The 57,406-nt window shown below is 32.9% G+C and overlaps 5 protein-coding genes across 5 annotated transcripts; 2 read left to right on the forward strand and 3 right to left on the reverse strand.

The window, feature by feature from the left end:
• Nucleotides 1-3,983: 3,983 nt before the first annotated feature.
• Nucleotides 3,984-20,821, forward strand: LOC139775912 (sodium- and chloride-dependent transporter XTRP3). Its single transcript, XM_071712288.1, has 12 exons — nucleotides 3,984-6,184; nucleotides 10,118-10,350; nucleotides 10,811-10,831; nucleotides 11,062-11,286; nucleotides 11,408-11,518; nucleotides 11,619-11,860; nucleotides 12,766-12,910; nucleotides 12,987-13,188; nucleotides 13,277-13,436; nucleotides 13,509-13,671; nucleotides 13,761-13,961; nucleotides 15,937-20,821. The coding sequence occupies exons 1-12, from the start codon at nucleotides 5,947-5,949 to the stop codon at nucleotides 16,090-16,092; spliced, it is 2,097 nt and encodes a 698-aa protein (XP_071568389.1). The 5' UTR covers nucleotides 3,984-5,946; the 3' UTR covers nucleotides 16,093-20,821.
• A 94-nt stretch (nucleotides 20,822-20,915) lies between these two features.
• Nucleotides 20,916-24,521, forward strand: Fa2h (Fatty acid 2-hydroxylase). Its single transcript, XM_071712298.1, has 6 exons — nucleotides 20,916-21,807; nucleotides 22,653-22,878; nucleotides 22,989-23,149; nucleotides 23,590-23,722; nucleotides 23,837-23,956; nucleotides 24,013-24,521. The coding sequence occupies exons 1-6, from the start codon at nucleotides 21,460-21,462 to the stop codon at nucleotides 24,096-24,098; spliced, it is 1,074 nt and encodes a 357-aa protein (XP_071568399.1). The 5' UTR covers nucleotides 20,916-21,459; the 3' UTR covers nucleotides 24,099-24,521.
• Kappab-ras (NFKB inhibitor interacting Ras like 1) lies at nucleotides 22,936-25,680 on the reverse strand. The gene is made up of 2 exons (XM_071712308.1): nucleotides 25,382-25,680; nucleotides 22,936-25,289 (listed from the first exon to the last, which is right to left on the reverse strand). Exons 1-2 carry the CDS (start codon nucleotides 25,478-25,480, stop codon nucleotides 24,780-24,782), a joined length of 609 nt encoding a protein of 202 aa, XP_071568409.1. The 5' UTR covers nucleotides 25,481-25,680; the 3' UTR covers nucleotides 22,936-24,779.
• Nucleotides 25,681-26,161: 481 nt separating this feature from the next.
• Nucleotides 26,162-49,117, reverse strand: LOC139776866 (putative aminopeptidase-2). Its single transcript, XM_071713864.1, has 35 exons — nucleotides 48,857-49,117; nucleotides 47,191-47,762; nucleotides 46,425-46,865; nucleotides 45,904-46,087; nucleotides 45,372-45,522; nucleotides 44,999-45,080; nucleotides 44,432-44,808; nucleotides 44,051-44,325; nucleotides 43,150-43,328; nucleotides 42,746-43,036; nucleotides 42,559-42,649; nucleotides 41,829-41,954; nucleotides 39,370-39,941; nucleotides 38,586-39,026; nucleotides 38,092-38,275; nucleotides 37,534-37,684; nucleotides 37,178-37,259; nucleotides 36,641-37,005; nucleotides 36,247-36,521; nucleotides 35,351-35,535; nucleotides 34,929-35,219; nucleotides 34,767-34,836; nucleotides 34,288-34,412; nucleotides 33,544-33,547; nucleotides 31,561-32,135; nucleotides 30,718-31,164; nucleotides 30,240-30,423; nucleotides 29,681-29,837; nucleotides 29,323-29,404; nucleotides 28,802-29,148; nucleotides 28,407-28,684; nucleotides 27,489-27,679; nucleotides 27,120-27,410; nucleotides 26,951-27,023; nucleotides 26,162-26,487 (listed from the first exon to the last, which is right to left on the reverse strand). Exons 2-35 carry the CDS (start codon nucleotides 47,739-47,741, stop codon nucleotides 26,353-26,355), a joined length of 8,253 nt encoding a protein of 2,750 aa, XP_071569965.1. The 5' UTR covers nucleotides 47,742-47,762; nucleotides 48,857-49,117; the 3' UTR covers nucleotides 26,162-26,352.
• A 118-nt stretch (nucleotides 49,118-49,235) lies between these two features.
• LOC139775940 (glutamyl aminopeptidase-like) lies at nucleotides 49,236-56,402 on the reverse strand. The gene is made up of 12 exons (XM_071712317.1): nucleotides 56,328-56,402; nucleotides 54,660-55,231; nucleotides 53,877-54,317; nucleotides 53,371-53,554; nucleotides 52,837-52,987; nucleotides 52,464-52,545; nucleotides 51,930-52,273; nucleotides 51,545-51,819; nucleotides 50,645-50,823; nucleotides 50,241-50,531; nucleotides 50,068-50,149; nucleotides 49,236-49,452 (listed from the first exon to the last, which is right to left on the reverse strand). Exons 2-12 carry the CDS (start codon nucleotides 55,208-55,210, stop codon nucleotides 49,312-49,314), a joined length of 2,721 nt encoding a protein of 906 aa, XP_071568418.1. The 5' UTR covers nucleotides 55,211-55,231; nucleotides 56,328-56,402; the 3' UTR covers nucleotides 49,236-49,311.
• Between the last annotated feature and the right edge of the window lie 1,004 nt (nucleotides 56,403-57,406).

Below are 57,406 nucleotides of genomic sequence, written 5' to 3' on the forward strand. Positions count from 1 at the left end.
GGATTTGCTTAGTCATTGGGAAGAATTACGGAACGTAAATTGCGTACGACAGTTCAAATACATCATTATTTCGCCCGAGATACTTGTGCACGCTTACGAGAACTTTGATTGTCCTTAATAGGGATTTCCATGGTGTAGAAGGATCAACATTGACGACTCGTAAACAATGTCTCATTATTAATAAATTCCTGAATGAGGATGTGACGTGAAACCGTCTATGGGAGGGAATGGTCTATGGTAAGCGTCCACTTACACCGACCAATGTAGTATCACATTAGCTTACTTGCCATAGCGCAGTATGTACCGAAGATTTATATCATGCTCTTACTGCGAGAGGTAAAATATACGGAAATAAAATGCACAATATGATTAAAAAATACAATAGTCTGATAAAAGTATAGACTGCAAGAAACGATCGACTGACGAAGAATTTCAAGAATTTTTTGCTATAGAAATTGATTCGTATAAATTGCTATGTTGTTTTATTTTACTTACGTATATGTCAAAATGCAAACATTTATATTTTTCTAATATTCAAAAATATTATCGTATCAAGTGTTCTCGCGGAGCAAATCGTTTATTGATAATACGCGTATTGATAATAATAGTTTCGTGATCGTGGCATTTATTAAACAAATTGATTTCTTCGATATGTAATATCACGGTGATGTATCCTTGACATAGTTGTTGACCCAATGATAGTATGCGCAAATAGATATATTCTTCTCATTGTGACAGAACTCTAATGCGAAAAACTGTTCGCGAGCATAATGTTTTTTCTAGAGAAGGATAAAGTATTATATATATTTAAATCCTTCTCTAGAAAAAACATTATGCTCGCGAACCAAAGAAATTATGGACAAAATTAATTTTATTTTAGAAAAAACTAGATAGTCTAGTTGATCCTGTTTCGTGTATCCTTGCAAATTCGACAAATTGAAAATGTTTTCAATTAATAATATTCTCTCTTTTTCTCTTTTATTCTTTCTTTTGTAAAAATATTTAAAACGCAATAACATACTGTTCAATCTCAAGTATCGAATATTTCGTCGTGAGAACTTGGCGAAATAGGTCCGCTACCGGTTTAGGGTCCGCATAATCCGCATTTATTCCCAAGCGACACGGTACTATTCAGAATAATAGTACAAAAATACTTTGGACCGAGGCGCAGAAAGAAGTTGAATGACCATTGTGAGGATGGGCTTGTATAACCACTTAAATATACGATGCTAGATGGACGGCAAAGGTACGAGCCTGGCTACCTATGTTCTTATTTTGCGCGCGAAGGACACGCCCGGCAAAAGACGAGAGATCGACGATTTATTTCACCGTGAATTTTTCACTTCTGACGCAAGTTTCAGTTCCTGTAGTGGTGGAAAAATAAAGCTGGTTTCTTTTGTAAACAGGAAGAAATATCATACGTATCCTGTGCGTCATTCGGTGCGACCACCAGCGTTCGGTTATCCACCGCATTTAGCACGGTGCATTGAACAGCAAGGACATATATTATTCATTACGTGCACGCGTCGTTACGTATTGTATAACACTATTCCAAACAGTCTTTATTTCAACGTTTGAATTATTTGCAGTAGCGAACGTTGTTGGAATCCATATATAACACATTTCTTAACATTACATAAAAGTACAAAATGTTATTAGAAGGAATATAATATGTGCTGTGTGCGTCATATGTAAATACGCAGCGTCATGAATTTTATAAATATAAACTTGCAAATAGAAATTGAAAATAAATAATCGCATGTATAATACGGATTGTATCTCATTATTTTATTTATCTTAGGAATTGAATATTGTATTTAATATTATTATATATATATTATATATCTTCTCTAATTTTATTAAGATATATATTTTTTTTTCAAAATATATTTTCTTTATGTATATATAATGTATATAATATATTACTATGTATATAATATAGTAATCTGACGAGAGACTCGCATTTTTCAATATTTCTTCGTTAATACTTTAGCCGTCCAAACTGATTTGTAGGTGGAAAATTGCCGTCAAGGTTTGCGCGATATTATGCAACCACTGCTCGCGACATTGGTGCGCCGTAATCAGCGCAGGTGTATCGGCGAAGAGAAAGATAGGCGGAATATCGGATTTCTAGCCAGCTCAATGTTCGACGCTCGAAGAAGCACAACCAAGCAGATTTTCTCGAATACTTTCTGAATTACTTCTTCGAACATTTTGCGTTTTTACTAAAAGTTTCAATAATATATACGTCCTACGTGAAGATCGAAGTTTACTTGGCGCGGGTCACCGAAAGCGGAACGTTGCGACGGTCATTTACTGTCGTGCAACTGACACGGGTACGAGTATATATCCATTAATGTTTACTCGATGCAAATCAGGTAAACGGTGATACACGGAGCGGCGGATAGTGAAGAACTCGAGAACAAGGTCAAAAGGTTACGCGACCGCTTACGTAACTCGACGAAGCTACTGACTGTCCCGCCTCTATGTACCTATGCTTATAGCAAGCTCGGGGCAGATCCCGTGAAACGTTTTGTCTCCTAGAGATAGTACAGTAGCTATAGCGCCGAATGACGTCACGGAGTGATCGCGACCGCCTTTGGTCACCGACGTCATGAGCTTGCCAAGAATCTGAAGAATCTTGCCAAGAGGAAATACAAGGCAACGTATCTTTTTAATGGTGAAATATGTAATACGTATAAAAACTATTACAATAAATCTGTACCTTAGAGATAAAGAATCGTACCTTCGGTATATAAATTTAGAGAGAAAATTGGGTTTCTTATTTCTATGAAAATTTCCAACACGATTTTTTCTAAACATTGTATCTTAGTAATAATGGACTCTTTATCATTATACAATTTAAGCTCCTAGTATATTGGAAAATCCTAGTGAATTAACTTCATTTTGACAAAAACTAGAGATGCGATTCTTTACCTCTAAGGTACAGAAATGGAAGTAGTCAAAAAGGTAAGATTTATTTTGTCCTCAATCGCCTTCGACTCATTTTCAAATATTTAGTGATACGTGAACTTCAGTTTGCCAAGAATATCTGCTAAGCAATTATCTCAGTGAAAATTGCTTTTTTTTCGTCGAGGGGAATTAAGTGGGTCGAATGAGGATTAAGATGTTCTTGGATACCCCAGGAGGCCTAGTTACGAGGATATGCTGCGGAAGCTTTTCGATCGAAGCGGTTACGATGGAAACGGTGACGCGTGGGAAGCTGCGCGGCCGCCGAATGTGTCTCTACTGCCCCTTAATGGAAACAACAATCCGATCGATGACACCGGTTCGTCAGTTTAAAACTACCCTCGCCACCCCAGAAGAGACCCGCGAAAGTTCAAACGTGCCGTGTCGAAACGTACGTCACTGAAACGTAAGCGACAAAGAATAACAATTTCATCATCTTGAAACGCTAAGAGATCAACGAGAATACGCACGGAAAACAATTAGCGAAACGTTTTGATGAAGAGTTATGACGCAGATTGGCAGTTTATCTCTAAATTTACATTGGCGCGCGCTCGTCATCCCTCGGCGGCCTTCGTTGAAAAGCCGGCGGCGATAGGATGAGATTATCGCGCAAGCTGTTGATTGATTGGTATAAAAATTTAATCGGGGTGCTTATAATAATTTTTATCAAATCGCTATTTCTTTACTAATTTCGATGCGTACTAAATTGTGATCCGGATTACATCTGTAATATTTAAAATTCGGATATTCCGTGGAAGAAAAAAATCGCGCTGCGCGACGTCTCAAATAGTTTCCACCCCATTATGCGAACCGTCACCTCTTCTGCTCTATAATATAATAAGATAACAACGCTCGCGCTACCCGGCTCTTCACCGTTTAAAAGGGGTCGGTCGGCCGGCGTATGCGCGTACGTACACAATTACCACGGCCAATCGGGGGACCGGACCACCGGTAGAGCGAACCTTCGTCGTATTGTACAGACCTACAGACGTCGATGTCGCTCCAGAGGTTCCCGTTCCGTAGGTCCGTTCCCTCGCGCACATCGCCGCGCACCAGCGTCGGCTCAGTCCGATATCGACGTTCGTGCGAGGCGCATATTCAAGCCCACACCGAGCCAGCCACGCGCGGTGCGCGAAATATATTTTACGCGGGCTTCTGCCGTTCTCGTCGTCGCTTCTCGCATTTCCTGCTGACGGAAACCACGTCGGAGCAACGAGGCACAAAAACGAGGAAACGGACACTTGGCCACGACTTGGCGGGTGAAGCGGAGGAGCGGTACACATGGGTACCAAACGCCTCGGAAGTCTCGCTCTTCAACGACACACGCGCGTCCGCGGCGACGTCAGTCCGACCCGTCCGAGGATCACCGAGTTTAAATAATAAACTAAGTAATAAACCCGATAATAGTTTTCCGAGGTCCCGTATCAAATTCTGAAACAACGACGGCGACGACGTCGAGAGGCGCAACGTCTTCCTCGGAGTCCAGCCGAGGAAGATCAACTACGATGCTGACCTCGTGACTTCCGACCACATCGATCCGCAAACGGCAGCGACTTAAAGGAATACGACTCATGAGGCAGGAAGACTACCGATTCGCCGATTTCGACTCGAAACTGAAGAGGCTTTTCGTTTAAGGGCAGCCGAGAACACCCTCTGTGAACATCGAGCTACTTGAAATCCCGAACGTCGCGTCGTGTGTCACCGCTGCTTCGAGAAGCCCAGAGAAGCCAGAAATCAGCAGAGCCTCTCGTTCCTCTTTCTTTCATCCCTTCCTCTCTCGCTCTATCTCTCTCTTTATCTCTCACTCTTTTGTCTTCTCCTCTCTAACGCTCTCCCTCATTTCGGTATCCACTTCCGCGCGGAGGATCGATATTTCGTCCCGACGGCGGCTATTAACGACACGCGTACTTTCATTCGCCCCCTCTCTCTCACTCCGTTTTTCACGCTACGATTGCTTCCAAACGTAAAACGTTAGGTGCGCCAACCCCCTTGCGACCCGTCGCTTCTTCCGTCGATGTCGGGTAGCGCGTGTTGAAACCCCGCGGCCGTGGCGGTATCCTCCGACCCGCGCTCTGGTCGTCGATATCCTTCGACGGCGAGGACTTGTGTGACACGTGACCCGCGGGGGCCACGGACTTCCCTCGTAACTCATCGTATACATCGCGTCAGCCGGCGCTCGATTTTTATCGGGTCACCTACGTGCCACCCACTCCGTTTCGCGAATAGGTCCTAGCCTATCCTATGACGTATCCTTCCTCGTACCTCGCACCTTTGCCATCCTGCCGCAGCCCACTTCTACGCGGCCGCGTATGCGTCCGCAAACAGTCAATAAGGAGTACCGTCGGGGCACGCACGTACCGGAGAGAGAGACGAACGGAACTCGGATAAAGAACCGTTCTTTTCATCGCAGAGAAGGGGTGTACGCTTAATATTAAGAAACGAATTGTTGCCGGTTACTCCTCGAGGAGGGAAGGACCGATCTCAGTATTTTTTTCGGACGCGATAGTGCGGACGCTGTTGACCTTACAAAATAAATAGTGAAGATAACTACTGTTGCCATTGTTATTGTTATTGTTGTTAATTAAACGTTATTGTTATCCCCCTCTGTTATCGCTGCACGCTCGCTGCCCATCCGCTCCCGTTGAAGTCAACGAGCAGAGCGCGGCGGTGGTAGTGATAGTAATATAACAGTGAGGGGTTTTCGCGAGGCTCTCGCGGACGCCAAGATACGCGTGTTCCTGCCAAATCGCGTCGATAATTGACAGAGCGGGAGATCGTCAATTCGTGTATACACGGGGAAAAGAGGAAATAAACGAGTGGGAAAGAAGTGGAGAAGAGAAGTGGCACGTGGGGTCGCCCAGGTGTGCCTGGGCGCGAACAAACACGAAGAGAGTGTGCTAAAGATCTCAATTAAGTCACACCACCCGCCGGGAGGAGTGATCGATTCTTTGTGTACCCATCGAGATTCACGGGAGAATGGTAGTCGAGGCCGGAAGAAATGGGCACGAGCTGGCTCCCTTGAACAACCACCGTCAACCCGGCCACAACGTGACGATCGTCGCGGCGGAAAGTCAAAATGTTGGCCAGGAGACGAAGGAGGAGAACCGGGCGGCGTGGAGCGGAAAAATGCAATTCTTTCTCAGTATTATCGGATACAGCGTTGGCCTGGGCAATATCTGGAGGTTTCCTTATCTGTGCCAACAGAACGGAGGTGGTGAGTGTCGATAGGGTCGATCGGGCTAATCGTGACGCGCGGATAAGCGCGATCGTGTAAATTACGTGTTAAATGTAGGATAAAGTTACGACTAATTGGAATTTATTCGTAAGTGTGGAGCAAATTAGATTATTATTTTAACGTACATGCCTGCGGGCTTGTGTTTATTATTGGTAAGCTGTGTGTTTTTATTTTTGCGACCTTCGTACAGCAGGCGACACCTCGGGGTGTTCTTGAACCATGTGCGTGTCAACGGATAGCTAGGTAAACTCCAGTTTCCCACGTGTATGAGCACACCTATAATGTCCATATATGTTATTGAGATATACATGTCTCTTGCAGCAACCACGTTGATGCAGCCTCGAGATAGCACGTTTTTTTTTCACACAGATGCACTATAAAATAGAGCGACAGTGTCTATACTGCTTACAAGATTGTATTTGTTCGATAGGAAAGGCTTGATAATAAATTAAATAGTATTCATGGGAAGCTATACGTAGCGTAGATTTGCACTTGATAAGGACTAAAAGCAATGATCAAAACGTTGTGGAGAGTCTATTCAATAAATGTGGCTAGTTGGGTCGAATTAAACAATTATTTTTGTTAGTTATTACTGGCAAAGCAAAAAATCATTTTCAATCTCTTCGTGGAAAGTTATTTAAAAGTTACGAATTTCTGATCTCCGAAACTTAGACTGTTGAATTTCTGTTTATATTGCACACGTTATTAAGTTGGAATTCTTGAAAGCTTTATATACCACTCGGCTAAAGAAAATATAGATTTCATTTTCTATCTCATTTGCCTTCCAAGAATTCGGCCTTCTACAGATACGCGGCAAAGATTTTGAATAAGATTTCCGAAAAGTGTAAAATTGACTTGTTCGAATTACGTATGTCGGTCTGCCCGATACGCGACAAGTGTTGACGTATGTGTCAACGTGCATACCGTAAAGTTGCATACATTGGAAATAGTTGTTGCAACTTACGGCCGTCGTCGGTCTCTACGGCGTCGGATGTAAAGCGAAAAAGAGCAAGGACAAGGCTGCTCGATATGAGGGCAGTGGAGCCGACATAAGCGCATGGCTATAGTAGTCAACGACTATTTTCAGGTATCCCACAGTTCCACGCCGGGGTTAAATATAAACTGGCTACGAAATATTTCGCGTGCTCCCATCCTTAGAGACGCATTTTCCTATCGATCAATTTCAGCGACTAATACGCTCGGCACGTATTACAAAACTTTCCTAACAAATCATATTTATTTTTGACTTATCGTCAGCTGAAGATACCATTTCTTCCCTTCACATTTCTTTAGCCAGTTTCATTTAATATAATACTATACTAATATATATATAATAAATCACTTATCTACTGGCATCGCAACGAACTGAAAAATTAATATTAGTAACTACTTAGATCGTGCTTCACGGCGTATTATAATTCATGATGAATGGTTCAGCTGCGTGCAGCTCATTCAATTTTCATTAATACTTCAGTTCCGTTTGAGTCTATTTGATCCGTTCCTATTTCTAAAACACTATATAAATGACGTTGTTCTAGTATTTTTATTTAAATTTTATAACTCTCCACCGATGATTTATTTTTTAAAACAAATATTGTAATAAGTCTTCTTCTTGTAACAAGCTTTTTTGTTTGAAACTCTTCTACAGATTTTTGTAATAAGTCGACTCTACTTTAATTAGCCGTTCCTCATTATTCTTCGTTTAATCAGAAAGCGACGGCGCATTTGCTTTACGTTGCTAGCGTATCATCTTTTTATTAAATGAATTTTTTGCGTGGAAAAATGGCGCGTGTATGTATAATGAAAGGTATACTTGCATATACTATAAGAATCTATAGACTCTCTCTCTCTCTCTTCCTCTCTCTACATAAGTGTGAAAGTTAATCAATCTCCGAGAGAAAACATAATTGTGGCATTTTTTATGGTCACATCGTTTACATATGTTGTCAAAAAATATGCTACAGAAATATTTGTAATCAACATAATTCGGATTATTAATATTACATGTATTTAACGTTAAAAATATTTTATCGCGACAGGTGAATATAGAATCAATACATAGAGAAAGGCAATATCTTATTCATCGAGATAAAGTTAGTTCAAGGTTACACCTGATTTAATTCAACATTACGTTAAAGGTCAACCAACTGCAAATACTAGACATATTACTTATTAGCAATGTGACGTTTTGTTTAGCACCGCGTATACAGCACGTAAAGTTGCAATTTGGATGAATTTTACGTGAATTTTTCAGATGGAAAATACCGCCCGTTGGCCCGTGAAATTTCACTCCTCTATCTTGAATTATTTTAAGCCCGCCGCTTTGGGAGGCGGCCCTTCTTATCAATCACGAACGGACAAACGGCTCTGTTTAACATACGTCTATTTTCGCGGAGGTAGGTCACGAGAAGTGCACGGGTGGCCCTCGCGTGATTATGACGCCGGAGTTTATACACGCCGAAATCATATCGGTTACCATATCCAGCAACTGCGCGGATCGAGTTTCCAATTACCAGATTATCGTGCCGCCCTAACGTCTATCTCATTGCCGTAGGGGTAATACCTTTGTCTGAAAGCACCAGGCACCCCACTTACGATCGAGATCCAGAGTTAAACGATGTCGTGATATCGCTGAATTCAATGTCGCGCTCCCGAGAGATCGAGGAGGCCTCCCTTCCAACCGATCGTAGACCCACTTTTTAAAAAGCGTAGATTTAAAACGAGAAAGGGAAGATTTTACTGAAAAAAGTAGAAGCTTTTATACCAATTGTTTTACTATATACAGTAGTAAACGTAACTAAAAAAGCCTGTTGAATTTTGTTGAGCCTTCGATAACAGACGCGTTAATTACCGATTGACATCAAATTTCCACACCGACTGTCACCGGCGCAAGAAATTGTGCATAACCGCACGTCATTGTCGCGGCGATTGAATTTCATGATTCTCAGTCGCACGTGGATTATACGCACACCTTTAGACTAAACGAGTCGAAAGGCTCGGCTTTCAATGGAAATTTCCTCGTTGCGCCGTATACCGCGTCCGCGTCCGCGTCCGCGTCGCCGAACGCCCATCGATCGATCCATACCACTGTGTAACAGAAAGCACGCGACGACCTAACATCTGCCGTCGTGGTTCGCGGCTCTAATGTAATAGCGGCTTTAAACACAGAGAGCTTGAATTACGCGCCATTTAGGTGTTAAACGACGCATCAATTACCGCAACATCGTGTTATCAAAGCTTGTGAGGAGCTGCGAAAACCCAATCGCGATCGAAATCGATATCCCGTATTTCTTCAGCAAATTTTCAGCCTCTATATGTCTCTATTAATATTAAATCAAATATCAACGCTAAAATTTAAAAAGCTACAGTCAGGATATAACAATAATTAATCAATCACTGGATTTAAAAATTATACTATTACCTTTCTACTGCTTTGTATGCAACTCAATTGGTTATGCGTATCTTAACGTTTTCCGATCCGCGACCTCCTCTTTTAGTTCTAGTTTGTATATGAACACCAAAAAAACCGTCGAAGTGGTGGAGTGGCTGAACGGGTTAGGACTTAGGTTACTCGATCAATACGAGGCGCTCCAGCTCTCTCTGTACGAACGCGGAACTAGACATCCTAAAGGCAAAGGGAGAGAAGACCTTGTTAGGGACCGGGGATACAAAAAAGCAGATGAGACGATGTTATAAAGTAGAAAATCTCTCACTCAAACGAAATATTGATTTAATATTGATAAACAAACTAAGAGAGCGATTAAACATTATGATTTGATAAAAAAAATTATAGGGTATATTTATATGCGATTAAATTATATTTTTTGGTTAAATAATTTCATAAGCATCTATAACGTTAGTGTTAGAAACTTGTTGAAGCGATATTTGTATGTGTGTGTGTATATGTTTTAGGTGCCTTCCTCATTCCTTTTTTCGTGATGCTCATCTTGGAGGGTGTACCCCTCTTCCTGATCGAGCTGGGTCTCGGACAACGTATACGGCAGGGTGCCCTGGGTGTTTGGAACACAATACACCCTTGGCTAGGCGGTATAGGGATCGCGTCGTGTATAGTGACGTTTTTCGTTGTGCTTTACTACAACGTAATTATTACCTGGTGCGTCTTCTACCTCTTCAACTCGCTCGAGGTAAGCAGATCGATAAGGTTCGTAGCACCGATTGACGCCACGGTAATCTGCGTCGAGACGTCCTAAGTGACTCTCCCACTCCGCTGTTTCACAGTTTAGACTTAAATAGGTAATGAAAGACGTCGCTTACGGTGATACGAAGTGTTTAAAGTCTGCTAGTACATCATGATAAAAATCATGTTCTAGTAAATATGTTTATAGAAATTCAGTTATAAGAAAAATTAAAAAAAAAATTAAGAAATTTTTCAGTTGTAAGCAAAAATAAAAGGATTTTAGTATTTAATAAATATTTTAATTTTTATAAATAATTTTATTTTACTAATTAAAAATGCTTAGAGTATTACGTTCAAATGTAATTATTAATGGCGTCTTCGTATAAAAAAGAATATATATACTATCAATATTTTCCATAAATTTACAAACTATTAATGACATTTATCTTTTTTCATGTTTCAATTAGGCTGTCACGATCAAATTTGGTGTAAGTATCAATTTTTTATAATTAATGAGCAATACTGCATTGTATTGTTATAGTTATAAATGTTATTATATATAAATTGCATAAGGAAGCTATAAAATATGTAAATTTTGTCATAATGCTGGTCTCTCAATTCAGCGCTCAAAGTGTCGCTTTAGCTTTTACATCGTAATAACAGTATGCTTGTTAAAGCGTATATTGATGATCTATTTGCATATTTTGACGCAATTTAGGAACCACTGCCATGGGAAAATTGTCCATTGGAATCGGACGGGAAACCGGTCGAGGAATGTGTCAAGAGTTCAGAGACCGCGTATTTTTGGTACAGGACTACCTTGGACGCGGCACCATCCATTGATGACGGCCAAGGTCTCAAATGGTGGATCGTACTTTGTCTCTTGTTCAGTTGGACCATTGTGTTTTTCATCGTCATGAAGGGAATACAATCGTCTGGCAAAGTAAGCTCAAGATAGATCAGAACCGATTTCCTTAATGTCGATTAATATTAATCATGCTGACGGGATTAATCTCAGCGATCATTTTTTTGTCATCGTGGTGACAAATTATCCTTTCTTCCAGGTGGTATATTTTACGTCCATGTTCCCGTATCTGGTACTGACCATCTTTTTCATCCGCGGGATAACATTGAAGGGTGCGAGCGCTGGACTGGCGCACATGTACACGCCAAAGGTAACGATCGATCCCGATCGAGGTTGACCTTAACGAGGAAAGCGTTGCGAAAAAGCGATATGTCGAGCATTAGACGTGACATTTACTTTATTCGTTCAAGGTCGAGAAATTGTTGGATCCCATGGTCTGGCTTGACGCGGCGACCCAGGTCTTTTATAGCTTCGGGCTGGCGTTCGGCTCCCTGATCGCGTTCGGCAGCTACAACACACCCAACAACAACTGCGTGAGGGACGTAATCCTGGTGAGCGTGTGCAACGCGTTTACTGCCATTTACGCGAGCGTTGTCATTTTCGCCATTTTGGGGTTCAAGGCAATGTCAAACGTGGACGAGTGCGTCGTCAGGTAATGCGACCGCAAGTGCGGCCATCGTTTCTAAATTCGCCATCGCGAAGAGGGTAGTGAGAAAAAAACGTCCACGGCTGCGGAGATGTGTCTTTAAACGACCATGATAGCTGTTGCCGCTTGTTCGAGATAGAAGATATGCGTGTCGTCGCTTTTAACAATTGTACTATTCCCAGTTAGCCAAGTTTAAATAAAGCATCTGCAACAAATTTCCTTGGTAGAAAAACGACAGATTTGATGCAAAATCCATTAATTAAATTGATCTTTACAAAATGATAGCAGAAATGTAACGTAACTTACTGCTCATTAAATGAGAGCAAATTGGCGTCAAAAACCGCGCAAGATTTGCTAGTCTAACAGCAAACAGACAGCAAAAATCGAGCAAGAATATGCACGGTGTAATACAATGACAAATTGGCAGCAAATAGCAAGCATGACTTGTCATTACGTAGCTCGATTATTCGACATGTTTTTTAAATAGTACGTTGTAGGACCGAGTTACGTAAAGTAATTACGGCAAGTTTTTGACTCGATATTTGCTGCCAATTTGTTGTTAGTTTGCAAGCGCATTGTTATCATTTTTCTTAAGCAGTTAATATATAATAACGCACGTTAGCAGAAATCTTAATTAAATTAAGATTTGTAAAAGAGTTACATTAATAATGTACAACAATTCATGTTAGTGATATTGTTGAAACTAAACTGCAAGAATCAATTACATTATTAATGTATACTTGCATGGTACATCACAATTTAATTTAATTAGATTGCAAGTGTCAGACGTGTCGATGGTTGAGCATCTAGAAACGGGAGGGATCGAGTCATAATGGGACGGGACGGGATATACTTGTCGTTGGCGAAGAACAGAGGGACACAGAAGATATGTTAAATCGCTTTTATTTTAGCGCGAGGGATACCCTGATACAAAATGGGCTGTTGGATAATTCGACCTCGTTCAACCTCGAGGACTACGAACTCTTTATGGCCTCCAACTCCTCGGCAATGAACATCACAATGAAAACATGCAGTCTCAGCAAGGAATTGGACAACGTGAGCTATAAACAATCTCGCGAATTCGTTGGTCGTATGGTCGTGAAATAATTAAATGATAATTTCTTTCACACAGGCTGCCGAGGGCACCGGACTGGCTTTTATTGTTTTTACTCAGGCGATTGTGGAACTACCGGGCGCGCCGTTTTGGTCCTGCATTTTCTTCATGATGCTTCTAGCCCTCGGCCTGGGCTCACAAATCGGACTACTCGAGGGTATGCTCTGCGTAATCTTCGACATAGATCTCTTCAAGAGAATAAAGAAGCAATACGTGACAGGTAAGCGCATTCTATTAACATTATATTATGGCCAAAGAAGCCACTGATAAAAAAATATCCATTTTAATTGCATAATTTATGACTGCAGGAGTTGTCTGTGTCACATGCTTTTTCGTGGGGCTCATCTTCTGTACCGGCGCCGGGGAGTATTGGCTGAAGATGTTTGACAGCTTTGCCGGCACCATCGGTCTCGTTATAATCGCCCTGATGGAAATGCTCTCCGTGATTTTCGTGTACGGCCACGAAAAGTAAGTTGAATATACCGCGACGGTGATCCTCTTCTCCGAATGAGATAGATTAATCGCGCGAGTGCTTTGCAGATTTACGAAGGACATCGAAGAGATGACCGGATATAAACCTGGGCCTTATTGGCAAATCACGTGGCGATTTCTCGCTCCTATAATAATGAGCTGCATCCTTCTGTTCAGTATCGGTTCCATGATCATCAAGAAACCGCAATATTCGGCGTGGAATGCGGCAACGGTAAGATTATATACTGAAATATATAATTAAAATATATAATCTTTCATATATAATTATGTCACATCGTAAAAATATTTCCGCTTTGTTAGGGTGAGGCAGTGCCCACGAGTTATCCTGGCTGGGTGCTGGGGATCGCCGTCGTCATTATTTTCGCAGGTGTCGCTCCGATTCCCATCGTTTTCCTTTTACGTCGATTCCAATTTGTAAAATTCGACGTGGATATACATCAAGGCAGTATTCGACGTATCGACACCACCGTTTCTACTAAAGAAATGATGGGCGACGTTGACGTGAGTACAGCTTTAATTGCGATCGTAGCTATATGTATAATTTATACGTAGAAACCCAATGAGTTATTTTGAAAGAAAGTTTACGCTAAGAAAAATATCGTCCGCGAAAATAGCGTTTGTGCCTTGTGATCGTTCGTGATGGAATGTGTGTAAAATCCGCGACAGAGAATCCACAGACTGGACGACTCGAAGATAAATGAACGCACGTTGCCCCCTTCCCCATTGAGCTAATTGTTTTAAACGAGAGTAGCGTTGTTCCTTCCCTTAATATAATTGTTCCGGATAAGTAGTTGTGTACCCCTCCGAGATAGCCTGTTCAAACGGGATAGCTTAATTAGCGCACTAACGAATGTCATGCCGTTCGATCAACAGTGTGGCCTTGCGCGATTAAAATGAACTCGTAAATGTTGCTTATATCGATTCCCCTCCCCCCGAGTTGTTGCGCAAGCTGTTTCTCATGATGATCCAATTAAGTGTGCGTACGTGACACTTTAGGTAACTCACAATTGAACGTACGATCTGCAGTTGTAGGTAAGCATCCATTCTGTCTGTGGTAACGTCGATTACTCGATATCCCCGTAGCTACGTTACACGTGAGTTCGCAGTATCAACTTTTGGGAATGCATCCTCTGAATGTTACTCCTAGTGCATTCATCGTCACACGCACGCGATGTCAGCGCATATCGTAAACATCGTGGCTCTAGTTTCTGTATCTTGACTGTTTTCCCTTTTTACTACGCGATAAATCGTATTTCGAGTTTAAACTTGCGATTGGTTGATTGCACGATTATTTAATGAAATACTATGCCGATACCTTTAAATAAATCTAATACGCTCTTCCAAGTATGTCATCACCATCATCATCATCATTGATAGAATGCATGATCGATTGATAGAATGCAGATCTTTCAAATCCTTGTAAAATAAGATGAACAAACATTTAAAGAAAAAGAAAGACGATAATAATTAAAAATCTTCTTTGAAATTATTTCCCACAAAAATGATTGACGCTAATATTCTAATTTAAAAATACGTCTGTCTATGTATGTCTAAATTTACGTGAACTACGAAACTACGAAATTTCCATCTCTCAAATGCTGTACGTTTAACATAGCATCACGTTATATTACCAAATCAATGAGATTTATGATCGGTGTAGATTACAAAAATTAATTCTGCAAATTGGACAGTAGTAAAATAATTGTAATATTTTTCTACCAAATTTTCTTGCCATAAGAAATTACGAAATATAAATCTACACTTCATTAATGCAATAAATCAGCATGCTTGGTAAGTATGTGTCCCGTCCCAAAGTTTGGCCTGATTAGCATGTCAAACATGATAATCCACAACTCTCATCAGGATTCACGTTATGCTTCACCAGGAATGAAGCTTCACCAGAAATGCTCAATAATTGATCGGTTGAGAATTAGAAGTGGTCTGTCAACTGTCAAATTGCCTATTCACATAGATCGTTCTAAGTCCTTGTCCAGCTAGCCTTTTCGCCATGCGGAAATGAGAAAGCAAACAGCTCAGAAGTATAGAGGCTATTTACGGCTCCTCGATCGCGAGCTAAAAATTTGCGGGAATCGGGCGCTCATAAATAGCTTGCTTCTGTTTGGAAGTATGTGCTATTTGTTTTTTCGATTCTCACGCGGTGTTGAATGCGAACGGAAGCCGAACAGAAGTTTATGCAAAACCTTGATCACTTATGATACTAAACCTTTCGATTTTTGGCGAGGGTTACACAATCTTGGCGGTTGAAAATGAAATAGCTGCTCTTCTTACATGCGGTTTTCAGAAACGGAAAGATAATTCTTACTACTAGCGAGTCTGCAAACTGCAATTAAAAAGAGTAATTATTTTGACGCTGTACTTTTATTCCAAAAGCCAAGATCGTGGCTTCTAATTATCCTAGCTGATTTATCACGCTTTAATAAATATTTTACAATGTTGTGAATTTCTTAATTTTCAGCTTGACGAGTATCACGATCGGCTCGAGGACTTCCCGGAAGAAGATGAAGATATTAATAGCGACGATGACGCGCCGAATACCGTACCGTCTATGACTAAAATGGCTAACAAAGCGATGAAGGGTAGGGCCTTCAAAATGGAAGTAATGAACTATTAAAAACGCATAATCTGCGAGACTTTTTCCGTTTGTTCATGATCTGTACGATAACAGATATCAGATTACATATATATAAAGACCCAAAACTGGTTTATTAAATTACGATCAAAATTTGTAAAATAAATTCATTCTCTCTATTATTACATAAAAAAGTATACACATAAGTAATATATTTATTTTGACTTATGGTCATTAATTTGTAAATTATTCAGAGAGGAAAGAGATCTTAACAAAGAATAATATATGTACATATATATAATTATACATATTTATGTTAGTATATATTATGTATATATATATTATTATCTTGCCGTCTCTGATTTAAAAGATTATTTGTGATTTATAGAATCTGTTCAAATTCTGAATAAGAATTAAATTGTATTTTAAATCTTTAACTTTGATGTAAAGATTTAAAAAATTCTGTCTTTATATATCTATAATTATTGATATCTCTCAGGGCGCTGTGCGTCTTTAAAATCGAATATATTGAGCAAGTGAACAACAAATGAGCAGCGAACATACGAAGTTATTTAAAACTCTTTCTAATGATCTAAGGAATCCGATGATGAAAGAGTTGTATCAAACGCAAAAACATAGAGTTCGACATAGAGTATGTCGAACTCTATGTTTTTGCGTTCGATATGATTTAAAAAGTCCGCGTTCGCTTATTGTTCATTTGTTCGAAAAGTAGAGTGCGTCGATCGTTCTTCTCGTATACATACTCGTACATCTTTGCGTTAAATGAATATAGGGTAAACCGTGAATTAGTCATAAATCGAGCTCAATCTGTCGGATCGCGGCGCCACTAAAAGCAATACGTAATTTGGAATACAATTGTTAGAGGTGTAGCGCAAGAGAACGGCCAATTGCGTCACGACGGTTCAGCGTTCAAACTCTGTCCGTCGTATATCACACTTCCAGGTAAAATCGCGAATCACCAGGTGAATTATGGTATAGGCGTATATAGCGGACAAAAATTAGCGAGGAGAATAGAATGTTCTGGCTTTTTAGTATCGCGTGATATGGAGACGATCGGACGTGGGATCCCTGATTTCGTCCGTGTCAATTCGATTTTAATTAAATGCAATTTTTTAAAATAGATCGGTAGTTGGATCTACGAAGAAGAGGGACGGTTGGAGAGACTAGACAATAAAATTCAACATAGTCGAATTGTTAGCCAAACGTAGCCGATTTGTTTAATGCTTTCTATATGGTCCCGGTGTAATGTGTATTTTTTCGATTCCTCCGAGGTTCTACCTTACGCATGTCATGACAGTCCAGAATTGATCGACCTTGCTTCCAAAAATATTCTTTAAAAAATAGGTGTCAGATATTAAACGAATTAATAATTTTTTTCATTAATTTCTGGATTTCATGTTTGCCTAATACATTTTTAAAACAGAAAATTACTTTCTACTTTTATAAAAGGAAGAAGAGATATATATTAATGTGTATTTATATTATATTACAAATATATTTATATCATAAGTATAATATGTTCTTGAGTTTGGAAAGCATACATTTTTTTTATACGTATGTACAATATAATATAAATAATGATATAAAAATGTACATATATTTTTACATATTTGATTTAAAAAAATTAATTAATTTAGTATTTCTTACATAAATGGAAAGGAAACACGGTCGATTAGATTCTGCATAATGATACGTTCGGCGTTCAGTTCGGCAAACGATTAAACTTACGTAAATTACGTTTTTAATTGATAATTAATAAGATTACGTTACGCAAAGTAATTATCCCTATTGGTTTTAAAGTCGTCATTAAAGTTATTTTTCATTTTTTATTTTTATTCAAATACGCAGTCATTATCGGTCAGCTGCGGGATATCATTAATTTAACCATTGTAGGAAATGTCAGGAGCGACGCCTTAGATTACTTTACCGCTAATTTCGCCAGGAGAAACGAGAATTTGCGCGGTGCCATTATGACATTCGATAAGATACATTACCGGTGCAGGCTATGCTGGTAGATTAAACTTGGCATCGTGTTGCATGAGATATCTCGCGCTCATTTCTGCGATTACGCGCGGGAGCCTTCCGCTATTGGCTATTGCAAGAGATTGACAGATTTTTCTTTCGGGAAGCGGCCCCTCTCGCGCGCGGGGCGCTCACAGCATCGTTTGGCTGGTCCAGCTATTTTGGGTATACGGAGATATTATATATACCGATTCCGCGCTAGGACGGATGATCAACGTGTGGTCGGTACGACGAGCCCCATCCCCTAAGTTCTCGCCTGTGAGACAATGTGATGACATATATATTGGTGTAAAAAAAAAAACGTCGGTCGAATAACCGTAATGTCAATAATAAAGAATATTAATTGCGATTCGCGTTCGCCGTGCGAATTCCTTGCGCGAGGTAGTCCTTCGTTTCGCGCAGGTGCGATCCGAGCACGGGAAAAACGCCACCATTGATCATCCCTCTGTCTTATTTATATTGTACATACTTTAAACTGCGACCGATTAATCGCACGAATCAGCGAGAACGTACGCAGCACCGGGATTAATTCGCCGACAGAAGGTCAAATTAAGTGATCGGTGCTGCGTAATCGAACGCGTCACCAGCTCGCGCTGAGATTGTAAGGGAGACGATGCGGAATGTATAATAAGAGAGCGATCGGGAGATCATTATATTAATGACATTACGAATTCGATGAAACGAATGCGTTAACGCGTGTGTGCCATTTGTAAATAGTATTAACTCGTGGCGTTACGCCACAAAAATCGCATCTAAATTGATACCTCTGGTGAGGTACCTATTTTTCGAATCGCTTAGAATAGTGACGACATACATCCGTATCTGTTTACTTTCTTCCCTATTTTTTTTATTAAAGAGCATGTTGCCCTTCTCTTCGTGTACGAGGGACGTAAACTTAGAAATTACACCAGAGCGGACACAAATAGACCGTTGCGCAAACTACAAATTTTTTTTTCTACAAATATGAGTTGTACGAGATAAGCGATAGTTATTCATCGTTCCGAAGGAATCGGCGAGATAACGTCGGCCGAATGTACAACGCAGCAAAAACCGGTTTTCCTTAAACGCCATTATTTTAAATGTGTTTAAATTTTAAGTTTAAATTTTATCATACCGTCCGAGGTCGTCCTACATCATCCCAGATGTAAAAAGATCGCATCGTTTTTGTATTATTGATTTAATTTTAAACATAGCTTTAAACAACGCGCGTGTTACATACAATAACGTATTTATTATTTTCAAAGATTGAATCGAATTTTTTTTTCTTTAATTTTTAAACTATTATTTCTTTAATTTTATTATGATTAGAGATATACCAGGTAAATGATAAGTAAAACAGCGATGATTAATTACTATTTGGATTTATCTAAACTGTAATTAATTATCGGAAATGCGATTAATTTCATCGCAAACATATTGCAAGAGAATGAGCAGATGCAGAAGAGAAGACTGTTACTTCTTATTATATAAAAGAACACATCAAATTATATCTATCTCGTTGAATCTTGATAAAAAACAAAAAGTTTTTGTTCAGAAGAGGAGATGTTATACATATATTTTTTCTACTGCTTTAAAAAGCCGAAAGAATTTTTTTTTATTTTGAGGAACTGAGAAGTATTTTTATTCAGTACCTATATTTGAATAAAAGAAATTAATGTGATGTACATTGACTATTAACAGAGAATGTAGGGTATTGCAGATCCGGTAATTTTATCTTTTAGTTTTCGTTTATACGCAAGATGAACAAATAATTAAAATTAATCTCAAAATAACTATTTCTTAGCTCTTATTTTTTTATGTTCCTAAATATCTTAGAAAATTAATAAAGGTAATTAAGTCAGACATTAGATCCAAGAGAACCAAGAAAAGATCTAACAAAGAAATCTATATGTGTGTGTATGTGTGTGAGAGAGAGAGAGAGAGAGAGAGAGAGAAAAAAAGAGAGAAAGATCCCTCATCACTAATTGTGTCAACTTCTTCCACGTCACTTGTTAAGGATTAAAGAACATCTTCAATCGTCACGCGACATTCCTTTTTCTCGAATCAAACTCTCCGCGTATATTTGTAAATCCCATAAGATCATTCTCGACGATTTAATGTTTCAAGAATTTAAATACAAGTTTTTTGGCCTATCTTCTTATCGAGTAAAAAAAATTTAAATGGCACCGTTAAATAAATGAACACAGAGAACACGCTTGTCCTCTCGTTTCCGTATACATTCGAGTTTCACTTAAACCGTTTGTGTCCGACGCGCTCGGTAATTCCTCGAAGTGATATGTACATATAGTTATAAATGACATAATTAATGTTGGATAGTTCTGTCTTAGGCTGCTGAGAAAGTTCAGTTACGTGCACTCCATGTTGGAAAAGAAAAAGAGATTCCCTCTACCTTGCGAAATTTTCTTAAGTTACACGTGTAAGTATTAAGCGAACGCGCGAGTATTATTACTTTTCGTTCGTTAGGTTTATGCAGTGCGTAAAGGTAATTATTTTAGTGCGACCTACTTTAATGGGGTAGTTTTCGATAAACAAACGAGTACTTCCGATTGTATTTAATTGCTCGACACACTAAGTACGTTTTTGATAGCGCGGATGCTCAAATTGTAATTTGTCCTCGAACTTGAGCATTGTCGCAATACTTTTAGCGACTGATACTTTAGACGTTTTACTAGGACACAGTGTACACAAGATTCAAAGCGTTTAAATAAAAGCTTATTTATTGCCGAAAGTGCGTTATCTTTTGGTATCTTTGGTGTTTCTCTAAAAATGTAGAATTGCATGCGGTAGTGTTACATAAAATTCTAATATGTGTTTCTTAAGAGACTCGGGGACACGCGATTCCACAAAGATTTTATTCGAGAAATAATTGCGAATCCGTAACAAACAAGATTTATGTTTATATTAAAAATGAGATCAAATCTTTGAATTTTAGAGGTGGGAGATTTATGACAAAATTTTTCATATAACAGAACTTAATGGTCCTTGATTTTGAAACCTCGACGCTTAATTAATTACTGCGCGCACACTCATACTTTATCGCGTATCGTTTCGGAATGAATTAGTATGGCTCCAATGTAATATATAGGTATATAGATATTTCGTATCTTTTCACATACGTGCAAATAGTAATCTTGATTATCGCTAAGATACCGCATTCGGTACGATAGTGTCGCTGTTTACGAGACATAATGCGATCATCGAGCCCTCCCACGTATAACATATACGGCAAAATCTTATCTGTTACAGCGAATTACCGAGTCACACAACGTCAGAGTTAGTAGAATGCACTGGAGTGCACGGTGCGCACGGAGTCTTACATCACGCGCGTGACTAGTTTATTTCTTCTTTTTTTTTACGCCTTTCGAAATGGCTGCTCAAGGTAAAAGCTTTGATAATACATGTCATTCCGCGAGCATAGATAGGGACGTTTTTAAAGTGATAGATTCCGATACGGTTTACGCAAACGGAACGGAAAATCATCGCGGTGACAACGCGTCGCGGAAAGAATCGACGGAGTTTCTCGTTAAATATCGCGATCGCGTTTATAATATTCATAATTTCCTGAATTATCATCCCGGCGGAAAAAACCCGCTCGCACATCTCAAGGATCAAGTGTTGGATAAGGAGTTAGCAACAAATCCTCATTCCAAGTCCGCCTACTATCTTCTCGAGGAGTTCGCTGTGCAACATCAAGAGAGATACAACGAGTGCGAAGTGAGTGATTTATAAATGAAAAGTAACAAACGACATTTATATTATTGAAAAAAAATTGTTGTTACGCGTACGTTGTATCATATATTTCCACATTTCGATGTTAAAGACCACTTCAAACAGTCAGATTAATAATAATATATAATTTGCATCAGACACGATAGACACGACTTTATAATTTTGTCGTGTGAATTTTTAAATATATATTTCGTATGTGTGTATATTCTGATTCTTTAAATATAATATTCGATTATTTCACGCATAGAAAATTATAAATAGAATTTAAACTGATAATCAGTTGTGATGAAAAATAATTATTAAATTATATATTATATAATGAAGATATTTTTGTAGTCGCTAAAAATAAAATGACATTGGCATCTAGTACACTGAGAAACCCATTTCGTTGAATCAACTAAATCCTTGTTTGGATATGGGCAAACAAATTCTTTAGTTAATATAACAAAAATTTGGTTCACATAACAAAAAATTTTTTTAACATAACAAAAATTTTCTAACATAACTAAATTTTTTGTTATGTGAACCAAATTTTTGTTATATTAACTAAAGAATTTGTTTGCCCATATCCAAACAAGGATTTAGTTGATTCAACGAAATGGGTTTCTCAGTGTAGGATTGGTTTATCTCCGAGTTTATCTCGGTTTCTACGAAATGTACATTCACGACGTACCGATAAAAAATTGTGGAGATAAGTCGATATGAAAAATCGCAGATGTCTGGTTATCGCGATATTATACAAGCCTTTACGACACTTTGAATGCTTACAAATTCTAAAAAAAAATGCTGCTTTATAAATCACCATTTACGAAAATTGTGCTTTATTTCAGAATCTGATAAACTGGAATGCGCCACTCTTATGGCAAGTGGGCTTTATGGGCGATCGATATTGGGAATGGGTAAATCTGCCAGTAAATCGGCCCATTCGATATTTCCAATCAGAAATTTTAGAGATACTATCAATTACACCATGGTACATCTTGCCGATCGTCTGGCTACCCATAATCGCGTATTTCTTTTATATGGGCTGCGTCTCGAATATTTCCACAAACATCGGTAATTCGTACAGTATTAACACTAAAAAAAAATAATAAAGTAATATCCACGAAAATCCTTCTAAATATTCTACGTATATACTCTATTGTAAAGTGCGTATTTTCTTTCAGCGATTACAGCGCAAAATATTTTACCGTCTTTCGTTCTGGGCCTATTTATCTGGACAATTTTGGAATATTTCGTTCATCGAAAAGTATTTCATTTTAAACCACCGCATAATTCAAAATTGCTGATTACTCTGCATTTCTTGTTCCATGGAAGCCATCACAAGGTAAGAGACAAGGATTCTTACTTTTAAATATCGTCTGTGAATAAATAATACCGCTTATGACATTTTTTCCAAATACACTTTCTGGTTTCAATTCCGCATCATCATTCTACAGGGTCGTAAATGATCATACATATTACTTACAGATGAGTTTCAATGTTTATTAAGGCCAGTATTCATGTCGGTTCTTATTTCAAAACCGTCTTAAGTAACGTCTTAAGATGCTCTGCGGCTCTGTGATTGGTTCATGACATCTTAAGATTATATTTAAGATGGTCTTAAAAATATAAGAACCGACTATGAATACCGGCCTGAGAATGTTCATTATAATCAGTTTTTTGTCTTTCCTAAAAACTTTGCTAATTCACGTAGGCAGAATTGTTTACTCATTGACGATACGTATTAATTTTGCCGATTATACATATATAAAAGTTACATCACAGGCACCATTGGATGAACGAAGACTGGTATTCCCACCGACATTTAGTTTAGTTGTAGCAGCAGTTGTTTGGCAAATTTATAAAGTCATATTTCCATTGGCAACAGTTCATCTTGTAGCCGCTGGTACCATAGTAGGTACGATATTTAAACATTCATAAATTTTATTACATCAAGATATATTGAAAAAAATAAATTACTTCAAACACACACACACACACACATTCGTAACTAAATGTATCTAATTTATAGGCTATTTGGGCTACGATTTAATACATTACTACTTGCACAATGGAGCACCGATAGCAGGATCATATCTATATACGATGAAAAGAAGACACAATTATCATCACTTTGTACATCATGACCAAGGTAACTGCTGCGAATATTGTATTAGTATACAGAGAAATAATCGTCATCTCTTGCAGGATTTGGAGTTACCAGCGAATTGTGGGATCGAATACTTAAAACGGATTTAATTCTGCGAAAATTAAATGAGCCTTTAAAATGGTGAAACCGGTGACTTGAAGAAAATACGTATTTACATTTGTACACTGATACATTATACATTTTACACTGATAGTATTCACTTGTTTAATATTTGTATTGTACAAATAATAATTTGCTATTAATATAATCACAACTGTAATTGTAATAAGTATAGAATATTATTTTTACAATAATATTTCGCTTCTAAACTTAACTATAGTTTCAGTACTGTCGAGCGATTTAAGTACATATAAATCCATAAAGAGATTTATTAAATTTTTATAGCATTATATAGCATTTAAATGACTAAAAATAAGTTCTTTAAGTAACAAATGTGATAACGCAGCCACAAAGTAAAATATTGACGAATTTGTATTTTAATAGCTTTGTATTTGCATTTATTCGATTAAATAAATGTTCTATTTGAACAAGGCTTTGAACCAGCAAAGTTGTTGATATTTTAAGTACATATTAAATGCATAAAATTCATGGTCTTCATGACTACAAGTTCCATTTATCCCACTTCAAGTCTAATATCACATATATCCAAAATTAACAGAAAAGTATATAAACCGTTGAGATCTCAAAACATATCTTCATTGTAGCGTTTAACTATCGTTAAATACATTATACCTGAGTACAAAATTCACAAGAGACTCATATTGCTGTTATCCGAATCAACATTAATTAAATTTCTAAGCAAGCATCACTGCGCTTCGGTCTTGACAGTCTTCCTACCCATACTTAATTGCGGAAATGTACTTTTATTAGCGGGAGGATTAAGCTTGGACGACAAATGCACGAATGCCTCAAATAGAGTAGGTCTATCCATGATATTCACCTCGTAATGCTTAACTTTCTCTCTGGTGCACCAGTTAGCCGCTTTGCTCACAGTGTTCTCCAAGTTATTCAACGCGGCATCGGTTTTCGTCGTTCGATTACCAATCACGATCACAGTTATCTCCTTCTTATCCTTATTCTTGTCGATGTCCTTCTTCAGCGGGAAGAGCACATCGAGAGATTCGGGTTTGCCAGTGTCGTACACCAGGACATAGCCGTCGGCGAAGCCGAGATAGTGTCGTGGAAGCTGCTGATTATTTACATTGATCTGTAGAGATTCCAGCCCAGCTGTGTCGTAGAACCTGACCTTCTCCTTTGTGCCCCGATCAGTCTCAATGTTGGCGACATAAATGTCCTCGATTGTGGGATGAATTTCCTACGGGGATTATGATAATTTCAGTATTACAGTCCTTAACAGTCCCACAAGCGCGGGGACTGACTTGACAGCGATATAACCTAAATGCGTACCGTTTTCGCGTCGATATTTCCATATACGAGCTGCTCCAGCAGAGCGGTCTTACCGACTCCTTTCATCCCGCAAACGACTACCCTCGTAGTCTTCCCCATACCTGAATCTTCTCGTTACGTACCGACTCTTTCACGTAGCGATGACATTAGAATCGGTTTGACACCTAAGTAGCGTTGGCTTGGCTGTCCCATGCAGTTGCATGCAGTCCCGTTGCGTCGAGCACTCGAGCCGCTCGAGCGTCGAGTGCGCGTGGGAACCATTCGCGCGTGGGAACACATGCCCGCTTTGGCCAGTGCCATGACTGCCATATGATTCCAATAAGCCAGCCAGAACGAGGATACAACTCACCGTAAAATGATTGATGCAAAACATTTATCAATCATGTCTCATATCGTGCAGCTTTTAAATTTAATTTGTCAATTCGAGCTTTACATCATAATATTTCCATTCACAGGATACGTAAAAAAAAAGAACAAGACTTTCGTCATATAATTTAAATTCAATTAGCTATTTGATTTTAAATAGCTGTTACTCAGATTGACAATCTGAGGACCTTTCAACTAAACGACTTTTTAAAAATATATGGTTTTTCATACGAGATATTTTTTTTTATTTGAGCAGTAATCGATAGATAGAGATATTTTCCGCATAGACATGACATGAATACAGCTTTATAAAGATAAATTATTATTATTATTAATAATAATTAATTATAAATAAACTTCCAAAAACCATCTACGTTCCATTTATATATATGCATGTATTCTTCGATGCAAAAACAAGAAAAAAAAATTAAACCACAATAGTTTTTATTCTCTAAAATTTCTGAACCGACACTAAAAGAAATAAATTTTATAAATAGGTAATGCAAAATTGAAAAAAGAATAGAAATGAAGCATAAAAATTTATTCATATAACAATAAAATATATGATATCATATATTGATAAATACATAATATTGTACATTGATTCACTTCGTCGTTAAAGAATTCTTGAAATATCTAGGGAGGTCACCGATTTCTAACGCTCGTATATTTGCTTTTTTGACAAAATATGAAAACATTTTATCAGTCTTAGAGATATTATTTAGTACATATTCATAAACCTAAAACAGATTTTGTCAGCATTCATTATTACTACATTATTCTTGTTGTATATGACAGACAATATTTATTGATATTCTAATATTTATTTAAAAAACAAAAAAAAAAGAAGGGAGATAAAAAAATTGTGAAAGCCGAACCAAAAAGAATTTGTCCAATACATAGAAAAAGACGAAACAAAATAGATCATCAAAGAAACGTCAAAGAAGAAAATAAAAAGAAGTATCAAGAGGTAGACGAGATATAGCAACAATACAAGAATAAAGATTGAAAAAGAATATCGTAGAAAAAGAATTAAAAGGAATTGGTCTATATTTACATGTATCAGACTTTTAATAATATCCTATTTTCAACACAATCAAGAAATGTATGCTACAAACACACACACACACACACACACACACACACACACACACACACACACACACACACACACACATATATATTTATATTCATACAATTTACCTTGCCAAATAATTGATCTACAGAATACACATGATTAACAATGTCTATTAACGCTACAAACGTGTCGATCTCTCTGTAAAAAGAAAATGCCAGAAATAACCACAATTAATATACATAACAAAATTTTATGATTTTAAGCAATGTGTGTTTATAAAAAGAATATTGTTACCTAGGTACTATATCTCGAAAATTTAGCATAATATGATCGAGCACTAAGTTATTTCTCGCATGTCGTGCAATAATAGAATGGAAAACTGTAATACGGTGTTGTGCTTCAGTAAAATGTCCCGATTTCAATAAATTGAGATAACTGACGATGATGGCATGATCTTTAGTGCACGCTAAAGATTTTAAAAGGTTATTATCTAATACTTCAGTCTTCAACATTTTGTTCCAAAAAGTATTGTCCGCTGACATCAGTCCATTACAATATTTCCATTTCCTCATTCCTGGCACAGTTCTAAAATATTTGATAAAATAGAATAAAAATTTGTTATACGAATTACGCTCCTATTGTCTTATATTTAAATATCCGTACGATCTTCCCTTATCCAATTTTAATTCACGATTGGCAACATTCTCACACTGCTCAGAATTCAGAATGCATGCCCATTTCACAACTTCTTGTCTTAAATATTTAATAAAATCATCATCCTTCGACATATCCCCACTAATGGATGCATATCCTATTTTTGCTAGAACAAGATCCAAGACTATCTGAAAGTGTTCCTAGAAATTGATAAATATCATAAATTTTACATTGACTTGCTGTTATTCTAATAAAAGATGCGAAGTGTGCACATATATACATTTAAAAAATCTTATTATAGTTCAATTCTTTATTTCTTAATTTCAATAATTTAAAGTACGTTTTTATAATTCTTTGAACTTTTTCTCATTAAAAGTCTTATATCAGTTGTCAAAGATTTCGGTCTTGTCGAAAAATTTTGTGCAATAAACATTTTTGAATTAATCATTACATATACTCTGTTGTGATAAATAAATATTTTGTATAAAATTTCGATTACTAGGAAATTTTTACGAGTTTCTAAGTATAGAGATTAATAGAGATGTAAAAGTTTACTTTCTGAATTTAAAAGTCTAGTATTTTATATACCTAGTATCAAGTTTATAAATTTTGTTACATACTAGTATATAATATTTATAATATTAATGTGGCATAAAAAAAGATAGATATGATTATAAAATAAATTTTAGCGTATTGAAGTACTAAAAATAGTTAGGACGGAAAATATGGCAATATTTTCCGTCTTGATTTTTCATATACTATATTTATTTTAAATAAAGTAACTGATATATGAAAAAACTATACTTGTTAATTACATGTCTCATTTGTGTAAAACTTCTTAGTTTTCAAATATATAAATCTGATATTTTATACGCAACGACTTCATATAATTAATATTTCTCATTGACAAGATCTATGACTATCTACCTTGATTTCCGTACTTTCTGGATATGGGAAGAAGCCTGATATCTGTTCCAAAATTTTGAACATAGGATACCAAGCTACATAATTTGTTTCACGTGATAGATAGTACGTGAGACTTTTAAAGAGACGGAAATTAAGTTGGTTCTTTAATAGAAAATAATATGCATCATCAATGATCTGAGCACGATTAAGTACATGTATATTGACATATTTCTCTGAATAATTTAGATATTCCATAAGTTTTTGCCAATTATCATTGTCGTAATTAACACGATAATATCCTGTCGTATAGACATAAAATAAGTTTTATGATTAATTATAAAGAATAATATGTAAAACTTTATTTTTATATAACAGATATAGAAGTATAATAAATTTATTAGTTTCAATATGTTTACCAATTTGTTGTACGTTGACGATAATCCACTCGTTTTTCTTAATTTCAGTTAAATGTACAATTGGCGTTTCGGGTGTCAGCCATCTTAGCTTTGTACCATTGAAAGCACTCTGTGTGATATAAGTCACAGGTATCGACAAGTTTTTCGGATGTGATCGCGTAGAACGATATTGTAGCGATGTTATTTCGAGTTTGTCTTCAGAAGAATCTCGTGTCACCTGCAGTATGGGATAGTTAATTCGCGTTGTCCATTCATTCATTATCCTTGCTAAGTCATACGATTCCATTCTTTGCAGAGGATCGAAGAATATGTTGATTGTGTTAATGGATTCGACGGATCGAAGTTGGCTAAATTTGTAAGTTTAATATTAATATTAAAGGCTATAACAGAGACATTGTAATAGAAAGTACAAAATTGTGATTAAATTTATATCTGTATAATAATCTAATGCAGCCTCCAATAATAGTAGATACTTATCATTATGTTTGCTCATCTATTCACAGCATACAATTATTACTTACTATCCGCTTAAATAACTATTAAGACCTCGGATAAATCTTTCTTCCGGAATTATTTGTAGCAATGAACGTATAAAAACGGGTGCTACAACAATTAATATTATAGAAATGTAATTAAGCAGGTTTAAAATAATTCAATTACAATTTTAATAAATTCGGAATCATAATTAATTTAAAAAAAATGAGTTTAAAATTTCAGTTAGGTATAGGTATGTATTCTTCTCTTACTAAAAAATGTGTCTTAGTAATCCTAACACATAAATAGTTTACAGACAAATTTGCAGTAAATCTTTAATATTTTTTATGATATTTACAATTAGAAATTTTTTATAGATAATAATTTTGCGATATATACTCTTACCTTTAACATAATAAGTGAAAGAGAAAAGAGAAGTTACATCAGACGGTGCAATAACAAGTTTTGGAGGTACAAGAGGCATATCGTAATGATCATTCAAACGGAGAGACTCATGTTGAAATTGTACTGCGAGTAAATCCATCAGTTGGAAATGTACAAACTAGTGGTAAAAATTTTGATTTAATCAAATAATTATTTAATGGAAATATGTAATAATATATTGTTCTCTATTAAAAAGAAAACCTTTTTTTACTATTTGTAACGATAATAGTTTAAGTATAAAATGGCATTTTTTTTTAAACGACGTATGTACTGTTAATGTACATTTAAATAAGAATTAGTCACAATTTTAATTAATTTATATTTTAATTTTAGGGTGCGCGTGATTTCAAATTCAATATTTATGTTTTTATATTTTAGATCCTACCAAGTTTTGGATAATTAATATCTAGTTAAAAAAAATAAAAATAGTTTTATAAAATTTTATGAATTCTCTATCAATATTATGAATCTATTTTTTTTTCTAATTGTGTAGTAACATAAAAAGTTGAAAAAAAACAACCTCTTTGACGATCTTCATTGATAAAAACGTAGCAATGCCTTCGTTTAACCACAGATAATTCCACCGAGTTTGGCCGATTAGATTACTAAAGTATTGATGTGCCATTTTATGCGCTACTATGCGTGCTACTTCAAATTTGGTCGCAATGGAATCTAAACTTTCATTGTAAGTAACAGTTGCCTCCCTAAGAAATAATAAAATATTTCAGTCAAAATTCTTCCTCTAAGGATCAAATGTAATCTTGGTCCGATGGAAAAATAATATCGATAAAAGTTGTAAGTGACATGCTGTAAATATGCATTATTCTGTTAATGTGTAATGTATCACACAGGCTATATTTCTGTTGTTATTTAATAAGACCAGTCTAAACATAAAACTATATGCATTCTTTTCAATTTGATATTCTAAAAAATTTACTATAAGGAAATTTTTTCTTAATAGAGATTAAAATTTCTTTTTAATTATATGTAAGCAATACCTATAAAGAACGAGACCCCAACTTTCCAGGCCTTCGTCTCGAAAACCCGGGACTACAACATGATCTACTTTCGGTGGAACATGTCCTTCGTGAAACATGTTTTTCAAATACAATTTGGCGTTTTCAGCAAGTGACTGTACGAATTTTATATGCGGTTCGACGATTTTTCTGCCCCACACATTTTTAGAAATTTTGTCGAGATTGGACAATACAACCGCTACGTGATAAGGAGATATTTTAAACGTTGTTTCGAAGTATGTCGAGACCGAGACCATATCATCTTTATTAGCCACCTTGAAGTAAACCGGCGAATTCGATATAGCTGTATAATTCTTATGATGATTCTTTATGGAAATAGTAAATGTGGTTCTGATATCCGGCTCGTCCCAGCATGGAAATATTTGTCGGGCCCCAATTCCTCGAAAATCGGCTGCTGCGATGAACCACCTGTCATGTTTTATTTCTTAGATTTTTAATAATTGTCAGCATATAAGAATAATGTAGTTTGGTTTTATTACGCTGAGTTAATATATAGGGTGTAACTAAAATAAGGGGACAAACTTCGAAGGCAAACTCCCCACACCAAAACATGTTGATGTTTGTCCGAAGTTTGTCCCCTTATTTTAGTTATACTCCGTATATTCTGCGATCTTTATTATATCACATAATGCATAGTGACACTTTTAAGTTGTGTAGTATTTATGTTACAAAATGTTTATAATATTTGGATCTTTTTCCAAATTAATTAGAATTAGAATATAAGCCAATTAAGTATAAAAAAATTATTATTTTATTATAATTTTTATCTCATAACTGTATATCTATTTGATTTTTACTACTCACGTTTTTTCTTTGTCATTTTTTAGATAGGATGTTTTGACGAAGCCTCCTGTGTCATCAGTTATACTGCCGACAAATTTCATGATTAGACGGTAAGTATGATGATGATGATCAGGCTCGAGAACGTCTTTAAAATAAAGGCCAATAGTTTGCGATTGTTCATGATATACGTGAGTCCACGGCACATAAGTCACATTACTACCATCGTCATGAAAATGAATAATTTTTGTTGCCGTTTTATCTATTTCCAGGTTTATCGCATTCAGGCATATTTTACTTGTTTGACCTGTACATTTAAAAGATATAGCAGATTCACCATAGAAGATAAAATTGCCTTTTGCTTGTTGCTCATTGATATATGATTTAAATTTTGTATAAGTATCTGTATGCTTATAGTCATCTGTGTTGATGTATGGTGTTAATTCGACATTATAACCTATTACTTCTATTGGCTGTGTATCTTTAACACAATATACTTCAGTCAGCGAACTGCCGGAAGCGCCCTTTACAGATATGAATATTAGAATAACATCTAACAATAATTTTAATAATTCCATGATGATTCTTGGTTTAAGTATCTGTAACAACGTTTTTTTGTGAGAAGAAAAAAGTACAAGCACACAAAATTCATTAAAAATATTTCGTTATTTTTACATATATACGAAAATAGTTTAAAACAATGTAAAAAATATACATATATATAATTCCAGTCACAATAATTTATTAAAAAATATGCATTCAAGTTTAAACTATAGTAATTTCTTTTATTACATATTTATATATAATGTATTAATTTTATAAATTTTGTATAAATAAATTTTATTGTGTTAGCATTCAATGTGGCTTCTTTAAAAGATTTGTATGACGCTGATGCAACTATAATTTTATAACATCTTTTATAATTATTCATATGTATGTGCGAATGTATGTGTGTTCTGCGAGCAGCGAAAGGAATTAAGTAAGACTCGAATCGCAGATACTCTATTGTGGTGATTCCGACCGACCGAAATCTATATAATACGGAATCGTACACTTTAGAATACGGACTCATTCGCTTGAGAATAAGTAATCGCACACTGCCACTGAGAAGTATTGACAATGAGATCGAGTGCCGGCTCGCGCGCGGAGATCCGGGGGGTTTATCATCGCGAATCTCGGAAGTTTCTCAAACCCCGGACACCCGGCAAAGAGCTAAAAAATTTGCCGGACCAATCGGCTACCGACAACCCGAGAAAACAGTTGATTTGACGAGTGTCAAACGGCTCACCTGATCTCGGGGTCGACAACCGATCAGCTGTTTTCGCCGAACTCTCTCGCTTTGTCCCGAGTGTTTATCTCGCGCACTGAGGCCCCGAGACAAAGGAGAGGATCGGCACGAGCAAAAACTAGGCACCGTTTTTTCTGTCTCTAGCCGTTTCCAAGAAATGTGCTATTTATTCCCGAAATAAATTTAGCATTTATATTTAGTAGAAATTAGATAGATTTTACATTGAAGGTTTAAGCAATTTCCTGGAATGATTAAGAGACAATTTATCGCGTGTGGTTTAAGGAGTTCGATTGCGAACAGTATGATATTACTTAGGCCTTTCTAATATATATACTTCCATTGCACAAATGGGTTTTAAAATTATTTTTAAACGATATAATAAATTTTTCGAATTTATGTCAATCGAGATAGATGCAAATGCATAGATGTGCGTAAAATCTAGTAAAGTATAAATAATCAATATAAATTATAAATGCAGATATTCATGTAACTATTAATGCAAATATGGAACACTTTAATTAAAATTTTTACTTTTTGTTAGTTCTATTTAGATAAACTATAAATATGCAAAAATAATGCGAGATTTTACCTATTTGTATTGACTTATTTATTCTTATTTCGAATTATACCTTTACTTATATTTTTTAGAAACACATAAACAAAATTCTATTTTATTTAATAAAAAGTGTAATTTTATTGCAAAATGCTTTAATTTTCACAGAACTACAAAATAAGAAAATATAGCACTTTATTCACATTTTTAATTAATAGACTTAAAAAGAACTACAGATGTTTCTTGTTTCTTACCTTGGAATTATATTGAAATTGTGATTAAGATATAATTTCTGGTTATATTAATTAACGGTTTATAAATTACCGCTTTTAAGAGCAGAAATATGTTCTTGCATTCTACAACTTTGCGTATCGAGAGTTCACCGAATACTAACGGCGATATAAATAACTCGTAATAAATACGTTGTGTCTTTAAACAAAACTGTAAGAGGTCGTATGTAAGCGCTATTAGAGCTTTACGTTAGAAGTTGGAAACGTTTCTTTTGGAAAGATGACAATAATAATAATGATTTCTTTAATTTGCCAATATGGGCTTCTTATATCATAATATTTCCTTTCACTGGGCAAAGAAAGAAAGTCAAACCCTTGTCTCATGTAATTTGATCTAAGCTATTGATTAAGTCTACTATGAACATAATGTGTAGAGATAAGAAAAGAAATAAAGCACTACAGTTTTTATTCTCTAAAATTCCTAAACTATTATATTAATATATCATCATGCGGTCGATAATGGGATATTATTAAAGACCGACAGCGAAAGAAAATTAATAATAGGAAATGTAAAATTAAAAATAAGAATAGAAGTAAAATGTAAAAATGTATTTATATAATAATAAAATATGTAATATTACATATAGATAAATATATAATATTGTTAAACATTGATTCACTTCGTCATTAAATAATGCTTGAAATAGTAAACATGTTCACGGATTTCAAACGATCGTTTATCTATCTTTTGCATAACGTATTCAAACATTTTTTTAGAAAGATTATTTTGTGCGCAGTCATGAAGCTGAAACAGATTATGTTGATATTTATTATTTTTATATATTATTTTTTTTTATTGCATATGAGAGACAATATTTATTAATCTAATATTTATTCAGGAGACGAAAAGAACGATCGAGGCAAGCAGATTAAAGAGGAAAAATATGGTGAGACAAACCAACAAGAAATTTGTTAAGGGATAGAGAAAAAAGAGACAAGATAATGGAGAAGAAGAATGATTATAAAGAAATACTGTGGACGAGGAATAACAAATAATTTATCTATATTAACATGTGTCTGCAATATAATAATTTTTTTTAACATAATCAGGAAATATGTACATATATGTATGCTATATATTTATGTTCATAAAATTTACCTTGCTAAGTTGATCATCAGAATACACGTGATTGATGATGTCTGTTAACGCTATAAACTTGTCGATCTCGCTATAAGAATGAAATGTCAGATATAATTGCAATTAGTACATATAACAAAGTTTTATAATTTTAAACAATGTTTATAAAAAGAATATTCTTACCGAGGTACTATGTTTGTAAAATTTTTTAATATATAATCGAGCACCAAGTCATTTTTCGCATGTCGTGTAATAATGGAATGAAAAACTGTAATACGGTGTTGAGCTTTAGTAAAATATCCCGATTTCAATCGATCGATGTAATCGATGATGATGGTATGATTTTCAGAGCACGCTAAAAATTTTAAAAGTTTATTATCCGATATTCCTGCATTCCATACATCGTTCCAAGTAGCATTATCGGCTACCATCATTCCTTTACAATAAACCCATTCCTTCCATCCCGGCAAAATTCTAAAATATTGAGTAAAATAAGAATACAATTTTGCCATGATAATAAACTCTTGTTTTATATTCCGTTAATTTTTGTTCTATAATTCTATATCGATTAGAAAAATCGTGATTACAAAAAGTATTATTCATACGGTTCGGGCTGTCTGTAAAACCACATTGAGTCAAAAACGGCTGCAGTCGTGCACTGCGAAGAATTCAGAGTGCATGCCCATTTCGCGGCTTCTTGTCTTAAACATTTAGTAAAAACGTTCTCTTTCATCCTGTCTACATATCCTATCTCACTAAGAACAGATTCCAAAATTTTCTGAAAGTGTTCCTAAAAACAAATAAATAATATAAATTTGATATTAGCTTGTTGTCATTGTAACAAGAAGCATGATGTATGAGCAGATATAAAATACGTTCTCCTAATATTTTTTTCTCATTTAAATTAAATATCGGTTTCTAAAGATGTAATTATTACATACACTCTTTGTTGTTGAGATAAACTATTTTTTTTTTGTATAAAATTGTATCTACTAATTTACTTTTACGAGCTTTGAAGTAATGATCTATATCTATTAGAGAGAAAAGTTGACATAATTGTAAAAAATTAGTTTCTAAATTAAAAATCGGATATGATGGTATGCATGTGTACGAAATCTGTCCAAAAAATTCCGAATTTTTTTAAATATTTTTTCGAGGTTTACTCACAACTTATTCAGTCTTATCTCCTTCGATATGTTTCTTCTCGGTTGACTTTTTCGAAGAAGACAAGACTGAATAAGTTAATCCCTAAAAATTATAAAGACAACATTCAGAATCTTTTTGGACTGATCTCGTATAGGCACTATCAGCTTTAAAAATGCTATAATACTGGATTAATAATTGGAATAATAATATGATATTTGTATATACATATAATAAATAACTTTTTTAATTATGTATTTTATTTGAGTAAAATTGTTAATTTTCTAATATAGATATACCTGATATATGCAACGACCATAATTAATATATCTTATTGACAAAATTTATTACTTCCTACCTTGATTTCCATACTTTGTGGAAATGGGAAAAAACTCGATACCTCTTCCATAATTTTGAACATAGGGTACCACGCTACATAATTTGTCTCACTTGATAGATAGTATGTGAGATTTTTGAAGAAACGGATGTCGAGTTTGTTATTTAATAGAAAATAATATGCGTCATCGATGATTTGAGCACGATTGAGTACATGAATATAACGATATTCCTCTGAATTTAGATATTTCATAAGTTTTTGCCAATTATTATAGTCGTAATTAACACGGTAGTATCCTGTTGTATACAAGGAATAAATATTATGTATAATTATGAAGAATGCTACGTGAAATCTTATTTATATATAACGGTATAAAAGCATAAACGGCATAATAAATTTATTAATTTATATTCACCAGTTTGTTGTACGTTGACAATAATCCAGTCACTTGTCTTAATACGTGGTAAGTACAAAATTTGCTTGTACGGATTCATCCATCTTTTCTTTGTAATATTAGGAGCGCTCTGCGTAATGTAGGTCACAGGTATTCCCAAGTTTTTCACATATGACTCATCAAAATATTCTTGCAATGTTATTTCGACGTCGTCTTTAGCAGATTTTCGCGTTATATCCAATATGGGATAGCGTCTTTGCTTAGTCCAATAAGTCAATTTTATTGTTAAGTTAATGTTTGATTCATTTGAATTTTCTAGAACTTCTTGTAGAACACCAAAGAATTTGTCGGTTGTGCTACTCGAGGCATTGATAGATTTAAGCTGGCTAAATTTGCAAAGTTTAACATTATAGGTAATAACAGATTGGCAATAACAGATTGCTATGGAAAATATAAAATCATTATACAATTTATTTGTATATTAATTTTATGCAACCTCCAACTATAATATTTATTATATGTATAATACTTAATTATTACATTACTGTTATTACTTACTACGTGTTTAAATATCTATTGAGACCAGTTTTAAATGCATCTATGGATACGATTTGTAACAACGAGCGTACAAAAATGGGTGCTATAACAATTATTATTTTAAATTTGTGATTAAGCAGGTTTAATAATTTAATTACGGTTTTTACAAATTCGAAATTATAACTGATTTTAGAGAAAAATATGAGTTTTAAGTTTCAATTACATATATGTATTGTTTTCTCACTAAAAACGTCTTAGTAAAACATTAATAGATAAATAGACAAACTTGCGATCAGTTAATATTTCATATTTTTTATGACACAAATGTTAAAAAATTTTCCATGCACAATTATATAACTACATTTATTTATTCCTACCTTTAACGTAATAAGTAAAAGAGAAAAGAGAATTTATGTCAGATGGTGTAACGACATCGGATACAAGAGGCATATCGTAATAATCATTCAAACGGAGAGACTCATGTTGAAATTGTACTGTGAGTAAATCCGTGAGGTGGGAATGTACATACTGTTGACAAGAATTTTTGATGTAATAAAACAATTATTTAGTTAATACACCACTAAATACTTTGCATTATTGATAAATACAACTTTTTACTATTTATAACTATTATAATTTAAAAATATTATTCCATTTCTTAAAACGTCACGCTATTTAGAAACTAGCCATTATTCAATTATTTAAAAAGAATTTTGAATTGTAACTAAATCTTTATATTTTTAGGTTGCGTGCATTTTCGAACTTAATATGTCTTTATATTTCAAGTCACATAAAAATGTAAAAAAATTTAACAACAATATTTAGTGTTTTTAAAAAACAAAAATAATTTATGAAAGTTAACAAATTCTTTACGTATTATCAAGCAGCTTTCTTTTTAATTGTATAGTGGCATAAAAAGTTTATAAAAAAATAACCTTGTTGACAATCTCCATTGCCAAAAACGAGGCAATACCCTCGTTTAACCATAGATAAGACCACCAAGATTCGCCGACCAAGTTGCCAAAGAATTGATGTACCATTTTACGCGTTACCGTGCGTGCTACTTCAAATTTCCACGCAATGAAATCTAATTTTTCATCGTAGATAATAGCTGTCTCTCTAAAAAATAATAAAATAAAATTATTCTTTTAACAACAAATATTGTGTTTAATCTATAATAATATAAAAATGGTAATGCTGATAATTTAGATATACGATGTAACTAATATGCTATAAATATATGTATATTAGTCTGTAAATCTTTTAATGTACCTATAGTATGTCACCACAGTTTCTTTTGTTGTTATTTAATATAATTAATCTAAATTCAAGAATATGTTTATTTCGAATTTTAAATTTTAAAAAATTTATTAAAATATTTCCTTCCAATAAAGGCTAAAATTTCTTTTTAATTATATGTAAAAAGTACCTATAAAGAATGAGCCCCCAACTTTTCAGGCCTTCGTCTCGAAAACCCGGGACTACAACATGATCTACTTTCGATGGAAACTGTCCGTCGGGAAACATGCCTTTCAAATATAATGTGGCATTTTCAGCAACTTGCTGTGCGAAATTTATCTGCTGTTTCACGTTTTGTCTGCACCACACGGTTGTGTTAGGAATGTGCTCGAGCTCGGACAGTACAACCGCTACTTGATAAGGGGATATTTTATCTGTTGTCTGAAAGCGTGTGTGAACCATACCATAGTCATCTGTAAACACTTGGTCGATCGGCGAATTCGATAAAACCGTATATTTACTGTGATGATTTATGGAAATTACAAAATTGGTTCTGACATCCGGCTCATCCCAGCATGGAAATATTTGTCGGGCACCAATTCCCTGAAAATCGGCTGCTGCGATGAACCACCTATCATATTTTAACAGTATGCCTTAAATTTCCAATCATTGCCGATGTATAATATATTGAAGTGTGGAAAACGTTTAAATGCGAGAGATATTTAAAGAATAATATTAGTACACCTTTATTACGCTGAGTTTTCATATTTTCTGCGATTATATCATATAATGAATAGCGATATTTTTACGTTATATATTTAGGTGATAAACGTTTGTAATATTTAGGTTATTATTCGAATTAATTAGAATATAAGCCAATTTATAATAAAAAAAATAATTATTATTTTATTATAATTTTTATCTAGCAAACGTGTTGAAATATGTTAAATTTATATTAGATTAATACTACTCACGTTTTTTCTCCTTCATTGTTTATATAGGATGTCTTGACGAAGCCTCCTGTGATATCAGTTATTCTACCAACAAATTTCATGGTTATGTGGTAAGTATACGAATCAGGCAGCCAAAGATCATCAAAATAAAGCCCGATAATTTGCGTTTCTTTATCATATGTGTGAATTCTCGGTATGTGAGACGTATTGTTAATACCGTCAAGAGTAAAAACAATTTTTATCGACGCACCATCTACTTCCAGGTTTAATGCATGCAGGCATATTTTATTTAGTTTATTTCTGAATCGAAAATACATAGTAGATTCACCATAGAAGACAAAATTGCCTCTCGCTCGTTGCTCGTCGATATATGATTTAAATTTTTCATAAACAGTTGTATTTTTATAGTCATCTTCATTGATATATGGCGTTAAGTCGATATCATAGCCCAATATATTTAGTGACTGCATCCCTCTACGACAATTTACTTCAGCCAATGAGACCTTGCCGGTAACAGCTTTTATAGCAATGAATATTAGATTAACACCTAACAATAATTTTAACAATTCCATAATGATTCTCGTGTCAGGTAACTGTAACAACATCTCTTTGTGAGAAGAAAGAAAAATACAAAGTGCAGTAAAGGGCTTTCACTATTGTGGCTTATATATGAAAACAATTAAAAACAATAAAAGATACGATTCTAATAATTTACTAAGAAACAATCTAGTGCGAGAAAAAAATTGATAGTTTTTTAATTACTACATGCTTTTGTAAAATGTATTAATTACAATTAATCTTATAATATTTTTTATAACTAGAAATGTGATTTTACATATGACTTTTTAATTTTTAGTTGATTTGCGTAAATAATTTTTGATATTCCTTTTAAGGATCAACGTATATTTCTTGTTTAAATAAATATTATCTTATTAGATAAATTTTACATAAATACTTTCTGTATATAATAAATATTTTATTAAATAATCAAGTATTTAGGGCACATTCTTTCAAAGTTATTAAGACATCAATAATGTTTATTTTAATAAAGATACGTATTTCCACATGCCTCACGTATTGTAACTATATCAAGAGATAAATGTAACTAAAATGCATCATAATTCATATTCAAATGAAATTTCTGATGTCTCTTTTAGACATTCTTCTCAGAATTTAAAATTAAACAAGTGCTTTTATAAAATACTGCAAAATAACATTAGTTTTTTCGAACACTCGTGATAAATAAGCATGTTTATTTTTAGCATCAAAGTCTGTTTGCTTCCTTAGGCTCTCTTAGGCTATGTACGAAATAAAGAAAAGTTACTTTTAGCAAAATTACAAATATGTGATAACGGTGCGAGCTCATGTCAACTTGTATTGGTTTTCACGTTCTTATTTCGTTTTAAACTTTTATTTATAATTTTCAGATATAAGCCCGTTTCCATTTTATTTAAAGAAAAATGTACTTTGTTGGAAAATACATTCATAAATTTATTCTTCAAGAATTACGAAATAGGAGTATAGCCCTGTATTCGCACTTTTAATTATTATAAATATATTTCATTATACATTCATCTAACGAACTACAGAACTAAAGACGTTCCTCTTCTTTTACCTTGTATATTAGAAGTGTGATTAAGATATAATTTATGGTAGCAATTAATTCACGGTTGAAAAAGTACTGCTGTTAGGAATAGAAGTAGGTTCTTGCAGTCCACAACCATACATGTCGAGAGTTCACCGAATACTGATGACAATATCAATAGCTCATAATAAATACGTGGTGTTTCGAAAGCAAACTGCAAGGTCGTATGTAACAGTACTAAATAACATAACTATAAGGCCGTAGATATCCTAATTAATATAGGTTAAATAAAATTAATAGTTTTATCTCATTTATTCGGCCTGTTTTATTTCGATAATCTAAAAATAATTAGAAAAAAAGGAATTATTTAAAATTTTATAAAAATTTATTTTTGTTATATAGTATATTGTAAAGTAAATTGTAACTATTGTAAGAAAAATGAAATATATGATAAAAATGTAAAAAAAAACGTATTGTAAATAAAAGAGGACCGCCGATCGGAATCGGCGGGGGTGGTGGAGGGCCTCTCTATTTATATCTTTCAGATACAAGCTCATTTCTGTTTTATTTAAAAAAAGATGTATTTTGAAAAATACATTTATAAATTTATTCTTCAAAAACTACTAACTAAGAAATGATGTCGTCATAAACTTTTTCTGAGACAAATGGATTTTAATAGGACTTCTAGATATATTGTCATAAGAGTGTTGGTAAGATATTATTAAGCACTGATAGTGAAAGAAAATTGTTAATAAAAATTGCATAATTAAAAATAAGACTAGAAATAAAACATCAAAATTTATTCATGTAACAATAAAATATACATATTTTATTATATTATATTGATGATATATTATATATAGATAAACACATAATATATCTAAACATTGATTTACTCCGTTTTCAAAAAGTTCTTGAAATAGCCAACGTGTTTAGTGATTTCTGACAATCGTACATTTATCTTTTGGATAATATGTGTAAACATTTTATTAAAGAAATTATTTTGTGCGTAGTCATAAACCTGAAACAGATTATGTCAACAGTCATTATTACTGCATTATTTTTGTTGAATATGAGAGACAATATTCATCGATATTGTAATATTTATTCAGACGATGGAAAAACAGTGTCGACGAAGGGAGATGGAAGAAAATTGTGGAAAACGAACCAAGAAGAATTTGTTCACAGTATAGAAAAAGACACGACAAAATAGTGAGAAGAATAAATGATCGAAGAAGAAATTTCGTAAGTATTTCTGAAAGTATTTCTTTCTCGAATCGAAGAAAAAGAAGTAATGTAGCGATCAAAAAGAGAATAAGAAAAAATAAAATTGAAAAACGTGGAAAAGAAATTAAGAGGAATCATATCGAAGTACGAAAAGAGAGGAAGAAGAAAAAAAAGACAGAGGAAATATCGAAGAAAAAAATAGGAAGATGTATTAAGAAAGATTGAGGGAAAAGGAGATAGAGCAATAATACAAGAAGAAAGTTTGAAAAAGAATACTGCAATGTGGAAAAGGAATCTAAAGAAATTGGAATCTAATTCTACATTTGTCTCTCTGCAACAATATCTTTTCAACACAATCAAGAAATGTGTTATATATATTTATATTTATTAAACTTTACCTTAAATTCATTTATCTTAACCTTGTCAAGTTGATCTCTAGAATACAGATGGTTAATAATATCGATTAACGCTACAATCTTCTTAATCTCCCTGTAAAAACAAAACTCCAAATATAATTACAATTAATACATGTAACAAACTTTTACAATTTTAAACAATATGTGTTTATGTAAAGAATGTTCTTACCTAGGTACTACATTTGAAAAATTGTTTATAATATGATCGAGCACTAAGTCATTTCTCGCATGTCGTGCAATAATAGAATGGAAAACTGTGATACGATGTTGTGCTTTAGTAAAACGTCCCGATTTCAATAAATCGAGATAACCGATGATGACGGTATGATTTTTAGTGCACGCTAAAAATCGTAAAAGGTCATTATCTAATACTGCTGAATGCAACACTTCATTCCATGAAATATTGCTCGCTGACATCAATCCTTTACAGTATGTCCATTCCTTCCAAATCGGCGAAAGTCTGGAATATTTAGTAAAAGAATAAAAATTTGTTATTAGTTACGTTTTACGTCTTATCGTTTTATACTTTGATAATTTATATATTATTGATAATATATAAAGTATTATTCGTACCGCTTTTTGTGAAGTGATGTTAATTTCAGATGGGCACTATGAGTACACTCCGAAGAATCCAGGTTGCATGCCCATTTTGCGGCTTCTTGTCTTAAACATTCAGTAAAATCATACCTTTTTACTTTGTCTGTATATTCTATCTTTCTCAGAACAGATTCCGAGATCCTCTGAAGGTGTTTCTAAAAACAAATTAATAACAAAAATTTCATATTAATTTTTTTGTTATTGTAATAAGACGGATTATGTATAAGCAGACAGGCACGTTTAGATAATCTTATTATATTTCAAGTATTAGTATTTATATTTCTTCATATTTCAAGTTAAAATACGTTTCTTTTAATTCTTTCGTGTTTTTCATATAAAATATCAGTTTTCAAAAATGTAGTTGTTACATATACTCTGTTGAGATAAATTACTTTTCAAATAAAAAATTATTTCTATTTTTAGGAAATTGTTACGAACTTTTAAGTCACGATCTATATCTGTTAAAGAGAAATATTGATGTAACTGTAAAAGATAACATTTTCAATTTAAGATCAGATATGACAGCATATACATTCAGGTTGAGAAATTCTATAATATATTAATGAATTAATATTTATAATAATAATATGGCATAAAATATATGTATGATTATAAAATAATTTTTAGTGTTTAAAATACTAAAATTATTATCCGTACAGGAAATATAATCATATTCCGTTTTTAAATATTTGATATCTATGTTAAATAAAATAACTATTATAAAATAACTGTTATAAAAAGACGTAATTAAGACTTTTTAGTTATGTACATCATTTACGTGAAATTTTTCAGTTCTTTTATAAATAAGTTTAATATTTCATACGTAACAATCAGATAATTACTATTTCTCATTGACGAAATCTGTATTACTATCTACCTTAATTTCCGTACTTTCTGGAAATGGGAAAAAGCCTGACACCTCTTCCATAATTTTAAACATTGGATACCACGCTACATAATTTGTTTCTCTTGATAAATAGTATGTGAGATTTTTAAAGAAATGGAAGTCAAGTTTGTTCCTTAATAGAAAATAATATGCGTCATCGATGATCTGAGCACGATTGAGTACATGTATATTGGAATATTTCTCTGAATTTAGATAGTTTATAAGTTTTTCCCAATTATCCTTGTCGTAATTAACACGATAGTATCCTGTCGTACACAATAAATAACTTTCATAACTATTTAATTAACTATGCAGAATTAAATCTTATATGTGTAATAGATATAGAAGCATAATTTATTAATTTATATTCACCAGTTAGTCGTTCGTTGACAATAATACAGTCGTTTTTATTAATATCAGTTAGGTAAAAATGTGGATTGTGCGGACTCAGCCATTTATTTTCTTCATTAGAACGGCTCTGTGAGTATGAGTATGTAGTATAAGTCACATATGTCCACAAGTATTGCCCATATGTTTCATTAACATATTCGTCCGATAATTTTATTTTGATCAGATCTGAAGATTCTTGCGTCATCTCCAGTATGGGAAAGCGCTTTTGTTTTGGCCATTCACTCAATTTCTTTTTCAAATTAGCATATTTTATATGGTTATAAGGTAGTAGAGTTGCTTGTAGAAGATCGAAGAATTTGTCAGCTGTGTTAGTCGAAATATCGATGGACCTAAACTGGCTAAATTTATTAAGATAAATTTGTAACATTAAAAGCTATAACAGAGAGATTGTATTAAAAAATATAAAATCACGTATTATATATATTATGTAATTAATTTATGTAATCTTTAATTATAATGGATACTTAAATTATTATGTCTGATTATGTATTCAGTACATAATTATTATATTATAGTTATTTTACTTACTATTCGTTTAAATAATCATCGAGACCTATTTGAAATGTACTTGGGGATACCGTTTGTTCCAATATACGTATAAATGCAGGTGCTGTAACAATTAATATTATAAAGTTATAAAATATAATTAAGCATGTTTAAAATAATTTAAATATAGCTCTAATAAAATTGAAGACATAATTAATTTTTTAGAAAAAAATGAGTTTTAAGTTTCAATTATGTGTATGTATTTTCCTTTCACTAAAAAATGTGTCTTCTCAAACTAATAGACAAATAGATGATAGAAAAATTTCTTCATAATTATTCTTTTATATGTTTTTATGACATTTATATTTAAAAATTTTTTGCGCACAATTATTTAATTATATTTACTTATTCTTACCTTTAACGTAATAAGTAAAAGAGAAAAGAGAATTTATGTCTTCGGGTGTAGCGACTTTTGATGCAAGGGGCATGTCGTAATAATCATTCAAACGGAGAGACTCATATTGAAATTGTACTGCGAATAAATCCGGGTACTGGGGATTTATATACTAACGACAAAAATTTTGATATTATTAAAAAATTACTTAATAAGAGAACATTTTATCATTTCTAGCTATTGTATAATTTAAAATTCTAATGACCTGTCTTAAATCTACATGCAATTTAATAGAAACTAGTTATTATTTGAAAATTTTAAAACAAATTCTTGAATTCTAGCTAAATCATTTCAAATTTAAAATAGATATGTTTATTTTCAAATTCAATATATCTTTATTTCAGTCCATGAAAATATGATCAAATTCCAACAATCAATATTTAACTGTTTTAAGATGTAAAATAATTGATAAAAGCAAAAAAATTTTTTATGCATTATCAACCAGCTTTTCTTTTACATGCTTAGTGGCACAGAAAGTTTCTAAGGAAACAACCTCTTTGATGATCTTCATTGCCAGAAACGAAGCAATACCCTCGTTTAACCACATATAAGACCACCAGGATTGGCTGATTAGATTGCCATATAATTGATGTACCATTTTACGCGCTACCATGCGAGCTACTTCAATTTTCCATGCAATGGGATCTAACTTTTCATCGTAGATAATAGCTGCTTCCCTAAAAAATAATAAAATAATCCGATCAAAAATCTTTTCCTATTATTGTTGAGTTTAATCGTATATAATGTAAAAACGATAATATCGATAATTTTGATGAATATAATGTGACTAATATGCTGTAAATATGTATTGCTCATTAAATCAGTAAATGCATGATATATCACACAACGTTTTTCTGTTGCTATTTAATAAGATCAATCAAAAATACAAAAATGTGTGTTTTGCAAATTGTGAATTTTAAAAAACTTGCTAGAAACAAATCTTCTTCAAGTCTCTTTCAAATCTTCCAATAAAAATAAAAATTTCTTTCGAATTATATGTATTGTTAGCAATACCTATAAAGAACGAGTCCCCAACTTTCCAGGCCTTCGTCTCGGAAACCCGGGACTACAATATGATCTACTTTCGGTGGAAATGGTGGTTTGTAAAACGTGTCGTTCAAATACAATGTGGCATTTTCAGCAACTTTCCGTGCGAATTCTATGTGCGATTCCACGCTTTTCCTGCCCCATACATTCTCAGAAATGTGATAAAGATCGGACAATACAACCGCTACGTGATAAGCGGATATATTATACGTTGTATTGAAGCGTGTCCAAATCATCCAGCTGTCATCTGTAGACTCGTAGTCTGTAATCGGTGAATTCGATAAAGCTATGTATTTTTGATTATTCTTTATGGAAATGTTAAAATTTGTCCTGATATCCGGCTCGTCCCAGCATGGAAATATTTCTCGGGCCCCAGCCCCATGGAAATCGGCTGCTGCGATAAACCATCTATAACATTTTAACAATATATCTTCTCAATCATTGCTGGCATATAAATGTTGGGTTAGAGAATGTTTAAATGTGGCTAGTAAGAGACAAATCGAGAGTATCATCAAGCGTTTTTTTCATTTCGCTGCATTATTATTTTCTATGGTCCTTAATATATCATAGAATATATTATATAAAAGTAATATTGTGGCACATATAATATTTAGATTATTATCCGCATTATCTAAAGTATGCGTAAATTTAATATAAGTGCATGGAATAACTAGCATTTTGTTATAATTTTCATCTAACAAATGTATATATCTATTGGATTTTTACTACTCACTTTTTTTCTCTTTGATCGTTTATGTAGGGTATCTTGAAAAAGCTTCCTGTATTATTAGTTATTCTACCGACAAATTTCATGATTAGGCGATAATTATAAATATTATACAGGACAACGTCATCAACATAAAGGGCGACAGTTTGTGTTTTTTTATCGTATTCATGCATCCTCGGCTTATAGATCGTATTTATACCATCACTAGAAATATAATTAATTTCTGTGGCCGCTTCATCTATTTTCAGGTTTTGTATATGCAGATATATTCTGTTTACGTCTTCACTTTTAAGTCGAAAAAACATAGTTGATTGACCTTGGAAGATAAAATTGCCTTTTGCTCGTTGCTCGTCGATATATGATTTAAATTTGTTATCGATATCTATGTTTTTATAGTCTTTCTCGTCGATGTATGTTATTAATTCGATATCATATTGTATTAATTCAATTGACTCCCTATCTATACGATTATCTTCATCCAACGAGACTTTGTCGGTAATAGCCTTTACAGCAATGAATAATAGATTACCAAATAACAATAATTTTAGTAATTCCATGTTGATTCTCGTTTCAGGTATCTGTAACAAAGTTTCTTTGTGAGAAAAGAAAAGTATAAACAAAGTGCAATAAAATTCTAATAATGTATCTTCTAGAAAACTCAGAATTTAAAATTAAACAAACGTTTTTATAAAACTGAAGGATAATGTTAGTTTTCTCGAGCACTCATGATATATAAACATGATTATTTTCAGCATGAAAGTGTGTTTGTTCCCTTAGGCTAAATATGTACGAAATAAAGAAACAGCAAGCAAAACAAAGTCAAATTTATTTATGTACTATCTAATAAAGACTAAAAACAAATTAGATGCCAGCAAACGTTCTGTGTATATACAAATGGAATACATATCTTTTTACATGAGACATTAGTATTTGTTCTTTGTTCGTTAGTTCGAAATAAATTAATTTAATTGTAATTTTAGAATTTTGTTACATTAGCGTATTAATTTTATAAGTACTTATTTTGAAATAACGTAAAGAACAAGATATAAGTGGCATTAAATATTTGTTTTTAACATTGCAATAATAATGTGAATTAAATAAATTGCTTTAAACTCTTAATAGGTTCTTATTTGACATTTTATAATTTCTTTTGAGTTTAAGATTACCTCACAATAATATGACACATATTTGGAATTTGTGCCGGTTACGATAGGCAAATGAATAAACTTGAATAAAATCTAAATAAGAATAAAACATCCAATACAAATTATATACATATAGATGTCTGTGAATTCCAATGTAATTATAATAGAACACTTTAATTATAATCCTTACTTTTAACCAAATTACAAAATGCGAGAATATAATGCGAGCTTTTGTCAACTTGTATTGCTCATTCTTATTACGATTTATATTTTTATTTGTATGTTTCAGATTCAGGCTTCTTTTTATGTCATTAAAAAAAAGTGTATTTTATTCAAAAATACATTTATAAATTCATTTTTCAAAAACTACGAAATAAAGATACAGCACTGTATTAGCACTTTTAATTATTATAAATATGTTTTATTACACATTTATCTTCGAACAGAGCTACAGATGTTTTGTGTCATTTACTTTGTATATTAGAATTGTGATTAAGATATAATTTCTTTAGTAGCAATTAATTTACCGTTGAATAATTACCACTGTCAGGAGCAGAAATATATTCTTGCAGTCCACAACTTTACACGTCGAGAGTTCACCGAATACTGACGACGATATCAATAGCTGGTATTAAATACGGGTTTTGAAAACAAACTGTAAGGTCGTATGTAACAAAACAAACATGACTATAAGGCCGTGGATGTTCTAATTAATAAGCTAAATAAAATAATGACGTATTTGAATAAAATATATTACAGTTATTATATTCAAGATAATTTTTCCGAAAAAATATGCGTCCGATTAGCAAGTTTTAATAGCTATATATTGTGCGATCGTGGAGATATTATTAAAGACCGATAGTGAAGAAAAATTACTAATATGAAATGCATAATTGAAAATAAGAATAAAATAAAACAAAAATATATTCATATGATAATAATAAAATACATGATATTACATATAGATAAGTACATAATATTTTTAAACATTAATTCTCTTCGTCTTTAAAAAGCTCTTGAAATAGCCAACGTGTTCAATGATTTTTGACGATCGTCCATTTATCTTTTGGGTAAGACGTGAAAACATTTTATCAGAGAAATTATTTTGTACGTAGTCATAAACCTGAAACAGATTATGTCAACAGTCATTATTACTGCATTATTTTTGTTGAATATGAGAGACAATATTCATCGATATTGTAATATTTATTCAGACGATGGAAAAACAGTCGAAGAAGGGAGATGGAAGAAAATTGTGGAAAACGAACCAAGAAGAATTTGTTCACAGTATAGAAGAAGACACGACAAAATAGTGAGAAGAATATAAATGATCGAAGAAGAAATTTCGTAAGTATTTCTGAAAGTATTTCTTTCTCGAATCAAAAAAGAAGAAATAATATAGCGATCAAAAAGAGAATAAGAAAAAATAAAATTGAAAAACGTAGAAAAGAAATTAAAAGGAATCATATCGAAGTACGAATAGAGAGGAAGAAGAAAAAAAGGACAGAGGAAATATCAAAGAAAAAAATAGGAAGATGTATTGAGAAAGATTGAGGGAAAAGGAGATAAAGCAATAATGCAAGAAGAAAGTTAAAAAGAATACTGTGGAAAAGGAATCTAAAGGAATTGGAATCTAATTCTACATTTGTCTTTCTGCAACAATATCTTTTCAACACAATTAAGAAATGTGTTATATATATTTATATTCATTAAACTTTACCTTTATCTTTACCCTTACCTTTAACTTTAACTTTTCAAGTTGATCATAAGAATACAGATGATTAATAATATCTGTTAACGCTACAATCTTCTTAATCTCCCTGTAAAAACAAAATTCCAAATTACAATTAATACATATAACAAACTTTTACAATTTTAAACAATATGTGTTTATGTAAAGAATGTTCTTACCTAGGTACTACATTTGAAAAATTGTTTATAATATGATCGAGCACTAAGTCATTTCTCGCATGTCGTGCAATAATAGAATGGAAAACTGTGATACGATGTTGTGCTTCAGTAAAACGTCCCGATTTCAATAAATCGAGATAACCGATGATGACGGTATGATTTTTAGTGCACGCTAAAAATCGTAAAAGGTTATTATCTAATACTGCTGAATCCAACACTTGATTCCGTGAAATATTGCTCGCTGACATCAATCCTTTACAGTATGTCCATTCCTTCCAAATCGGCGAAAGTCTGGAATATTTAGTAAACGAATAAAAATTTGTTATTAGTTACGTTTTACGTCTTATCGTTTTATACTTTGATAATTTATATATTATTGATAATATATAAAGTATTATTCGTACCGCTTTTTGTGAAGTGATGTTAATTTCAGATGGGCCCTATGAGTACACTCCGAAGAATCCAGGTTGCATGCCCATTTTGCGGCTTCTTGTCTTAAACATTCAGTAAAATCATACCTTTTTACTTTGTCTGTATATCCTATCTTTCTCAGAACAGATTCCGAGATATTCTGAAGGTGTTCCTAAAAACAAATTAATAACAAAAATTTCATATTAATTTTTTTGTTATTGTAATAAGACGGATTATGTATAAGCAGACAGGCACGTTTAGATAATCTTATTATATTTCAAGTATTAGTATTTATATATTTCTTCATATTTCACAAGTTAAAATACGTTTCTTTTAATTCTTTCGTGTTTTTCATATAAAATATCAGTTTTCAAAAATGTAGTTTTTACATATACTCTGTTGAGATAAATTACTTTTAAATAAAAAATTATTTCTATTTTTAGAAAATTGTTACGAACTTTTAAGTCGCGATCTATATCTGTTAAAGAGATTAATGTAACTGTAAAAGATTACTTTTTCAATTTAAGATCAGATATGACAGCATATACATTCAGGTTGAGAAATTCTAAAATATATTAATAAATTAATATTTATAATAATAATATGGCATAAAATATATGTATGATTATAAAATAATTTTGAGTGTTTAAAATACTAAAATTATTATCCGTACAGGAAATATAATCATATTCCGTTTTTAAATATTTGATATCTATTTTAAATAAAATAACTATTATAAAATAACTGTTATAAAAAGACGTAATTAAGACTTTTTAGTTATGTACTTCATTTACGTGAAATTTTTCAGTTCTTTTATAAATAAGTCTAATATTTCATACGTAACAATCAGATAATTACTATTTCTCATTGACGAAATCTGTATTACTATCTACCTTAATTTCCGTACTTTCTGGAAATGGGAAAAAGCCTGACACCTCTTCCATAATTTTAAACATTGGATACCACGCTACATAATTTGTTTCTCTTGATAAATAGTATGTGAGATTTTTAAAGAAATGGAAGTCAAGTTTTTTCCTTAATAGAAAATAATATGCGTCATCGATGATCTGAGCACGATTGAGTACATGTATATTGGAATATTTCTCTGAATTTAGATGCTGCATAAGTTTTTCCCAATTGTCCTTGTCGTAATTAACACGATAGTATCCTGTCGTACACAATGAATAACTTTCATAACTATTTAATTAACTATGCAGAATTAAATCTTACATGTGTAATAGATATAGAAGCATAACAAATTTATTAATTTATATTCACCAATTTGTCGTTCGTTGACAATAATCCAGTCGTTTTTATTAATAATTAGGTGAAATTGTGGATTTTGCGGATTCAGCCATTTTCCGTTTTCATGAAAAGGGCTTCGTGAGTATGAGTATGTAACATAAGTCACATATGTCCACACGTATTGCCCATATGTTTCATTAACATGTTCTTGCGATAATTTTATTTTGATCTGATCTCCTAAAGATTCTCGCGTCATCTCCAGTACGGGATAGCGCTTTTGTTTCGACCATTCACTCAATGTCTTTGTGAGAGTTACTTGTAGAAGATCGAAGAATTTGTCAGCTGTGTTAGTCGAAATATCGATGGATCTAAGCTGGCTAAATTCATTAAGATAAATTTGTAACATTAAAGGCTATAACAGAGAGATTGTATTAAAAAATATAAAATCACTTATTATATATATAATGTAATTAATTTATGTAACCTTTAATTATAATGGATACTTAAATTATTATGTCTGATTATGTATTCAGTACATAATTATTATATTATAGTTATTTTACTTACTATTCGTTTAAATAATCATTGAGACCTATTTGAAATTTACTTGGAGATACAGTTTGTTCCAATATACGTACAAATGCAGGTGCTGTAACAATTAATATTATAAAGTTATAAAATATAATTAAGCATGTTTAAAATAATTTAAATATAGCTCTAATAAAATTGAAGACATAATTAATTTTTTAGAAAAAGATGAGTTTTAAGTTTCAATTATGTGTATGTATTTTCCTTTCACTAAAAAATGTGTCTTCTCAAACTAATAGACAAATAGATGATAGAAACATTTCTTCATAATTATTCTTTTATATGTTTTTATGACATTTATATTTAAAAATTTGTTGCGCACTATTATTTAATTATATTTACTTATTCTTACCTTTAACGTAATAAGTAAAAGAGAAAAGAGAATTTATGTCTTCGGGTGTATCGACTTTTGATACAAGGGGCATATCGTAATGATCATTCAAACGGAGAGACTCATATTGAAATTGTACTGCGAATAAATCCGGGTACTGGGAATTTATATACTAACGACAAAAATTTTGATATTATTAAAAAATTACTTAATAAGAGAACATTTTACTATTTCTAGCTATTGTATAATTTAAAATTATAATGACCTGTCTTAAATCTGCATGCAATTTAATAGAAACTAGTTATTATTTGAAAATTTTGAAACAAATTCTTGAATTCTAGCTAAATCACTTCAAATTTAAAATAGATATGTTTACTTTCAAATTCAATATATCTTTATATTTCAGTCCATGAAAATATGATAAAATTCCAACAATCAATATTTAATTGTTTTAAGATGTAAAATAATTGATAAAAGCAAAAAAATTTTTTATGCATTATCAACCAGCTTTTCTTTTACATGCTTAGTGGCACAGAAAGTTTCTAAGGAAACAACCTCTTTGATGATCTTCATTGCCAGAAACGAAGCAATACCCTCGTTTAACCACATATAAGACCACCAGGATTGGCTGATTAGATTGCCATATAATTGATGTACCATTTTACGCGCTACCATGCGAGCTACTTCAATTTTCCATGCAAGGGGATCTAACTTTTCATCGTAGATAATAGCTGCTTCCCTAAAAAATAATAAAATAATCCGATCAAAAATCTTTTTCTAAGTATTGAGTTTAATCGTATATAATGTAAAAACGATAATACCGATAATTTTGATGAATATAATGTGACTAATATGCTGTAAATATGTATTGCTCATTAAATCAGTAAATGCATGCTATATATCACACACAACGTTTTTCTGTTGCTATTTAATAAGATCAATCAAAAATACAAAAATGTATATTTTGCAAATTGTGAAATTTTAAGAAACTTACTAGAAGCAAATCTTCTTTCCAATAAAAATTAAAATTTCTTTCGAATTATATGTATTGTTAGCAATACCTATAAAGAACGAGTCCCCAACTTTCCAGGCCTTCGTCTAGGAAACCCGGGACTACAACATGATCTACTTTCTGTGGAAATTGTGATTTTTTATACTTGTCTTTCAAATACAATGTGGCATTTTCAGCAACTTTCCGTGCGAATTCTATGTGCGATTCCACGCTTTTCCTGCCCCATACATTCTCAGAAATGTGATAAAGATCGGACAACACAACCGCTACGTGATAAGCGGATATATTATACGTTGTATTAAAGCGTGTCCAAACCATCCCGCTGTCATCTGTACCAACGTATTCTGCAATCGGTGAATTCGATAAAGCTATGTATTCTTGATTATTCTTTATGGAAATGTTAAATTGTGTCCTGATATCCGGCTCGTCCCAGCATGGAAATATTTCTCGGGCCCCAGCCCCATGGAAATCGGCTGCTGCGATAAACCATCTATAACATTTTAACAATATATCTTCTCAATCATTGCTGATGGCATATAAGTGTTGGGTTAGAGAATGTTTAAATGTTGCTAGTAAGAGACAAATCGAGAGTATCATCAAGCGTTTTTTTCATTACGCTGCATTATTATTTTCTATGGCCCCTTTAATATATCATAGAATATATTATATAAGAGTAATATTGGCACATATAATATTTAGATTATAATATTAATAGATTATTATCCGCATTATCTAAAATATACGTAAATTTAATGTAAGTGGAATAACTAGCATTTTGTTATAATTTTCATCTAAGAAATGTATATATATCTATTGGATTTTTACTACTCACTTTTTTTCTCTTTGTTCGTTTATGTAGGGTGTCTTGAAAAAGCTTCCTGTATTATTAGTTATTCTACCGACAAATTTCATGATTAGGCGATAATTATAAATGTTATACAGGACTTCGTCATCAACATAAAGGGCGACAGTTTGTGTTTTTTTATCGTATTCATGCATCCTCGGTTTATAGATCGTATTTATACCAACACTATTAATATAAGTAATTTCTGTGGCCGCTTCATCTATTATCAAGTTTTGTATATGCAGATATATTCTGTTTACGTCTTCACTTTTAAGTCGAAAAAACATAGTTGATTGACCTTGGAAGATAAAATTGCCTTTTGCTCGTTGCTCGTCGAAATATGATTTAAATTTGTTATATATATCTATGCTCTTATAGTCTTTCTCGTTGATGTATGTTATTAATTCGATATCATATTGTATGATTTCAATTGACTCCCTATCTATACGATTGTCTTCATCCAACCAGACTTTGCCGGTAATAGCCTTTACAGCAATGAGTAATAGATTACCAAATAACAATAATTTTAGTAATTCCATGTTGATTCTTGTTTCAGGTATCTGTAACAAAGTTTCTTTGTGAGAAAAGAAAAGTATAAACAAAGTGCAATGAAATTCTAATAATGTTTCTTCTAGAAAACTCAGAATTTAAAATTAAACAAACGTTTTTATAAAATACTGAAGGATAATGTTAGTTTTCTCGAGCACTCATGATGTATAAACATGTTTATTTTCAGCATGAAAGTGTGTTTGTTCCCTTAGGCTAAATATGTACGAAATAAAGAAACAGTAAGCAAAATAAAGTCAAATTTATTTATGTACTATCTAATAAAGACCAAAAACAAATTAGATGCCAGCAAACGTTCTGTGTATTTACAAATGGAATACATATCTTTTTACATGAGGTATTAGTATTTGTTCTTTGTTCGTTAGCTCGAAATAAATTAATTTAATTGTAATTTTAGAATTTTGTTACATTAGCGTATTAATTTTATAAGTACTTATTTTGAAATAACGTAAAGAACAAGATATAAGTGGCATTAAATATTTGTTTTTAACATTGCAATAATAATGTGAATTAAATAAATTGCTTTAAACCCTTAATAGGTTCTTATTTGACATTTTATAATTTCTTTTGAGTTTAAGATTACCTCACAATGATATGACACATATTTGGAATTTGTGCCGGTTACGATAGGCAAATGAATAAACTTGAATAAAATCTAAATAAGAATAAAACATCCAATACAAATTATATATATATAGATGCCTGTGAATTCCAATGTAATTATAATAGAACACTTTAATTATAATCCTTACTTTTAACCAAATTACAAAATGCGAGAACATAATGCGAGCTTTTGTTAACTTGTATTGCTCATTCTTATTACGATTTATATTTTTATTTGTATGTTTCAGATTCAGACTTCTTTTTATGTTATTAAAAAAAGTGTATTTTATTCAAAAATACATTTATAAATTCATTTTTAAAAAACTACGAAATAAAGATACAGCACTGTATTAGCACTTTTAATTATTATAAATATGTTTTATTACACATTTATCTTCGAACAGAGCTACAGATGTTTTGTGTCATTTACTTTGTATATTAGAATTGTGATTAAGATTATAATATCTTTAGTAGCAATTAATTTACCGTTGAATAATTACCACTGTCAGGAGCAGAAATATATTCTTGCAGTCCACAACTTTACACGTCGAGAGTTCACCGAATACTGACGACGATATCAATAGCTGGTATTAAATACGGGTTTTGAAAACAAACTGTAAGTTCGTATGTAACAAAACAAACATGATTATAAGGCCGTGTGGATGTTCTAATTAATAAGCTAAATAAAATAATGACACATTTGAATAAAATATATTACAGTTATTATATCCAAGATCATTTTTCCGAAAAAATATGCGTCCGATTAGCAAGTTTTAATAGCTATATATTGTGCGATTGTGGAGATATTATTAAAGACTGATAGTGAAGAAAAATTACTAATATGAAATGCATAATTGAAAATAGGAATAAAATAAAACATAAAAATATATTCATATAATAATAGAATACATGATATTACATATAGATAAGTACATAATATTCTTAAACATTAATTCACTCCGTCTTTAAAAAGCTCTTGAAATAGCCAACGTGTTCAATGATTTTTGACGATCGTCCATTTATCTTTTGGGTAAGACGTGAAAACATTTTATTAGAGAAATTATTTTGTACGTAGTCATGAACCTGAAATAGATTACATCACCATATATTATTACTACATTATTCTTGTTGAGTATGAGCGACAATATTTATTGATATTATAATATTCATCCAGGAGACGAAAAGAAAAGAGAAAATTTTGGAAGGCAAAAGACAAATTTTTCAACAATACATAGAAAAAACACGAGACAAAATAGTGAAAAGAAGAAATGAGTAAAGAAGAAATTTGGAAAATATTTCTTTATGGAGGATCGAAAAAGAGAAAATAAAATAGCTATCGAAAAAGGATCAGGAAAACATGAAAGAACAGAAGAAGAAAGATTAAAAACGGATATTGTGGAAAAGTAAAACCTAAAGAGAACTGTCTGTATTTATATCGGTGTATCTGCAATATTATGCCATACAATAATACCCTGTTTTTTGCACAATTTGTGCAGAAAACATGTGTTATATACATATTGATAAATATTACCTTATTAATATGCTTTTCGGAATACACATGATTA

This window comes from Temnothorax nylanderi, unplaced genomic scaffold (assembly GCF_030848795.1).
Source record: "Temnothorax nylanderi isolate EJ_2023f unplaced genomic scaffold, tnyl_v1.0 TNYL_tig0005_pilon, whole genome shotgun sequence".
Taxonomy (NCBI): Eukaryota; Metazoa; Arthropoda; class Insecta; order Hymenoptera; family Formicidae; genus Temnothorax; species Temnothorax nylanderi.

Excerpts from the sequence above, each read along its gene's own strand:
- LOC139775912 (XM_071712288.1), top strand. The coding sequence starts at position 5,947 with ATGGTAGTCGAGGCCGGAAGAAATGGGCACGAGCTGGCTCCCTTGAAC. Across the intron at positions 10,351-10,810 it reads ACCTCTTCAACTCGCTCGAG|GCTGTCACGATCAAATTTGG; the intron begins GTAAGCAGATCG and ends TGTTTCAATTAG. Across the intron at positions 13,672-13,760 it reads CGGCGTGGAATGCGGCAACG|GGTGAGGCAGTGCCCACGAG; the intron begins GTAAGATTATAT and ends CCGCTTTGTTAG.
- LOC139776866 (XM_071713864.1), bottom strand. The coding sequence starts at position 47,741 with ATGGAATTACTAAAATTATTGTTATTTGGTAATCTATTATTCATTGCT. Across the intron at positions 46,088-46,424 it reads TGGGGACTCGTTCTTTATAG|GGAAGCAGCTATTATCTACG; the intron begins GTATTGCTAACA and ends ATTATTTTTTAG. Across the intron at positions 29,149-29,322 it reads AATAGTTATTTAAGCGGATA|CCAACTTCGATCCGTCGAAT; the intron begins GTAAGTAATAAT and ends TTACAAATTTAG.
- Kappab-ras (XM_071712308.1), bottom strand. The coding sequence starts at position 25,480 with ATGGGGAAGACTACGAGGGTAGTCGTTTGCGGGATGAAAGGAGTCGGT. Across the intron at positions 25,290-25,381 it reads GAAATATCGACGCGAAAACG|GAAATTCATCCCACAATCGA; the intron begins GTACGCATTTAG and ends TAATCCCCGTAG.
- LOC139775940 (XM_071712317.1), bottom strand. The coding sequence starts at position 55,210 with ATGGAATTACTAAAATTATTGTTATTTGGTAATCTATTACTCATTGCT. Across the intron at positions 50,824-51,544 it reads CAGAAAGTACGGAAATTAAG|GAACACCTTCAGAATATCTC; the intron begins GTAGATAGTAAT and ends ATTTGTTTTTAG. Across the intron at positions 50,150-50,240 it reads TTTTCAAATGTAGTACCTAG|GGAGATTAAGAAGATTGTAG; the intron begins GTAAGAACATTC and ends TTGTTTTTACAG.
- Fa2h (XM_071712298.1), top strand. The coding sequence starts at position 21,460 with ATGGCTGCTCAAGGTAAAAGCTTTGATAATACATGTCATTCCGCGAGC. Across the intron at positions 21,808-22,652 it reads AGAGATACAACGAGTGCGAA|AATCTGATAAACTGGAATGC; the intron begins GTGAGTGATTTA and ends GCTTTATTTCAG. Across the intron at positions 23,723-23,836 it reads AGCCGCTGGTACCATAGTAG|GCTATTTGGGCTACGATTTA; the intron begins GTACGATATTTA and ends TCTAATTTATAG.